Source organism: Nelumbo nucifera, chromosome 2 (genome assembly GCF_055504915.1).
Source record: "Nelumbo nucifera cultivar China Antique chromosome 2, China Antique-T2T, whole genome shotgun sequence".
Classification (NCBI taxonomy): domain Eukaryota; kingdom Viridiplantae; phylum Streptophyta; class Magnoliopsida; order Proteales; family Nelumbonaceae; genus Nelumbo; species Nelumbo nucifera.
This window is the reverse complement of record NC_142650.1, coordinates 44619119-44691207: the sequence shown is the minus strand read 5'-3', so window position 1 is coordinate 44691207 and position 72089 is coordinate 44619119. Positions and strand designations below refer to the sequence as shown.

Genomic DNA, 72089 nt, shown 5'->3' with positions numbered 1-72089 from the left:
TGGCCATGAGATGTTCCACTACCTGAAACATCATCGGAAAGGTACAAGCTATGTAGCTATTAAAATATACATGGCAAAAGCCTATGATCGTCTTGAGTGGTCTTTTCTCCTTGAAATCCTCAAAGCTTTAGGTTTTGCACCAGATTTCTACCAAATCATTCATAAATGTATTTATTCAGTCTCTTATTCAATTCTCATTACTAGTTCTGCAGAGAGTTGGACTTTACCCACTAGAGGTATCAGGCAAGGAGACCCTTTTATCTCCTTACCTTTTCATTATTGCCATGGAATACTTCAGTCGTATGATTTCTAAAGCTATAAACAACAATCAAATCCAAGGTTTAAAATTTTCACCTCGGGCCCCTACCATCTCTCACCTTTTATTTGCCGATGACATTCTTCTTTTCTTAAGAAGCCATAGAGATGAATTGGACTCTGTTAAAACTCTTCTCCACCAATTTCAAAATCTTTCAGGTTAGCTCATTAATTTGGACAAATTTGGTATTTATTTTAGCAAAAATACTCATTCAAAACATTAACATATGATTCAGAGACAACTCCAAATGAAAGCTCTTCTTGCAAACTCAAAATATTTGGGTCTCCCTCTAATTTGGGGATGTAATAAACATTCTCAATTCTCTTTCCTTTTGGATAATCTTAAGAATAAACTCAATAAATAGAAAGCTTCCACCATTAGTCAAGTAGGTAAACGAGTTCTAATACAACCAGTCCTTCAATCATTTCCAACTCATTCCATGTCTGTAGCTCAATTACCTAAGAAAACGGTCATTGAAATTGATCAAATCATTAAGAATTTTTGGTGGAATAAATCTGAAAAAAAATCCCCATCCTTACCATTGGGCTCTTTGGAATAAACTAATTGTTCCTAAATCAGTTGGTGGATTAGGTTTTTGACAAACAAAATTAATCAACTGTGTTCTTTTCAAGAAACTTGCTTGGAGATTTCTTAATAGTCAACAAAATTGGTAGGCCCAATTATGGAAATCCAAATATCTACCTCGTAATATAATTTTTCCTTACAAAATTCCTCAATGTAACTCTTATTTTTGGAAATCTTTAGCACCCAAATTGCAAAATCTTTTCTCAGAGATAGGATTTATAGTCTCCATCTCTTCCACATAAAATATCACCCAAGTTCCTTGGATTCAAGAGAATAATAACTTTTGATTAATTAATCAACCTATCCCTGATCATTTAACAAATACTAATTTCTCTGATCTCATAGTAAATGGTCATTGGAACACTTCTTTAATCCAAAATCAATTTGTTTCTCACTAGATGTCTCAAATTCTAAATACTCCCATTTTACCTGCATATACTCACATCCACTAGATTTGGACTAAACACTCCTCTGGGAAATTTAAAACTTCAACTGCTTACATTGCCTTAATTCAAGAATCCCTTCCTTTTTATTTCTAATCAAATTAAATTTTGTACCAAATGGATCTAGAAATTTTCTTGTCCCCCAATGTATCAACTTCTTTTCTAGAGAATTATCCATAACTACATCCCTATAAAGATGAAAATCCTTCTTAACTCTCAAGATTTATCATGCGTCTTTTGTCAACAGCAACCTGAAACTCTAAATCACCTCTTCATTGAGTGTCCTTTTACAAAATTTATGCTCTTTGCTTTTCCCTAGAATATGAATATTATGGAAATGACTCATTCATATTGGATTGACAACATCATTCACATTGATCACAAGAGTCCATATAAAGATACTTTTCGGTTAATGCTTTCTTGGTATGCTATTGCCTTATTTTACATTTGGTATGTTAGAAATGAGAAAGTTTTCAAAGATTCAAATATTTCTAATATTTGGGTTATTAGGAAAACTAATTCTATCTTTCAGGCAATTTCAGACTCTCAACCACAGTTAGACCCATATATAGACTTACCACCTCAACTTTGTTTAAAGCTTAAGCCTTATACTGATTGTCTCATTTTCACTGACACAGGGAAAGTTAACCAATCTTTATTCTCCTATGAGATTATTATACTAAATATTCAGTTACGCTATATTCAAATTTCAGGAGGAAGGAAGAAATTACAATTTGTAGATGAAGCTGAACTTTTGTGATCCATCAAGGAGGTATCTTGGCCCAGCAGCTTGGAAAATCTCATCCTATGTTTTGTTCAAACTCTCAAGTTGTGATTCAGGCTCTTCAAAATCAATCATCACTCCATTGGTCGTCTTTAGGACTGTTAATAGATACTCAGAATCTACTTTCTGGCTTTAGTTCTTTTCAACTATTATATATTAATATGAGGTATAATGTTCTTGCTCATCAAGTAGCAAAGTGGAGTAAACATATTATACATGAACATTTCTTGTTACCTACTTATCCTCCTTCTGTAAATAGTGTCCAAAACTTTGTAATTTGCTCTTTTTGTTAATATATATTTTGATTTACATGTAAAAAAAATGCAGAAAACATCTATTATCTATTATATATATTAAAGCGGAAAGGGTGGTGTTATGGGCGACGTGGTCCACTTTACGTGCAAGAAATAGTATCTACACGTGAATTTGATTGAAGTGTGCCAAATTTGCTCAAATGAGGGCTTGTACAGATAGTCCCTATGCTTTTTGTCCTTTCGTGAACACCCTTTGAGGCATGTGTGAAAAGATATTTCTTGAATCTTCTCTGTCTCATCTTTCACTTCTCCTTCAAACACTCTAACAATGTATTTGTTGCCTTTCATCTATCAAATAGAGTACATGTTGTGTTTCAAAGTTTCACCTCTTTATCAAATCGATGTTTAATTTTTAGGTTCAGGAGATTCTAGTCGTGAGGAGAAACACGTTCAGTTTCTGCCTTCCTGTTGATAATTCTCCCTATGATGTGTTTCCATCTCTAGCTAGTAATTTATATTATTAGTTTTCCTCTATGTACAATGGTGTAGTTGATCCTGTCGTTTGATTTTCCCATTTTAGGAGCGGGATTTGGGTTTTACTTTGTTGATAATTCTTCATCTATACTTCAGTATTTTATCTATAACATCGTGCATAAATTCTTCCTATCTATAATGTTTCCTGCTTCTATATACCTTTGCTTTTGCTGGGCAGGTGGATGAAGATGCTTAAATTATCTGCTATTTCTATATTTCCAAAGCACTTAACACCAATAAATTCAATCATGCTCATCTTGGAACTTATATTACTCCCATTCATGAAGCCATGCCAAAGTTTTGAAGTTATTCCTATTCAAGGTTCCACCGCTTTATCCAGTCTTAGGTTGGCCTTGCTGAGAGCATTAAAAGATTTAAAAGTGTATATGCCATTGCCTTGACTTATTTGTCGGTGGGATTTTCATTTTCGTTGGTGCTGATGTTGGGTTTTTAGTTTTGAGGTTGGTTCATAGATTTTGTTAGGTATTGTGTTAGAATAATTCTTTTGTTTTAATGGTCTTGCAAAGAAATGTTCAAAACATTTCTTCTTCTGTTATAATGGTCTTGCAACAGATCATTCAATACCAACACGTTCACAGGGCATTCAAAGCCATGAACGTGTTACCTTGATGGGAAGGTAACCATTCCTTGAGATGGCTATAAAAGGGAGGGTCCCCAACCCTGTGCTATCTATCCCAATCCGTAGAGAGGCTCTCCCATCGAGCAGATAGCAGATAGTTGAAATGGGGTTGAAGTGATCTCCCAGATATTTGGATCAGCCATGGCTTCTTCAAGATTGTCGATTTCAGGTAAGGATTATTTTCTATTTTCTCAAGAGCAAAGTTTGATATTATTTTAACATGGTATCAGAGCCAAGGTTGCTCAACCTATGCATGAGAAACTGAAAGATTACAAACTTACAAACAGAATTTTAGGTTCTCGTTTTCTAGCGATTTGGTCGTCGTCAATTCCCGACCAATTTCCGATCGAATGGTGGCCTGAAATGGCAAGTATATAGCAGCCCAAATGCTTCTGTTATTCGGGCTGTTTAGACCCAAAACGGGTGAAGAAGACGACGGGTTCAAGGGTCAACCCGAACCCAAAAAGCCTCGCCCATTTTGTGCTGCCATGTCCCGGCGAGTTCTCCGAGTAAACTTGCTATGTCAATTCGGCGAGTTCTTGTTAATTTTGACTATCCTGTTTGACCAAACCGGTTTACCTATAAAGACCAGCCGGTTCATGTCTTTATACATATTGGATTTTGCTGAAATTTGTTGCCCTCAAGTTTTTGATCTCCTAAATCCATAAACGAGGGTCCAACACTCTAATTATGTTTAAAACCCTATGGTTCACCCCCGGTTTGGTAAAATCTGAAACTTTGACTGGAAGGTTTAGGGGCTGTATTAAATCATTTTGATCAAAATTTTTTATCACAATCTTATATTGGTCTAAACTGCATTCTGGTAAAATTTTACGAATTTTGGAATTCATTTTGGCACTGGTTCAATGGTTTTAGTATGTATTGACCCTAATTTATCATTTAATTTGTCATTATTATCATTCTATTTTGATTAGTATTCATCCTTGCAAATCCAAATTCTGATTATTGCTGATATGTGATCTTTTGCTTCACTATACCTTTGAATTGTCATGTGCCAAATCAATTCGAAACCATTTAAATTGGATAAATCTTGTAACCACCAAAGTGGTCAGATTTTAAAAATTTGTATGGTGTTCAAGTGGTTGGTAATTACCCGTTGATAAGTTGCATTGTGTTGCATCAAAATGGTGATTGCACCCAAAGGTGGGTCATTATTTTGTGCAAACCAATGGGGCAAGATGTTTGATATGAATGACTGAAATATCAGTTGATCAGTCTTGTGGAGATTTTATGATGTTCATGATATGCAAACCAAAGGTATAAATTCTTGGAAATTTATGATGTTCATGTTGATCAGTCTTGTGGAGATTTTTGTCACCATAAAGGAGATAAAAAAATGGGGGAGGGGAGGGGGGGGGGGGAGAGAGAGAGAGAGAGAATTTTTATGTTCTATTTTTTTGCCCAAAGGTGAAAATACAATGAAACATCAACTCTTCTCATTGAACTAGACCCATTAAGCTTTCAGGGTCACTCTTGGCTATTTGTTTGGTATTGAAACTTTGAAGAGTTCAAACTTCTCTAACTGGAAAGAACAAATAGAGATAGTCATGGCCATTCTTATGATCGACTTTGTCCTATTAGAGGACGAACCTCCAAAGCCCACTAATCAGAGCACAAAATACGAAAAAGATAAACATGAAGATTTGGTGAGAGCAGGGGTGGATCAAGGAAATTTTCATGAGGGGGACCAAGGGAGGGGGGAACAAATATGGATGGTCATGGGGGGGCCAACCCATTGGAGTGGGAAATGGGAGAGGGGGAAACTTACATGAAATAGTGGGGATTTTTGGGCCATAGGGGGGGCCATGGCTCCCTTGGGTCCTCCTGGCTCTGCCCCTTAAGAGCCAATCATATTTGCTTGATGGTAATGAAATGGACAATTTCAAAGAATATTAGAGGTGGTATCACAGATGAGACAGTTGCTAAGAAATACATGACTAGGGTTCAAGAGTAGTTTGATGGCTCCACATACTAGGGTTCATGACTAGGGTTCAAGTGTAAGATAACACATACTTGACATGGTTGATCTTGCTACTCAAATGAAAAACATAGAGATGAATGTGGATGATGGATTTCTTGTCCAATTTATTCTGAATTCTCTCCCATATCAATTTGATCAATTGAAAGTTACATACAATGCTCAAAAGGACAAGTAGAGCCCTAGCGAGCTGATCTCCATGTGTGTACAATAAGAGGAGAGGCTGAAGAAAAGTAAAGTTGATAGTGTGGATCTTGCTGTATAGACACCCCAAGGGCCAAATAAGAAGAAATTTTTCAAAATCCAAATGAATGTTGGAAAGTTCAAAAAATTTAGGGCGAAGAAAGGTACCTTGCTAACTTACTGTAAGAAGATGGGGCACATAAAGAAAGATTGTTTAAAGTTCAAAAAGAACATGGAGAAGAAAGGTACCTTGCTAGTTTATGTAGTTTTTGAATTTAATCTTGCTGATGTATCTTCTAATACTTGGTGGTTTGATACTAGGGCAACCCAACATATTTCAAACACTATGCACGGCTTTCTCAACAGCAAGGGGTTAAGTGATGGAGAAAGAGATCTAGTGATGGGGAACGGTGTCAAAATACGAGATGAAGCAGTTGGAGTCTATAAATTGATTTTAGACACCGGTTTTGTTTTAGACTTAGAAGATTTTATTTATGTACCTAGTATGATGAGAAACCTTTTGTTAGTTACAAAATTGGATGTTCTTGGTTTTAAGTTTAATTTTGGAAATGGTGCTTTTATTTTAATTTCTCAATCTCGTGTTGTTGGTACTAGAACATTATGTGATAGATTATATAAATTATTAGGGAACAAGAGATTATTGTAGAGCATATTAGCAATACAACTATGATAGCTGATCTATTAACCAAGGCTCTTGATGTAAAATTGTTCATGGAACATGTAACCTGTATGGGTATTGTAGAATCATTTGATTCACATGATTAGTGGGAGTATCTTTTTCTAGCATAAAGACAATTGTTGTTCCCATATAATATAATTTTTGTTTCATTTGTTCTACATCAAATTATCTACTTTTCCACTATAAAGATTCCGATGGATTGTGAATAAAAGGAATCTAAGGGACCATACAGGTGGAAGAGATGTGATTGATCACCACATTATACAGATCATTCCACATTTAGGTCATGGACTATGGAGGATGTGGATGCCAATACAATGACCATGAAACAACATTACATTGTTAGTGAGATGTAATGATCTTTGAGATCTTGACAACCTTATTTGTCTCAGTTTGGTTTAATATTTTGAATGCCATAAGGAATGTGAATGGAGTGTGTTTAATTAAGTATGAAAAAGAATATAATAATAATAATAATGATGATGATGATGATGATGATGATGATAATATTAATAATAATAATAATAATAATATATCATGAAATAATACACTAACTCATAAATCTTTGCAAGACTAAGTGGGAGATTGTTAGAATAATTCTTTTGTTTTAATGGTCTTGCAAAGAAATGTTCAAAATGTTTCTTCTTTTGTTTTAGTGGTCTTGCAACGGACCATTCAATACTAATACGTTCACAGGGCATTCAAAGCCATGAACGCGTTACCTTGATGGGAAGGTAATTGTTCCTTGAGATAGCTATAAAAGGGAGGGTCCCCAACCTCGTGCTGTCTATCCCAATCCACAAAGAGGCTCTCCCATCGAGCAGATAGTTGAAATGGGGTTGAAGTGATCTCCTAGATAGTTGGATCAGACATGGCTTCTTCAAGATCACCGGTTTCAGGTAAGGATTATTTTCTGTTTTCTCAAGAGCAAAGGTTGATATTATTTTAACATATTGTTCTCCTTCCTTAGTTTTCTTAGATTTATTTTCTATCTTTGCGTATTTAGTTACAAGTTGATAGCTGTAATAAGGATGGCAATCTAATAGCTATAATAAACATGAGGGAAAGACATTTTTGTCTTTGATCTTCTCTGTTTTTCTTTTTAACTCAGGCTACACCAATTTATAACAAATTTTGTGTTTTTTGTATGTATGCACAATTCAACGAGTCAACAAGGGAGAAGAAAGCATTTGAAGTAGTGCAAGAGCAATTGTGTATTAACGAGGCTGAAGAATAAGAAGAGAAGCAGGTTTGATGGCATAGTATGAGCTTTTCAGAGGCTTTGTTGATATATTTATTTAATGAGTGCTCTACAGGTTAAGAACAAGGAAATTGTGACTCAAAGAAGCTTCTGAACCATCATAGAACAAATACCTCGAAGCTAGGACTCCTCCCTCATGATACACAATTTGGTTGTAATTTTGGAAGATGAATTGTTTTGTTTTACCAAAACCTAAATCTAAACTTGTATGCATTAAGAAATTGGTGCGGATATGTTTGTGAGCAAGCCTTGTCGGCCACATGTCAAAACAAAGTCCTCGTCTTTTTTTTTTTTTTTCCTTTTACATTTGCTTGGGTTGTCTATTATTCAAATATACAATTCTAAGTTATGAAATTGGTTAGTAATATGGGTGAAAAAAAAAGAAATTGGTTAGTAATAGGTAATTAACATGTAATAAACAATGAGCAAATTTGTTAAACTAGCCCTAAGGTTTAGAAAATTGATTAACTATACCTCTATTGTTTTAGTATTGTCTTAAAGTACTTCTATTGTTTTTAACAGTTGACTAAATCTTCATTACTATCATTATCCATTAACGAAAGGATTAAAAAGATTATCTTGCCCATCATTCTTCTTTAATTTTTCAAGAATAGGAAGCAGGTTACTACCTTGCCTCCGTCTCCACCTCTGCCTCTGTCTCCGTCTCCATCTCTGTCTTCCATTGGTCATGTTCACCTCTACCATCTCTTCAATCATACACTGTCCACCATTGATAAATCTGAGAGACCATCTCTTCAACTGTCCACTGCTCCATCTGGGTAATGGTGGGGTCCATTTCTGCAACATCCCTACAAGTCTTGAAGTCTTGAAGTCTTGAATTCACTCCCTTGCAAGTTGGTAGAGTAATTGGAAGTGCCAATGGTGGTGGGAGGTAGGGGTGATCATTTCAGCCTGGCCTGGCCCAGAAATTTCGGGCTTGGGCCTGGGTTTTGTGTTCAAGCCCAGGCCTGGGCCCGAGCCCACATTAGGCCCACAAATTTTAGGGTCGGGCTTGGGCTTAATACTTCAAGCTCGGGCCCGGCCCTCATATATTTAAATTTACACATTTTGTGTATAATGTATATATATGTATACATGTTATTTTACATTATATTATATATTTTATATATAAATATTATAACATGACATGTATAATTTATATATATAATATTTTATATTATATAATGTATAAAATAAGTTTATATGCATGTTATGACATTTAATATATAGATATGTAATATTTTATATATGAGTGACATTAGACCAGAATCAGGCTTGACCCGACCCGGGCACTATAGACTTAGGCTAGGGCTTATGTTTTAGGCTCGGAACCTCGGGCGAGACCGGGCCCGGGCTTAAGGTATAGTCCTTATCATGAGTGCAAAGCCCGGCCCATGATCACCCCTAATGGGAGGGTAATTTCATGTTATTTTCTGATGAGGGGGAGGTGGAGTTCGGAATTTGAAGAATAATAAAAGGAGAAAAGGTGTCGTGAACCGGAGAGAGAGAGAAAGAGAGGTGGGTACCGGAGAGAGAGAGGTGGGTGATTCAAAGGGTAAGATTCAAATGGTAAGAGGAGTGAAAGGGGGAGGATACAACCTTCTCCGTACGATCTCCTTCTTCTTCCTCTGCTCCCTTTCTCCTCTATTTTTGGATTGACTAAAATCACAGACGCCGCTGCAACTTGCAGCGTTGGCGATGATCTTCTCTCTCTCTCGTTCTTTCATGTGTTCTTGCTGCGGCAGTGGTAGAGGCAGGGGGAGCTGCAGTTCTGGATTAGGCCTAGTCTCCTATTTTCCAAACTCCAAATTTGGGTCTTAGGTAACACGCGCTTCCGTAATTGGAGCCATTGGAAGGCTCCTGTATTATTGAAATGGTTTCCCCTGTCTTACCAGAATGGTTTGCTGGAAACTCCATTTGGCTTCTCCGTGTTCATTAGCCGATTCGTGAGTCGATGATGTTACAGAGTTTCAAACCGGAGCTCAGGGCACCGGGACCAGGAGAGGGACCGTGAGTTGGTGATGAGCAGCACGCCAAGTGGCCACTTTAAGCTCAAACTCCCTCTTAGTCTTAGGATTTCGACTATTCGAGTACCAACAACAGGGTAAGCAACACCCTCTCAAATTTTGCGATTGAGTTTTTGATTCACCATCTTTCTAGAGGCAAACCTCCAACACAGTCTGCATTACAGAGGCCGCTACTGACATCCTGATTAGTGGTGATATCAGTGGCATCACCATGACCAACTCTCTCATTGCGTGCCGTCACTGATTGCATTACAGAGACTGGTCTGCCTTTTGGGTCTGACACTCTGACCAAGTACCTGATTCTTGGCAAACTGCGTCGTGAGGTGAGATGGGTTGGGCTGCAAGTTCCCTAGAAACTGAGAATACGTCTTCATACTTGACCCAATATCAAGTAGAAGCTACTCTTACAGGTGGTGGGGCAATTCAAACGTGACCCAATAACAATTGGGAAAGCACTCAAAGCAACAACGGTAACAGTGGGAGATATTCCGGTCGATAAGATCGATGCTGCTGCAATCCAAGCAGTAGAATTGAGAGCCACGGGGATAAAATATCATCGGGAGGTGTCGGCGCCGTTGCTGCTCAATGATCAGCAGCTACTGTCAATGTAAAGACTATGCGCCATGAGGAAAAGATTAAGTTGGGGGATGTTTCATCATTAAATAGGTGATAAATGTAAGAGATGTGAATATTTGTTTTTTTTACCATATAGGATGCAGCGATAAAGTCACCAGGAAACAAACTGCTTTTCCTTGAAAATGGTAGAGCAAAGCTTGTCGGATTGACAGAAGTGAAAAAGAAAGGAGAAGAGGAGAGAGAAAGAAAGGGAGAAGAGGGTGACTGCTAGAACGAGAGAGGAGGATTGCTCCGACCAGCGCCTCCACGCCTTCACCCTTGCTCCGACCTTTTCTCTCTGTAGGGGTTTACATACCCTTGCTCTGACCAACGACGGTGGATATCTGGGTTCCTTGGAATAGTAAGAGTATAGTTAGTCAATTTCTTAAACTTAGGGGTAGTTTAAAAAATTTGCCCATAAATAATCCTATTAAATTCAATCCCCCTACTGAATTTTTACTTGAAGTTTCATTTTATCTCTCATTCCTGTGCTAAGCATGGGTTACTTTGCTAGTAGGTTGGTTAATTTGCTTGTGCTAAGCGCAACACCTTTACATGATTATCTCTTGCACCACATTTATTCACAATCTGATTGTGAAGGATGCTTCTTGATTTGCTTTCAGATCTCTCAAAAAGAACATTCAAAACAAAAAGAAAAATCAATTGATCCACCTAAATAAAAGATGCAGAGAAATTTCAATCCACCCGTTTCGGCCATGAAAGAATGAATAGTCTATTCTCTCCGGTTAAGGATGTTAACACAAAGGGTGGGGTAGTTGTTTGTGTTCGTGAGTGGTTGAGTGAGGAAGCACTATCGAATGTTCATGATGATGGAGGGATAATAATTTGGCGCATGTGGCCATGAGATGACAAATTTAGCCCCATTTGCAATTCATGTGAATGTTGAGCTTGTCGTGCTAGGGTGCCAATTGGTACGTCGGCTAGTTAGTCTCAACAGATATGCGGATTGAAGTTTCTGGTTGGCAATTGTAATCACTTCTCCTGAAAGTAGATCCTATCTATTAGAATCCTCTAACGGGAGACATAAAAAATGCCAAAATACCTATATAGTTATTTTGACCAAAATGTTTATTTTACAAATGTTCTGTAAATTTCTAGCTAAAATCTTTTCAATCTTTTTTTTTTTAAAATTGACTTATTTTTCAAATTTGCCCTCCATATTAATCTTTTAAATGTAAATTTGCAACCTTAAGTTCTCTATTTTTCTGTTGTTTATAAAGTTTGTATTGTTTTTTTTTTCTTTTTATAGAAATCAAGCTCAATAGTAATTATATAGGTATTTTGGACATTTCCATATCTCTTTTAAGAGAATTCTACTAGGGGATCTATTTGCAACTGTCATAAAGTTTAGGGGAGGTAATTGCAAAATTGCAATCACCAAACTTGATGGGAGATTTCAGAAACCGCCAGAATTAGGAGAGGTTTCAACAATTTACCCTAGAAAAGGGTACCATTAGCAATTTGCTTTTAGCCACAAAGTAACATTTTTTATTTTGAAACCTGAACCCAAGCCACGTGGCTAGTGGGATGGCGATTGAGGAGTAATTAAAGTGATAGTAATTAATTATTGAATATTGGTCGTGTGAGTATTGAAACAAAATACATAGATGTGGCTATCATATGGTACCAAAAAGCCTTGATATTAGATATCATATGGTACTACTCCCATTCCAATGCTATTAGATAGAGCTCTAAATATGTTCACAGAAATTCTTGATGGGAATAAATTCATTACCTGTACCACATCTCACAAGTGGTATAAACAAATCAATTGGATAGTTCCAAAATATGGTTTTATCAAAATAAACTTTGATGCCTCTCACATTAGTGAAGGAAAATGTTCAGTGACTTGTATAGTCCGGTACCATCTTGGTAAGGTGCTAGCAGTCAAAGCATATAAATTTGGTATTTGTTCCATTAACCAGGTTGAAGTTTGGGTTGCATGGGAAGCCCATGTTCAAGCTACAAACTTTAGGGAATTTCCTATCATCATAGAAGGAGATTCGTTTCTTGTCATCTCTTGCTTCAAAGGAAAGGTAGATATTCCTTGGAATCGGGAAGGTACTATCTCAAGCTGCTTATGGAAGAGAGATTTGTTTAAATGAGATCTTCACGATCAACATGTCTACAGAAAAGCAAATCAGGTGGCTGATTGGCTAGCTTGGAAAGCTATTTCTTCTTCTTCTTCTTCTTCTCTAGATTTTAGCATCTTATTTCTTCCCCTTTCTTTTCTTCTTATTTGTTCTACTAACTTTTGGGGACATACTACCCCCCGTTGTGTGTAGTACATTTCAGTTTATTTTTTTAAAAAAAACCTTGATATGATATGTCATGCAACAGTGGTAACCATTAGGGTTGTCAATGGACCAGATATTGGTCCAAACTGACCTAATCCAATATGAGTCCATTAGAGGTAGATCAAGTCCAATCCAATCTGATGAAAACTTGGTCTATTTTGGACTGATCCAATTCAATGTTTAAACTAAGACTGCAATCAAATCAAACCCTAATTGAACAATTTATGTTTGAATTTGATTATGATTTTAATTGAGTTTGAATATTGAGGTAAACTTGATTAGTTATTCAAATATGAGCTTTACTAATAAAAATTTCAATTCAAAAGCTCGCGAACCTAGTTCAATTAATATATATTATGAAAACATATAAAAAATATATTTTATAATATATATTACTATAGAATATAAAAATATATTTTGTAATATATATTACGAAAATATATTTTTATGTAAAGTATATTGTATGTTCTATGTAATACAAGAATATACTATATATTATAACATATAAAATATAAAAATATATTCATTTTCAAGCCTTTGAACCAAACTCTAGTTCACTAAATATTTAATTGAATTGGACTTGGACTAGGAAATAGAGTTCTAATCGAATTTGAACTTGATAGTGTTTTAGTCGAACTGAGCCAAGACATATAGAAATTTGACTTGACTCAGCTTGATTGTACCCTTAGTCCGGACCATTCAATATGTTCATTAGTTTTTAATTTATATAGTGTTTGATTCCATTGTTGTTTATTAGAAAATTAAGGCTAATTCAATACCAAATAGGTGTTTCCCCCAATGGTCATATTCCCCAACACCTAACGCTTTTTTACTATTTAGTGTACGTGGCACCTTGTTCTGGTTTTCAAGAAAAAAATCCTTACAAAACATTTAACAAATAAACCCCATCGGTACAAAACATCTCATTGGATCAACCCAAATAAATTCATTGCAAATGGATTAGATCCAACCTAACCCGTAAATACTTTGAACCATTAAATCTGGATTGGTCCAATTCAATGTCTTATTGGTCCTTCCAACTAGGAGTGTCAATGGACAGTTTTGGATTGGACTTCGTTTAAATCAGAATCCATTTGGATGGATTGGACGGACCAATAAGACATATTGGATCAGACCTGGTCCATCCATAATGAATTTATATTGGATTGAGCCAATATCTCTGATACATTGATAAAAGATAAGAACATATATATCAATGGACCAAATTTGAATTAAAACCAATCTAAATTAATAGAAATTTGATCAGATTAGACAGTCTTTGGACCAATCCAAAATGATCCAAAATATTCATTGGACTGGACTTGATCAGGTCTATTTGTAATGGACTTACATTGGACAGAACTGGATTGGACCAAATCCAATCCAATTGACACCCCTACTTGCAACCAGGGGGCGGAGCCATGCCCCGCATACATGTTTAATAACTCTTGGCTCTCCCATCCCGTAATTCATGTTCATTAGTTTTTGGCCCCTCTAACATAAAATCCTGGCTCCGCCCTCCCTTCCAAATTGATTTTGATTCGGGTTATGCCGGGTCCTTCCAACCCGTTCACTAAGACGACTATAACCTTGTCAGGTTTCAACCACCTGTTCTTTTTGTGTGGTCGAATAAATGTCTTGTGTTGTGGTCGGCGGATCCGGATTCGTTGGGTTCGGGCTAACCTGGTCAGATTGGTTGAGTACATTTTTAATCCGGTACAAGTGCGAGGAATGAGTTGAGTGGTGTACAATTTCTTTTGCATGGATAGTTGAAGGGTGTACGATGCGCCTTTAACTTGTATCTCCAAGCATTTATCTCTCTTCTTTCCCCACACGTCTTCAGCTTTTCCAATACAAGCAAAGGTCAAAAGGGATTATGGTGGGCCTGGGGCTGGTGGGCTGACCTCCCAGTTCGACACGAAATTATGTCTACACGTTCTGCATGCAATGAATTCCCATGTGTCATACGTGCCCATTTTTGGCGGGTAGGAGGGGAAGAGCACCGAACAGGAACCGTAGGCCTCACGACTATTTTATTAATATTTTTGTTGTTATAAATATAATACAAGCACTGGGTTTGTTTCTCCGTTTATTTATCGGTTTTCTGGTACGGTGGCGGGCGTCAAACCAATCTCTCCTCTTCTTCGGCGATCAACACGCCCACCGCTCCAATCCGCTTGAATTTCATTATCTTTCGAGACAGGAAAAAGGGAAAGCAAAATCCTTCTAGCGATCGCTCTCTTGATCGTCTTCGGCCGTCCGATTGATCTACTAGCCGGCGTTAACCTGCAACTAACGTTCAAGGTATGCATTTCCGGCGAAACTTTTGTCCTGTTGATGTTCATCGGGCGATGACCAATTATCCTTGAGATGGTTTAATGCTTTAAATGCTTTACTTGTATTAGATCGTTGAAGTTTATGTTTATGCTCTTGTCAAATTACCTTTCTGCGATTTTTTTTTTGTTATTTTCTAAAGATTATGTTTTTTTTTTTACCAATTGGCGCCCTTTCTTATGTCCGGTCGGTTTTATAAAGCAAGTATCTTGTATAGCCATGTAATTTGATTCTGGAAGTTATTTTCTCCTTCCGGCTTGGAGGACTTGATCCTTTTGATAGTTTAATTTTTTTGATGGGCATATCTTTTTGATAGATTAGTAGAGTGATTTTTAAAGGATCGGATTATAAGTTCTCAATTTTGTTATCTGGTGGGGATTTACCCATTGGTGGAGCCTCAAAACACACAAAGAAAAAGAAATCGGACGCTTGGCTGGTATTAGACTCGTTAATTTTGAGTTCACAGTGATCGTGTATATAATGCTTTAAAGGTTTTTTTTTTTTTCCTTCTGCTTCATGGGGCTACACAACGGGGGTAGGCCATCCCCCAACCCTGGTGGCAGTGGGATTTGAGCCCAGGTCTCTGCTATAATGAGTCAGAGATCCTACCAACTGAGCCACCATCAGGGAAAAGTTACTTCTTTATTTACGTTTTTTATTTCCATAGATGTGAACATTTAGATGTTTGTTATGCCTTTGGCAATCTAGGACCCAATTTTCTGTTTTGTCATCAATCATTTCTCCAGTGTAAGAAATCAAACTGAAAGAGTGGCATTCGGAATGAAAACTGAAGTCCCTCCCTTAAAAAAAAAAAGAAAAAAAAACAAAAGATGGATTATAAACCAACATATAAAGAAGAAGGATCTGATCCATCTTCTAGAGCACGAGATGGATGACACTTACTGATATGAGCTTGCAATCAGTGTCGAAACTAAAACAACTTACTGTATTTCTGTTCCAAATCATACTCTTAGAGTGCAGGATCTTGTCCTTATTCTACTTTTAGGTCCTGATTCATTTCTGAAAATAACTTGTAAACAGGTACTGAACATCATGACAAATATAATTTAGTGTAAATTGCAAGTACCCTATCTGTGGTGTCTGAAAATAACAGATACTTTCAACTTTTTGATATTAGAATTACTCTTAGTAAACTCATAAAGAGACAGACGATGGCATAAACTCTAAGACAGAGGATTCCTCAATGGTATTAACTCTAAGAGTTGCAGAAAAACCAACTTCATTCAAAATGTTATTCTTCGCCAACTCCAAAATGAAAGAAATATAACTCTCTAAAGTGAAACGAGAAATCCTAACCCCACTTGATAGTTATCCAATCAAATAAAATATAAAGAAGAGCACAAAATATCTTATAGGCTTCATAGTATTTCTCGTCTAGGCCCTTATTTGTGGGTGTTGATACCGGGCCACAAGTAGTGAGCTACCGTTATGCAAGAAGAAAGAAAAGTTTCTAAATCCACTAGATTGTATTGATCCTTGGTGGGTGGCTCCAACAGATGTCAAAGAGTTGTTTAGTACAAATTGTATGAGATGCACCACAAGTCTATATGCATTCCATTGGTATCTTTTATGCAATATGATGGAAGGAGGGTATATATAAATGTCAGTTAACCTAAGTGTAGGATAATTTCAGAAACCTGCAGTGATTATTTGTTATTATTGGAGACCACAGGTAGAGTATCTGTACTGAGTAGATTTTAGGCTTCCTATAATTTAAGCGGGTTATATTTTTATATGCTCTCTTTTGCATTCTTTCATGTATTCTGTGTGTTTGTGGAATAAAGAATCTCACTATGAGTAGTTATCATTTTGTTAACTGGTATACGGGTTTGTGCTAGTGACGTGTTTTATGTCTACCAAGTTAATTTTGTTGCATTTTGTATCAAGGCTTCCTCAAAGGACATTCCAGGGTTATCAAAAATATTATTCTCATTGTTTTCCTTATGTGTTATTAGGAATAGTTGCTTTCAATGAATTTGCAGGTTCATGGGGAAAATGGTTATCCTGCTTAGTCATATGCAGCCTCCTTTTAGCTCCATTGTTCTGCAGATGTATACGAACAATGATGACTATGATGATTTGGAGATGTCTAGTTTTAGACTGGGATAATACCTTTTTTTTACCAGGTAAAAAAGGTTGGTACTCTATCTCGCCATCTTTGCTCCCTCCTCCACAAAGAAGGCATATTCCTCCCCATGGTTAGAATACACAATATTTTCATTATTTCAAATTATATTCTCATAGACTTTATTAGTAACATGATTGAAGATAGAGTTGTTTTATCAACTTGAGTTCTGTAGGCTGGTCTTTACTGTTTTTCCCATGCCTCAGATCCAATCTTTTCCAGTTACAATATAGCTTTACCTTCTGAAGCAATTTAAGGCGTGGTTCTACTACCATGCATTATTTTAAACTACAACAGGTTTTGCATCTTAAATAGGAGGTTCTTCACTTTAAGGCCTATCCATAGAACATTCTCATTTAAAGGATGGCTTGGTTGATGCCTTTCTTATTTGCAGTCTGCAGCTGAGTTTGTGGGTTTTATGCGCTGTGATGATGGTCTTCCCTGGGACAGTTAGAAAAGCATTTGGTTTTCTGAAATCCCTCTCACTATTTGAGAGAAGTCTCAAATCTCTATACACTTGGCTACACAAATATAATCAGTAGAGATAATTCAAGATTATCTTGACAGTTCATTGAATGATCTATTATTACCTTTCTCACATGGACTGTTGTTTCTGCTATGCAATACTGTTTGGTTGAGGTATTTTACTGAGTTGCAATCTTCTTATGACACTTGTAGGAACATCAATGTGAAGGGTATCATAGTAAGGAGCCTAGGCAACATTTTTAGGGATTTTTCACCTGACATCTAATGTGACAGTTGATTATGTTTCCTGCTTTGGTGCTTTTCTGTGGCCTTATCAAATTCCTCAAATGCTTGTTGTTTTATGTTCAAATCTAGGCATGAGAATTCTTCCTAGCTTTATCTAGTAAGTGGTATTTTGAGCTAGGATTAAGAGATACAGCATGAACAATCATCTGGTTTTCCTAAATTCATGTTATCGTAGAAGTGTCACAATAGCTGAAATGGTGTGGGATGATGAATTTGTGTTATTGAGCTCAGTTGCTTTATGCACTCTAAGCCTCTAACGATGCTAGAATTGCTAAGGATATGAATTTTATTTCCCCCAATAAAAAAAGAAAAGACAAAATAAGAAAAAAATCTTGAAACATCTTGTTGCCTTTCAGTTGGATTAAATGCTTGTGAATTGTCAGGTTCCAAAATAATCTTATCAAGGAAATGCATTGTAGAAAATTGTTCTGAGTTGGTACAGGTGGATACATAATCCGCTCCTTACATTGTGATTGTTCAACTCCACAGTGTGAACACATTGTAGCATTGTGGTGAGACCTTTGATGCATTAGTTAAAATGACCGTCACTGTGTGCATGGAATCACAATTACATTTTCTAAGCTCTATTATTTTTTCCTTGATTTTTAAGTTCTTATGGAAAATATTGGAAAAGTAGTATCTCCATTATGTGAATTTATCATCTGGAAGAAATGATAAGAATTGAATTAGTATGACCTTCTGGAAGTTTATCTTCTTGTAGCTAGGATTTCATATATGGTGCTGAAATATGATGATGCTGACAATCACAATAATTACTTTCATCCTGTATTGTTTACATGGGAAACAGGTTTTCCAGGAATCCACAAATAGAACTCATACCAAGGCAAGTAATTCTGTTAATGGTCAGAATATCCTTAGCAAAGTTATGTCAGCTTGCTGTTTAGTATTAGATCTTTGGAATAATTGATAAGATGTTAGTAATAAGTTTTGTTCATGTTATGACCTATGGTGTGTGTTTTTGCCTTAGTGAACTCATGCTGTGTAGTCTTCTTGAGTGCAAGGCTTTAAGGTTTTGGTTTAGATTTTACATTTCTATTGATGAAAAGGTGGTTGTCCTTCTAGAATCCTTCTTTTTTCCCTCAATATGTCAGAAATTTTTTAATGGCTTTTGAGTTTACAGTGATGAATGGTGGGAATCTGGATAAGAACTGATGGTTCCATTAGTAGTCTTTTATGGTTTCTAATCATTTATATAAGTAGACTGCAGGATTTGTTGATGTCTGACGTTGTCTGTGACAATAGAATACTTGTGGCTTCTTGCCTTGAGTATGAGGAGGAATTTTTGGTGAATAACTCTTGATTCCTTCGCTTGTAGCCATTACCTTGGTCTTTTGTAGGTTCTGATCTCAGTTGGCTTTTTGTCTTGATTGTCACTACTGATTTAAGGACTATCCCCTCTAGGATGCACAGGAAATCAAACTGAGATAACTAAAAATCCCAGTGCAACTGCACATGAGGTTGGAAGGAGATAAGTGAAGAGTCCAGTGCAGAGTAGAGCTTAATGATCGTCTCATGTTCAGGCTTGCTCATTCAATCTTGTTTTCCAAATACAAACATCATGTTGGGTATAATAGAAGTTGAAGAATTTGGACCCTTGGGAATGGGAGCATGTTTGATTGTTCCAGCATGATACCTTGGGTTCAAGTGAAGGTCATCTGCGGAGGGTCATGTTTTTCTGTGACCATTTATTAGTTTATAGGATTCTGTTGTTCTTTACCTACTTACCTTGAAATGCTAGCCGAGTTAGTGTATATAAATCTAAATATTTATTGGGGATTTCTTCCCTAATCATTTTGTACATTTTTATTTGTTAAGAACTTCTCATAATTTATTACAAAGATGAAAAAGAAAATAAGTATGCACATGCTTGCATATATTTTATTTACTTTCAGTAATATTTTTAATTGATGTTTGTTTTCTGTAACATTTACAACTTTTGCATGGAAACTTTACTATCAAAATCTTCTTTTTTTTTCCTCCTTTTTCTTAGAGAAACCTTTTGGCTCATTTCTCCCCCTGTTCCCCAATCATATCTGCAATCAGCAAACGATCTCAAAAGCAGCTGAAGAGAGACAAGGCTTTCAGACAGATATTTTCTTCAGTTATGCAAATATGAATAAATAACCAGTCAAGAATGCTAAGATAACATTAATTGGTATCTTCATTTTAAGCTGACCAATATCAATTCAAAGTTCATATATGCAGTACCATCTTGTTTTCTACATGAATAACACTATTTCTGTTGTCTTTGAAGTGATTGCTTATGTTATTCGACTTCAGGATTTATATATGAACATTGGGTTAGATAAATAAGGGATGGAAACAAATGACCATCTTTATTAGATGTAAGATTGCCAATTTGCCATGTTATACAAGAATGATCATCAGTGTAGGTATCATTTTTTTTTGAGCAGAAATAAAATATCTTCCCATGGAAGATTTCCTTTGTAATCTTTATTTCTTTTCTATGTCTAGAATCCCACTTCATCTTAATGGACTTATAGATAGTACTTAACCAAAATAACAGAGATGTAGAACTAAATGATAGAGTCCTGTAGAGCAAAATATAAAAAGCAAATGCTTGCTTTATGGCCATATATGATATACGTATACACAAATGATTATATGCCAAACTGGATTTATTAGGAAAAAACCAAGGGTACATTATCCAGAATGAAAGAAAAAGATCAAGTTACAAGCACATGATCTTACACTATGCAAAGCCATCCTATGAACCCTGTTGTTGCTATAGAGCCACCTTAACCTTTTATTTTGGCATGCAAGGAAAAATGATTTTGAAGAGGAAGCCAAGTATGGAATATGGATACCTTAAATGACATGGAAAACTGTGAAACGAATCCATTGCTATGTTGCCTTGAACTACAATGTTGAATAAATTCCAATTTCCGACTCTATTACGAAATTAAGCCCTGTGAAAGTGCTTATGCTTCAAGCCTTCAACCTATTGGAACCACAAATTCCAGTCGATGGATTCTATTTTCGCTTAAGAGGGTTGTATTCTACCTGGCAGTTATAGGAAAATAGGACTATACTGCCATTCTCTACTATATCAATATATTATCATTACCTGCATTTTTAATATCCTTTTGTCCCAAGTTTCTTGGAAGATTGTTGGTAAAGCAAGCCATAAAACTCAGTCATGTCCTCAAACCAATATCCTGTTAGAACATGAAGCCTAAAGTATTTGAAGAGAAAGCTAAAAAAAGTTGAGCAAGCTTGAAAAAGCTATTCTTATCACAGACCATGAGGATGTATTTTTGTAAGGGCTGCTGTCTATGTGAATATCTTATCTTAGGAGTAGTGCTCGATTCTATATTTTCTTTCATGGATTTAGGACTCATTGTATTTAAAAGAAGATTTAAAATAGGATATCATTAAGCTTTTCTCTACTCTAATCCTGCCATAGAGGATGTAGACATCTTTCAGTTTTCTCTGAGGGAGATATTATTTCAATTTCCATTCTCTACTTCATTCAAATCTTTTGGTTTCTTTCTTTCTTTTCCTTTAAGTGGGTAAACCTGGGTTTCTCCCAACTAAGTCATTTACTTTTTTTTTCTATTTTTCTCAATTCATATTCCACCCTTTTTTTGAATTTTCTGCAAATTGGTTTCCAAGTCAAGGTCTTCAGTCTTAAAATAATTTTATCACTTGTTCATTTTGAAATAAAAAAGATAGGGTTTTTCTTCGTAGAAAATGTACAAAAGAAAGGAGGGGTTTTTGCTTCAAAGACAAGAAGGAAGACAGAATCTTGAAGACATGCACGGATACATATAGTGCCAGGGTAATCTTCTCAATCACCTCGGCAGTTGAACTGAAAAACAAGGTATCTGTTCTGCTTAAATCATGCAGGCATGCTTCCTATCTCTTCATAGAGTGTTTAGTTGCCTACTAGACAACAGGCTTGATTGGTCTGGACACTTATTTTCCTATTCCTTATTGATTTCATATTTCTTCATTATAAGCTCAAAGGTGCTGACAGTCCCTGTCCCAGTGTACTTTACTGAAGAATCCAACTCTTATTAGCATTTTTGTAGAAGGCCCTTCAATTTCAACTTGCTGAAAGTCTCATGGGTTCTTAAACTTTCCATTGAAAGTATGACTCTGTTGGATGCAGGTGGTGACCTCTGCGTAGACTTGAGTAACTTGTTCCTTACCTCTGTCTCCTCCCCATCTAAGAAAGAGGTAAGATTCTTTGGAGATGTACGAAAGCTGCTGTTCTTTGGTGTGTGTGGGAGGTGAGAAATGTGAGATTGTTCATTGTTCAATGATAGGGAAAGGATGGTTGAGGCAACTATTGAAAATATATGAATCAAGGTAGCCCATTGTATGAAGACTATGGAGATTTTTTCACCTTACACTATGGATGACATCTTGAGAAATTGGAGACAGGTGGCCGGCTCTTCTTCTGGAGCTTTATTAGCATTACTCAATGGATTGCTCCCTCACCATGTCATAAAATTAAATTATGATGACTGCAGTTTGGGAACCCGGGTTTTGTGGATGTGGGGGAATATTCAGAAATGAAGGTCACAACATTGCAATCTTTTCTGGGCTGATAGGAATGGGTGATTCAACCAAAGCAGAATTTATGGGCAACCTTGCAAGGACTAAGCAGCCAGCCAAGATTGCTGAATCTGATAAATCATATTGCTGAATGTTCTAACCAGGAATTAAGAGGAAGCTGGGAACAATTATGAAGTGGATATTTTGGTCTGCAAAAGGTTTTAGCAGATGGCCTCGCAAAGGGGCCATGAGAGATCATATGTACAGGGGCATTACAGCATAATGGGATGATATAAATGTAATAATAGGGGTTAGTTGAGGCTAACCACCTTTGTAACTTTGTAATCTGCTCTTTTCTATAATAATAACATTTTTGAACAGTTATCCATAAAAAGAAGTATCACTGTTGGTTTTGCTTTTTGAGTGGAAGTTCCTCTCTAGTCACCTTTTATTGAATGGTGTGTCAATCCATCCACTACGATTCTTTCCTTCATGTATTGCAACAGTGCAGCATTCTGGCATCCTGACTATGCTAAAGGTTATCATTGGCTTGTCCAAGTCGAAGTCCATAATACCCAATTCTTGTACTGGTGTTTTTAGCATGGAGTGTCTGCTCTCTAACTTGGACCTGTATTTTCACTCTTTATCATCCCAAGATTTGACCATCAAACAATGACCTCAACCAAATTGAAACCTGTCTCCTGCATGAGAAACTCTTATACTTTAACAACTTATGGTATATAGCAAATGTTATTTCTTGGGGATGCTTTCCTATATTACTGAACGTCCAGAATCATGTGCACTTAACTGCTAATGAACCATCTATCTTGTGGAGATTCATCTCAATTAGCATTCAGATGGCTTTTAATACCATAGTCAACCCAAACACCTGGAACCTACTAGAGGCATCTAGGGATTTATGCCATAACATTTTAATGCAAAATTTTAGAGGGAATAAATTAATTGGATTACCAAACCAATTGCTAATTTAATATCTAATCCTGTAAGGGAAAACAGATGACTTCACTGGGAGTTCTTACCTGTCTGCACTAATCTTAATGTAGCTTTTTTGTAATCAGCCACTAATTTACTTCTTTATGAACCTATTGGAGTTTCAATTACTAACCATCTTTTAATCTATCCACAGATTTATTAGATACTCCCTTCGGGATGGATTAATGCCATTTCTGATTTAGCAACTTTAATCAGAGAAATATGCCAAAGTATTAGATGCATTTCTTGGATCTGTAAAATCAGATAGTATTTGAATAGTTGGTTGGGTAGATCTGTAGATGGTTTTTGCTTTTCTTATTGTGTGCACTCTGAAGGATGCTCTTGTGCATATCAGCTCACTAGAAGAGAGAATGGAACTTGAACATGCACAAATTTTCATCAGATGATATATTGTCTATTGGAATAGAAGTTGGAAACTGGAAGCTGATGTGGCACAAGAATTTCATTAGGTTAAGTAGTTTATCTCAATGAGCTATTTTCATTAGAAAACTATATAGTATTAGCAGTACAAATCATTCCCTTGATACAGGATGATATCAATCTACCCTTTTTTTGATGAATATCAATCTACTCTTTTTTGAGTATTAAAATGATAAGATTCATAGTTGTTAGCTCGAGGATACAACTTGTCATTTCCAAGACCAGCAGCTGGGCGAAGCATTCACAACCAGATCTATGGAGGTGACATATAAGGGGCATTTTCTTGGTGTAATTGATCATTGGATGATCTAATTATGAGATAAATACTGTGGTCCTCCTAGTTAGCTTTGGGAATCTTAATGCTGTAGTTACTTCAGGAAGATGGCTGATTTTTGTTGAAAAACATTGATCGGACTACTGTGGAATTCCATTATTGGCTTAGATAGATTTGAATCAGGCAAGAAAGTTCATCTTTATTTCCGTGAAATTGATTTATTTCTTGATGGAAGATTTGAAGAGTTTATCAGACTTAAGATGCCGGTTATATTAACATAACCAAGTCATATGGTAATGGTCATCTAAAAATGTACTTGCCACTTAAAAAATTGGATGTCCAATGGATCTTAGATGTTTGAATACAACAAAAAAACTTAAAGGGAAATGGCTCTGATTTGCCTACATGTGACGATAATGGGACATATTTGCTTAATTAAGAAATTTCACAATCTTTTGAACAGCGGGAAGGAAGAGTTAATAACTAAAGTAACTACAAATGGATATTCCAAGTCAAGGTTCAAAATATCGATCGGGTCATATCGGCACTTCTTTTTTTTTTTACTTTTTTTAATTATTTTAAAACCGGTTCAGGGGGCCAGTTTAAGGCTCCACCCCCTGAACCAGTCAGAACCTATCAGGGAGCTCCCGAAATGATACGTATCAGCCGATACAGGCCGATGCGTGTCGATACTTTGAACCTTGGCCCAAGTGGCATTGCTATTAGACATGGAGAAGTTTATTTGGCATGGAACACCAGATGGTACGTAATTAGCTATGTAATGCATGACCATTTATCAGGTTTTGAAAGATTTAAAGGTGGATTATATGGTATTAAGTAATGAAGAGCTTTTGTCAGAGGTCTTGGAGAGCTTTAGAGGAATCTTGGTTTACAAGTGGCCAGTCAAATATTTAGTGCAGAGTTGGGAATTTATAATCTATTGCTCTTTTGGTTCTGATTATGGAAAAATATGAAGAGAGATTCCATCAATGTTACTAATGCAACAAGTTGATGACTAGTTGATACTTTGCTAACCCTGCTTGCCACATGAATGAGAGGAATAACACTATGAAAGAAGATTACACCAGTTGAGGTCACTCTAAATTCCAATTGATTATTCACTTTCCACTTTGTGGTTAAGATTAGAATTGCATCTAACTTCTACAAAACTTTCTTTTGTGAGGAGGCGGTGAAAGAAGAGCCCGTCAATTGGGTAGTTATGTACAAACTAAAGAAAGAGGTTTGTTTAAGCGTGGGCATTAGTCATTTGCTCTGAAATGGGATGAACAACAAAGGGGTTATCAATCTCATTTTGCACTAATTATGCTTTCTAGATATGGCCATTGGTCATTTGCTCTAGTATGGAATCAGCCCCAAAAGGAGCTAGCAATTTCAACTTCCATTAGTTATCTCTGAGTTGCTCCTAGAATGGTGTTATCAAAATCTACTCCATATCCTTTCATTATATACTATTTTGGGTAATAATCATCATATCGAAATTGACATTTTCTGGTGGGTTGATAATCCCTCATCAACTTCCATTGACTTTTTAGCTATTCCAATTTCAATCCAAATAGGTAAGTGGTGTTCGGCCATTCTATTTGCTAAGTTCTCTCTGGGAATATAAAATTTGAAGATCACTAGGAAAAGTAGAGATTGAGGGAGTTGCCTCCTTTTGCCATTTTAAAGATATTCATGTGTCCCCCCTCCTGAAAACCACATTTGGATTTTGTAGCCTTATCTTTTGGTTCCCTCGCTATTGAATCTTTGACTCCCTTAGCAAATAACTTTACTTCTTTTAAACTCCTAAAAAGGGCTATGGTACACCTTGGTCATGTTTCTTCTTCTCATGGGGCTACACAATGGAGGTAGCTCGGTCCTGAGAACAAAACCAATACTTACCCATCACCATGGTAGAAAGGTTAAATCAGAACTAAAGCATTTTAAGTGTTACAATGACATGATTTCTTGCTTGATTCATTCTTTCAACAAGCTTTATGAAGATTTATAGAAGCTAAGTTGTTTTGTCATGGGTTTCAACCTCCTGGGTTTAGGTGGTTTCAATTCAAATATGCAGGTTCAGGGATGATGATGGTAATATATTTATTTCTTCGTCTGTTTCCTCTGAGATTTATCACATCAATTCTTATGGGAGATTTTGATCAGGAATCTTTCCTTCTAAGGTAAGTAGGTTTTCTTTTGATTTTAGTTCTGGTCCTTTATTCCTCCAGAAGTTTTTCTTGAAAATTTGTGCATTGATATCGTCAGGTCTTTTGAGGGATTGTGTGATTCACTGAACTACCTATGCCACTTCCCACTAAGTTTTTATTTATACCTTTTGTAAGTCTTAGCTTAGCTGTTCAAATAGTCCAAATGTTTGGTTCATGGTATTCATTAATTTTAACTTCTAACAGGCACTTTCATTTTGTCTTCAAGTAGTTGCTTCCTGGCCATCTACAGAACAGTCAAATTTGGGTTGGTTGGTTAGTCTTTCTCATTTACAGCCTTCAACTAAGTTATGAATGGTGTTCCAGAAAGCTTGTCCTCAGTTTGGCAACAAAATAAAAGATCTCCATTCCTGAAAATCTTGTTTTCCCATCAAGATCAATTATTTATTACCAGCTGGAATTTAAGGCTCTTGTATTGGAGCACGGACTGTAGAGATTAAGTAGTACAGTTCTTGGTTTCCAGAATCATCTTTACCTCCTTGTTCTATGGAATGTATTATCACAAATTACAACACAGCCATGCTATTCCAACAAATGGAGGCTGTTATTTCATTTGTACCTCCATGGTACTTTCTGAGGATGGTAGGATCCTTAGGACTAGTTTTTTTATGGTAGAAACTCAGGATGTTTGGTATAGCTAAAGAGAATTGATGATATGAAAGATCCAGATATAATCCACAGTTTCTTGCTATTGGGGCTATGCTGACTTTGACATGATGGATCACCTTATTTGCCACAATTTTTCATTTGAAGGCCCTGATTTCAATGTAAGTGGGATGGGTTAACTATTACTTTGGATGAAAGTATTTATGCACTTCAGACGTTTGTGCCAATGCTTTTTTAATTGGCATTGGGAGTTACCTCAACTTTATCTGCAGTAAGTGGTAATTATGGAGGGCAGGATGGTAAATAAGTTCACTGTATGTATCCTCTTTGTCATGAGACTTGTGCAGACTATCTCCTGCTCCTTATTTCACATTGCATTTCAGGAAGCCCCTTCCTACTGAAAAATGAAATGGTGCTGTTTGGGGTTTACGGTTATGCATGATGCCTGTAGTTTATATTGCATTTTGGACAGAATGATGCTTGAAGGCATATTAAATTCTGCACTTTCATGTAGAGGTCATGGATTGCAAAAAACAGTTATTAGTTGGACTGTGCATCGAGGAACTAGCTACTAACGAGAGAAAAGAGTGATCATAACTGGCAAGATGGAGGAAACTTTTTTGTATGAGAAGGCTATTGGACACAATAGTATTTCATCAAGTGGAGAGAGGGGGGAAGATGGATATCATGCAGATGTTGTAACTAATTATCCACTTCATTTCTAGAATGACTGTTAATAATAAGATGGATGAGAGTTGTCTCTTTGGATAAAGATCCTGATCACTAATTGATATTAGAGTGGTTGATCATAATTTTGCTGAAATGGCTGCTTTAGGGCTAGCTTAAGTGCCCTAGTTTGGGATTTTGGATCAAAGTCCTTATTGCTGATTGATATTTCAATATAGATGATCCTAAACTTGTCTGCTGAAATGCATGCTTCACAAACTAGCGTAGCCTTAATTTGGGACTTGGATGTAGAAAAAATTTCCAGGAAGATGTGAATATATTCCTTATCTCTATTGGATACTTCCATGAATGCTCTTTTCCTTTGAAGCTTCAGTATGCTGCTCGGGGTTTTCATTATCTGCTCTTCTCTATGGTTTCAAGAATGTCCCTGGACATTTTTTTGCCATACTGTCAATATTGAACAAGTCAACAAAGCTTCTTTTGACGAGGAGGGAATCATCTTTTGATTGTTGGCCAAGAACACCCTCTTTTATTTACAAGAAAGAACTCAAATTGTAAGCATCTCTGTAATTATTGAAGGCAGCAACTCCAAGCATTGTATATGGTTCAGAGCTGTACAAATTTGGGCTCTGATTTTGACAGAGCTGTCAGAAAGTTTATCTTCTTAAGGAAACAAACCTGTCTCTAGATCTACATGTTTACCTATCAATGACACTCATAATTTGATCTTTTCATGGTACACGTGTACTTTGTGCATCCATAAATAAATATCATTCTGATTTTTTTCCTAAATGTAAAGTATAATTTCATTCATCCGAGAGAAAGCTGAAACATCATATAAACATCCATCTCCTCGTGTACCTGTCTTCTTTTTAATATAATCACTTAACTTTTTCTCAAAAAAAAAAAGTCTATCAATACTCCCTATATGGTGAGTGACTGTACAAAATACAATCCCCTTCCCTCCAAGCAAAAATTGGGTTAATTAAAAAGTGTCTTCCAAGAAAAATAATTCATATACTGCACATTTCACAATTCCTTCCCCACAGTTATCCAAGAATGAATCATTGCAGTTGTTCTAGTGATCTCATCAATTTGTCTTCAAATATTCCTCTGGCGTGCTCCTTCCACAGTCCAACATATGGCTGAAGTACAATCCTTCAAATTAATCTGCCCTTTCTGTTTAAGCTTTGAATGAATGTTTCACCCCTCGATGACCTCTTCTAGTGTTTTAAGAAAGCACCACTTTGCATTGAGTTTTTGCAGAAAAACTCTCCCATACCTTTACTCTGAAAGAGCAGTGGACTAGTAGGTGGTTCACTCTCCAGATCAGTTTGGAATTACACACAGTTGTATCATAGAAGGTCCATACTTTTCTTGACAGTTGGTTTCTTATTGGACATTTTCCTAAACACTGCAGACTACATCATAATGCAACCTTTGATGGACTTCATTTTTCTCGTAAGCTCTAGTTTCCCTGTGAGGGTCCTTATTGTAAAGGCTTTTGACTGGTCCTACCTCTACTCCCTAATGTGTTCATCCCAGAAACTGGCTGATGATCTTGTAGCTTCTGCAACAAGGCTGTAACCTCTTCTAGTTCCTCATCCCAAAAATTTCTTCTAAACCTTGGTTCTAGACCACTTTCCCTCCTACTATTTTGTATGGTTGTGCAACTGTAGCTTCCTTATCTTCAACAATCGAATATAGATCTGAATATAATTATTTTAGGAGCCTGTTATCACACCTGGTCTATTACCAGTCGCTTATTCTTGTTCCTTCCCCCATTCTGAGAGTAATCCTTTGATGAGGCAATTGTAGCTCCTCTCTATGCCCTTAAAAGGAGCATCCATTGGAGGTGGTTCCTCTCCCCCCAACCCAGGATCCTAGCCATGATTGCAACCCATACTGCAATGATCTGCTTCCATTAATGTCCTTGTCTGTTTGTTAAATCTCTAATAACACTTCCCAAGCATGACCATATTTGTGACTGCAATGATCTACCTCCCCATAGTTCCTTTTGCCTTTGGGTGTTATATATTATAAGTTATGGTTGCACTAAGTTGCCTAGTTTCCATTACAGTTGTGCCTTGTTGGGCCATATATCAGGTGTTAACAATGTGGTTTTCTTATCATTTTTGTGTTGTCCTAAATTGCTGCACAGCCTTGCAGAAATGTCAGAAAGCCACGGTGGATATTAGCTTTCCCTTTGGAGTACTTGAGCTTAATAACACATCCTTGCCTAAAGCCGCCAAGTTAGTCTGTTTATTTTTAATTGATGGCAACTACTGGGTTTAATTTTTAGCCCATGGATGATACTCTCCCTAGGGTTCGAATTTTCAGGCAAGAAATATTCAGGTATTTTTTTTATTAATGGTGTATCTTTAGCTGACGGGGCATGTCCTTCACAGCTGATGGCCCAGATTTTGTGAGATTTTATGTTCTCTTATTAGAGTTTGTTGGAAATCCAATATAAAATTGAAGTATCTCAACAAGACCTGTTATTAAGCTTGTTGGAATTAAGAATATAAATGGTCTGATTTTTTTATGAATGAAAAGGATGTTTTAGAATATATTCATATGGCTATTTCTATGGTACCAAAAAAGGTACAGTCCTAAATAATTTTAACCAATCAGAATCCCATTTGAATGGGAGTTAATACCAGTTGATTGACTGCAATTTGTTATGTACCATATCTCTTTTGGTACCATAGCAGGACTCATCTTGAAAAAAGAAATGATTGATGCAGATTTGCTAACCTCATTGTTATCTTCTCCAATTCACATTTTCAAGCTCACATAGCTTCTTGGAAGGAAAATTTTTAATTTATAGAAAGTTTTTTCATAATTATTGGGTTCGATATTCTTTTCAAAATTAGTTATAATTTTGATGGAAGATTTTTGGAAACTGCAAGTTAACATGTTCATTTTAGTTGTCCAATGTTGGAAATGCCAAATTAACATACTCTCTTATTTATTTTTTCTGCCACGAGGTTAAAAATGCATATAATTTTCCAAGTACGATATTATGCATCTACAACAGGGCTATAAGATGCAATGAAATAACCTAATGTACTAAAAAAGTTGGCATACAATTACTATTTACTTTACTGTTTTGGATGGGTATGCTAGTTTAAGAATGGCCTTCAATGAACCTAAGCTGAATTTCTAACCAACTTCATCATTCTTTCAAAAATTATTTTGTTCCTATAAGGAGGGCATGACCCAGATAACCCTAGTTCATAGGCCAAGATAGCTAGCCCTGCTTAAACCCTGCCTAAGCTTAGACCTGGATAGGCTCTGGTGAGGTTGGTTCGGCCCTGGTTTGCTGGTCAGGTTTGATTTTGTTCCTTTCGTATGAGCTTTTATATATAGTCCATTTTAGAAATAGAACAAAAGGAAAAAAAACATAAGTTTCAGACTTTTAGATGTCAATATATGAAACTTTACAAAAAAAAAAGGCATTCATATGCACAGCATAATGTATGTGTTGGGACTATGTAGTGTCAGTATGCTGGGCCCTACAACTTTTACAAATGTAAATGGGGTTCATATATCATAGAAGGTAAGCAGGCTTGAGCTACATGATGTCTCAGTCCAAGTCAAACCTGAGTTAGGGTCAAGTCTGTCTTTCCAGTCCCAGTCCAAGGTGCAGCCCTGTAGGGCCCACTGCTAAAACTAATGCTATCTAAGGTCCACTTCCATGACACAGAAAACAGGTATTCCGCTCCCCCCTAATAACATGTAAACCAGGAAGCTTCTTTTGGATATTTTCTCCTGATGTTAAATCATATTTTAGCAATGCTCCAGTTGGAATTTTTTAACATCTGGTGTCAAACTTTTTTCTCCAAGTCTCTTGTCTTTAGGCTGTTCAAATTTTTAACTGTTCATTTATTTATTTATTTTTCTGACTGACTGGCACACCTCTTTTAGAGAAACCAGGCAAATCCCAGGTGAAGACAAAGTATTTACTGGGATGCTATTGTCTTTCAATGCATGTACTTTTTGACTAATAATTAGAGGTGTGCCCCCTTTACAAAATGGGATGTGCCCAAATTGGTCTCCCTTTATTTGTTCTGAGTCTTTCTCAGTTTGGTGGTTCATTTTTTGTCTGTAGGCCATATTTGTGATTTTGATGTTTCATAGAACTCTGGGTCAGATTTCAATGACTAAAATTTTGTGGTTAGAAGTTCAATTTTATTTGGTGGTCATCCTTATCATGTTGGTAGAAGTGCAAATTTGCAAATCTATTTTCAGATTTGATTATGGGATTTTCTTTTGAATTTCATTGAAGTTTGAATTAGCGCTCATGTGCTTTTGAAACTCCAGTCTGCAAAAGGAATCGATATATCCTTTTAATTTGCCTGGTCAAAATAATTATTTGGATAGAATTTTACTTTACCAAATGACTATAATTGAACTATTCTCATTTTTTTTCTGCCTGTAAAAGGAGAAAAGGCCTTATTTTCGACAAAGCCAAATGCAGCCTTAGTCTACTTTTTTTTTGATAAGTAAAGAAGAAATTTTATTGAAGTATATCAAAAACAAGTGATACAATAAACTTCCCACATAGAGGCGTGAAGTGAAGCCTCAAAATCTCAAATTAAAGTTTAGCCCACGAAAGGTTATCCCTATGCATCCCTTGGCCCTTGCTTATCTAGACAGTCAGCTAGCCCATTTGCAGATCTCCTTTCCCATTGAATCCTCACTGTCCTGTTAGAAGTCAGCCATTTAAATCACTTCACCTCTTCCCTGTAAGTCTAAACAACAAATTCTGGAGACTTTAGCCAACTAATAACCAACTTGGAATCCCCCTCCATGAGTAATCTGTCAACGCTCATCTCCTTAGCCAATTATACCTTCTTCAAGACAGATTGACTCTCAACCTTGGTCTACTTTATCTACCTCTAACTAAAGCTTTTTTTTTGGAAATTTAGATAGCATTGCATATGTTTTTAAAAGGAGTTCAATTGTCAATTATAAATCCATTGTATACCTATCTTAATATTGCCTTATGTATTTATAATTCTTAAGAATTATATGATAATTTTAGAAAATATTCTTTTTTTTGTAAGTATCATCATGGGTCTACAATGTGGACCATGATTATAATTTTTATTAGTCAGTAAGTTCTATTCCTTGTGGATCCAGAGTATTGAGCTGTCTTGAAGTGTTTAATAGGGCTTTCATAATCCCTCTGAATCCCAAATATTTTGAGAGAAGGTAAAAGTATAATTTCATTTAAATAAACAATAAGCATGGACAACAAGCTGCAGTACACAGGGATTTTACAATAATTGCCCATACAATCCTATACCCCCACACCCTGCTTTACAAAAAGATTTTCATATGCAAAAGAGGAACTATAATCCTTAAATAACTTGTTCATAGCAAATCAATATTTTGTCAAGATTTTCTGAAACACTGTATCTACTGGGCTGCTTTTGTTTTTGAATATCCTTGCATTTCTCTCCTTCCATACACACCAGATAACTGTTGCAGGAGCAGTATTCCATGCCAACTTCTCCCTCTTGGTTAGGCCTTCCACTCTCCAACTTTATATAAATTAATTCTGAATTGCAGGTTTTCACCTCAAACAACTTCAATATCTTTGGCCATATTTAATAGGAGAATCTACAATGTAACATCAGATGGTTAACTGTTTTGATCTGCTCCTTACATAAAACACGGTGGACTCCAGATGAATTGCCCCTACTTAAAATTCTGTTCATGTAGGTAGTCCAAACAAAAAAAGGCTACCTTTAAAGGTCATCCCTAATATTACCTGTTACTTTCTACTTTCTGGAGCAAAAATCAATGCCTATCAGTTCATACCAATTGATACTTTTATTCCTTGATAGATATAGATCTCTCTTGTGGGGGAGAAAGGATCTTATTTTTATCAGTCAGCATTATGAACCTTCTTGTTGGGATCAAGCAATAATTCTTTTGATGGCTAAGATTAGTTGTCCAATTAATGAATGAATAATTACTCCTTGCTTTTCTCATTGTGCCATATAACTTTCAACAGAGCTAATAATATTTATGTCGTTAATGCAATGAGATGTTTGGTATCATTGGTGAATGCTTCTTGTATATGCAATCTAGCATGTTCTGTATGATTTCACTTTAAATTTCTTTGAATTATTTTCTCTTCTGTGCAGGTTGTGTTTTCTTTAGCTTCTTTCACTTCAGGACCTAGCCATCTTGAACTTTGAGGTGACGTTGCTATGGGGCATAGACACATCTTTGGCACATCACAAACTTTTGAGATGAACCATGATAATCAGAGTCACATACACGTTGAGCAGCCTTATATCCACCTTGGTATCACAGCCTTAGATCCCTTTTTTATGTGCATTCCTTCAATTATCTAATGCTGATCTAGGAAGGTTAGATCCATGGAAACCATATTAAGATAGTAATTACATTTGTGATAGGAATTTTCAGGATTATATGGTAACCATGTCTAATGCTTAGAACCTACCTTTGATGGGTTCACCTAGGAGGTTTAAACCTACATATGCATTGGATCTGGTTGCCATCTATTAAAATAGGCCTGTGGGTGAGCACTGTCATAATTATAATAACTTATTTTCAAGTCTGTATTGCAGGCAGGGTCAGTGCTTCAGAAAACAGTTCTTACGCTTTTCCCGTGGGGAACATGTCAATGGGTGGAGTAAATGTTGCATCTCATTGGAATTCAGCACTGAGGTCAAATGAGTATTCTCCCTTGAGTCTGAGCATGGAGCCACTTCACCGGCAAGCTGCTTCAGGCTCCTCTTATGATCCCTTCATGAATCCATCAGCTTCTGGAAGCATCTGCCCAATCCCGCAGGGTTATGTTAACCATGCGTCTTCTTCTAGCTATTACAGAAATGCAACTCTTGGAATTGAGGCCAATATTCTTGGTCCTAATATGGGCAATGGAAGGGGGCCATGCAAAAGAAAAAGTCCAGCAATTTCTGTCACCTGTGAGAGGGGTAGTAGCAGCAGACAGTGTAGTTCTGTAAATTCATCTGATCACTCTACTTCGTCTGGCCAACAGCAGGAGAAACCACATTTACTTTCAGAACATTTACCTTGGGATTCTATTGGCATAACCCCTACCTATAGAAGCAGCAGTCTTTCGATTGCAAGTGAAGGTTCTCAAAGGAATGTGAGAAGTCGATCTACACTTGACTTGGAAGCCAACCTAGCCAGGACTCATTTATCAAGTAACCCTTCTCACTATCCTCATTCCACAGCTCATCTACTAGATCATTCTGGGACAGTGGACCTCACTGGTTTGAGTGCTAGTGCTGGTTCAACCAGTCGAGAATGGAACCACATTCCTGTCTCTCCTGCTTCTCGTGGAAGGATAGTGCCTTCAGGTTAGTTAGAGATATATTTCCTTGTTGTATCCGTTTTGGATTTTTTTTTCTGAGATTTTCCTAATGAAAATTTGCAGATACGACTGGTTTGGGGTATGATGTAAACCAATTTCTTGGTGGTCGTACTACTAATGGTTCTGTAGAGGCTGGCAGGTATAGCCAAGATTTGTTTTCCATCCGAACTCCTGTTGTTCCTCAAGGTCTTCATGGTTTCCCAACTCAAGCTGTGAGAGGAGGTCGCAGTGGCTTATCTCAAGGGACCATGCCTGCTTACAGGGCTGCGTCAAGCTACCCACGCATGGGATATGGCACCACTACTTCAGATGATAGTCCACTGCTGTCTTCAGAAACATACAGTGCTAGACATTCAAGGCCACTGTCTAATATAGGTCGCCGTAATGGTGATAGGAATGGACGGTCAAGGATATCTTCTGAGAGGTTACGGCTGCTTTCCAATGATGGTGATGCCCATGATAGAGTGGTGTCTGAGGTGTGAGAAATTTCTTTTTGAAACCTAGCATAGACGTTGTACTCTCTAGTATAGTCCCACTGAAGAATTCTGAGCCCTAAGGTGGATTTTGGTAGGAAGAGCTATCAACTAATTATCTTGATGCTTCCACTGTTACAAACACCTATTGAATTCCTTTTTCCTTGTATTTTCTCCATGACAAAATGTGACTTGTATGTGCCAAAATACCCATCTATCTCATTAGTCCAGAACTTAGTTGTTAGATGAATATGGCTAATGACCAAAGCTCTGCTGCTTCAACTTGTTGCATGATTTCTATCCACCATGGCTGAGGCAGCAAATTGTAGTCTTTGGTGCCAATCAGGAAATTATGAATTTTTATTCCTTTCAATTAACCAATTGATCGCAAGTATTTGTTATTTCATGGTAGGGTCTTATGATGGTGGATCGGTCAGCCTTATATGGTTCCAGAAATTTGTTTGATCAGCATAGGGAGATGAGGCTAGATATAGACAATATGAGTTATGAGGTGATAATATTTTTCTCCATCTCAATTATCAAATTTTTTTTCTCCATTTCATGTTCCTTTTTATATTCATAATTGCTATTTTTTTAGTCAGTTCTAAAATTTTGGCATGGAACAGGAACTACTTGCTTTAGGGGAAAGGATTGGGATGGTGAGCACAGGTTTATCTGAAGACATGATTTCAAAGTGTTTGACAGAGATGATTTATTGTTCTGCAGCAGATGAGATGCAGGATGAAGGAACTTGTGTAATATGCCTGGTAAGCAAGATTTACATTCCAATCAGAATCTTTCATCCAATTCCAAGCAGAAATCAATTTGAGTTGTTGATGAGATTTTAAACTGTGTTATTATTTGCGGATCCCGCATTTGGCAGGAAGAGTATAAGAACGAGGATGAGATTGGGACACTGAAGAACTGCAACCATGATTACCATGTGGAGTGCATCAAGAAATGGTTGTCGATGAAGAATGTCTGCCCCATCTGCAAGGCAGCTGCCCTACCAGATAACTTGAGGGAGAAATAACTCATCTACATGCATATGTTTTTTTTTTTTTTTGTTCATTTGTAAATATCTTTTAGGCAGGAAACAGTTCTCAAGGCAAAACGATTTTTATTCTCTCTTTCTTTTGGGCAAAATTTGTATAGGGAGACGAGATGTTAAAAGTCTCAATCTCAATTATTTAGTGCTAAATCACGCTAGCCATTTAAATAGTCGTTGTGTCGTGTTATCTCAGGTTAGGAGCTAAATCTTAGATATTGTCTTTATAATATCACCGCCTGGCGCGTAAGAACAGGCCCGTTTTCATATCCAACGAATGTACAATTCTTTGGCGCGTGATCTAGTTTTAGTTATATATTATATAGCTCAAAACACACAACACAGTGTAGCAAGTGATTGTATCAACTTTACCTTCCAAAATTCAAGATTCTTTTGCTCTCATATGACTATGTTGTTATACATCTACTGGACTGGACATGGATTTTAATGTTTCTTCTCTATGTTTTGATCTAGTCTAGACCCTACTTTTCAGGTTCAGGTTCTGCGCATAGATCTTCCGGTCAGTTGGTTTGGTGGCCCATTGATACCCTTAGCCGTAACCAGTCTGCTCCCACTTCCCAATGCACAGCTTTTAAGTGTTGCAACTTGCAAGATTATCCCGACTTGGTTTTGGAAAGATGTTTCGTTCTCAATGCACTTGAGATATATGTGAGGTGTTTTTGGGGCACATTTAAGATCTCAAATTGAGTTCAAATCAGCCCCCTACGTGATTGCCCCCCACGAATTTCATCATCGGGAAATGTTAATTCAGCTGCGATAGGGTTTTGGTCGCCAACATGAACAAATTTGATGCATAGCCAAACGAAGAGTTAGGTCAGCAGAATTCATCCTCACACCGTCCTCACAAGCACAACCTAATATCTCCCCATTCTGAATTCCATTGTCAGATGGGAGCCATTTAACGATAACGACCATATTAATCCATATATACTAACATTTTATATTTTTACTTTTAAGCCTCCATCAGGAGGTTGAGTATTGTCATTGAAGGCAACAACCCCAATCATGACCCATCATCTTTAGAATTCAAATCATGCAAAAATGAAAAAAAAAAAGTTGATTGTGTAGGCTTTCTTTAATTATATATACAGGTTGAATATTGCCATGTTCAAAAGAAAAAAAAAAAAAAAAACCCTTTTACTGGGTCACCCAAATTACTAGACATCAAATGATCCAAAGATAAAAATTTCAACTTGCAGAAAAGAAAAGAAAAATACATATATCTTGACATCTTCAAAATACTCTTTCTCAAGAATGTTGTAGAGAAGATGCAGTCTCCGAGGGAGTTAAAATAAAGATAATCACCACCAGCAAGCGATGAAAACCTTGCTAATTAGCTTTCAAATGCCTCCCCATCTGTATACAGTTTGTGGATCATTTTCTTGTAAGCTGCAAAGATAAAGGAACAAATGTTGAATGATCAGATATATCAACAAGTGCAACGCTGTATAATATTTTTAGATGACATGGGAAAAAGGTTGTAGTTTTTGTATACTCGCCCATTGCATAATCATGATTTCATATAATAAATTTGTAGATATACTATCCTGCACTTATAGGTCCGGATCCAGAGGCCTAGAAAAAAGCCATTTGAATATTCATCTGGGTTTCTAACATCACAAGTCTTGGCTATTAATGAAAATTTAACCGTGTGACTTATGGCTAAGGAATCAAACACCATTAACTGAGAGATGCATAGCGTCGAAAGACCCTAGAACATTCAATAAAGTAGCCTGTGAGCTGCTAGGTGTTTCCCTTGAAAAGAAGCAAGATATACTTGCAACATGATAAAAAGGTGAGGCAAGAATCCTTTTTGCCTTGCTATCCTGGAAAAAAAACCGGGGAGACTGCAATCCACGATTAGTTGGGACAATCTTGGACGGATTCAATAACCCAATCAGCTCATGCTTTGACCTAGAAAAGCTCTTTGCTTCCACCAATAGGACTATTGTTGCTTCTGTGCACGTTGTCCATGTGCATACCACATACGGGATGGCTAGATCAGGCCAACAACTTAGGTAATAAGTAAGCCATAAATTGTTCACAGTTCAATAATTCTCCCAGATATCATGTTTTCAATGTTCCCAATTCACCTTTAGTTCTACCATCCAAATAGGAGAAGAGAAATGAGAACAGAAATATAGCATGGCTGAATATGTAAGATGATTCCCACCTTCCTGGTTATTCCAGAGTGCTGCAGCATAGTTATTAAGAGGACTATCAATGTTGGGTTCTGTACATGAGAACAAACAAGTAAGATGAAGGCATGCATACAAGAGGGGAAAGCCCAAAAACAGAAGAAACACAAACCTCCCAACAGGCTCTGGATGGACAATAGAATGGTTCTGCAGTCATAAGCTGATGACCATTTGTCCTATGGAGAAACAAAAGAGAGATTGCATCAGCTGTAGGAGAAAAACAATAGACACAAGCAATATTAATCTGGATGAGGTGAATGCCTTCTCCTTGCCATTACTACACCAGTGTTAGTGGTAAGTGGAATGAAGCAATTCTCCCTAACCCTTCTACAAGCACTGAGTGGAGGGTATATACATAATAGCAAGTCTTTTTCCAAATTTCCCCATCCACATAGGGCATTCTTCTTAGTGTTTCCTTGACACGTTTTGATTAGAATGATCATTACCTGAAGGATATCTAGACAAATGTTACCATACTGGTCAACATTTGGATGGAAGCACGGTGTCTCAAACTTAACCTGGGGAGGCTTAAATGGGTAATCCAGGGGAAAGCGCAGAGACAGTTTGTAAGATAAACCTTCGTATATAGTGTCCTTTGCACCCTCAATAGTGCCAATCCAGGAGAAGATGTTCTCACCCTCAGGAAAGGCTGATACCCCGATATCTCCGCTCATCTATAAAAGAAAAGTTATAACATTATAAAAACACTGTGAATAGTGATAACTAATAAACCAAGCAAGAGTTTGGGCTGGTATAATAATCAGAAACAAAAGTCTTATACTCTTTTAAGGACTTCTGATGGAAGTAAGTCCTTCACAGAATCATTATCTACATTTTGTATTTTCAGGGCAATAGTGCAATTCCAATCTTTCTAAATGCAGTGAGCTGGAGCATATAACAATTATACAAATTAAGAACGTGTACCATATGCCCGATAAGCAGCTGTAGACATATATTCAAATAATGCATACATGTTAAACAAAGTATATTTTTCCCAAATAAATCATGAGACATACATAGAGAAAAAGATTTTTTTTTTACAATAAAATCAGGGAAAGGAAAAAGAAATTCTGATGCAGGCATGCAGAAAAAAAAGCTTATTTACTACTTTTAGAACATTGTTAAAATAATGCCCTATCTGCTCAGTTTTGGTACAAATAGAAATAATAATCAGTTGTCTAATCTAAACATATGCTTTTTACAGAGATTTGGGAACTATGTTCCTTTTTTATTCCATTTAGAGGACTTCTTACCTTCTAGTAAGAGATTTAGTTATGTAGTTTGAGAAAAGTTTTACTTCAGTAAGGGGAAAGAAGTTATTTTGATATGAAAAGCATTAATAGAATTCAATGTCGTTTCACACAATTAGGAGAGTAGCCATCTTAGCCAGTTTGATCCGTAAGAGATATAAAAGAAAACCAAACCCCTATTTCCATATGTACTACCTCATCTCCTTGTTTCAAGCATACATCATTGATGTTGTGAGAGGCTTCTTCTTAATTAATTTACTAGTAAATGTCTTGACTGCTCCACTTTGCTATCTTGGGATACATTCTATTCCCTCTTCCAGTCTATTAAACCTAACTTTCACTATATAAATTTGATAACCTGAACCCTGGTTTCACTGAAATTGATTAATTACATAGATCATACAACACGAATTCTTTATATCCTTTTTTTTTTGTTTTATCTTCACAGCCTCAAAACCAAGGTAGTTTTCTGAACTATAATCTTTTTTAGCACTATTAGTTTTCCGACAAAGAAAATAACCCCTAGTGATTCCACTACAAGACTTCAGACTGAGGATAGAAAAAAAGAACTTTCTCTTCCCTTTTTTTTTTTTTCTTTTTTTTATTTGCTACCCCAGTAGCACTGACCGGAATAACTTCAAATTATGATCTGGCAGAGAAAAGAACAAGATTAGGTCATGGCCCTCCTGTACTGCCGAGATAAGTTTTGCAGAGAGGGAAAATTCAGTTATTCAGGGAATGATTTCCTGAACATGCTAACTCATTTTAAGAATGAAATTCGAATTCATTGTGGACCAATAATTTAGAATCTTGCATCCAGAGAAGAAAGCAAAAATTTTGCCTAAAATGGGACGCAAAAAAGACTATAGTTTTTTTCGCTTTTAACATATCACCAACAAGATGATCATAACAAGAGATAAAGGTAGCTCATCACCATGATGACTTGGAATTGTGACATGGGGAAGTTGGATACACCGATACACTAATAGTTTGAGAGTTAAGATTAAAAATATAAAAAAAAAAGGTAAAAAAGAACGATAGAAGGTTTGAAGATAATTTCCAGATTGCAAGAAAAAAAATTAAAGAAGAAAAAAGAAAAAAAACAATATCTTTTAACCATCTAAGCAGATTATTCAACAGTAGTTTCCAGATATCATTAACCAATAAGAAGTTCAAGATAATGAAAACCCAAATTGATGTAGAGAGAGTCGAACTAGGACTTTCGATTACTTACCCAAAACAAAGAATTTAAAGATAGAAAACTCAGATTCGGCAAAAGCCAAAACTACTGAATATCAAGTAAAACGATTATTGAAGTAGCAGTAACTGAACTTTACCAAGAAGAAGGGAATAACTAATAAGAGAAATCACATACCATGAGAGACATCAGCTCCTTCTGAAGCCTGAAAAGAGAAGCGGGAAAGGGGGAATAAGATGGGGATTAGATGGCGTCCATGGTGGTGCCAAAACGACAAAAAGCACATAATCTAGGAATAAGAATAACAGTTGAACAAGGAAACAGAAAGAAGAAATCTTGAAAGAGGAACCGACCTCTGGGAGACGGAACTAGTGTCAACTGAATTTGGGGATGGCTTGTTCTGCTTCGAGGGCGGTGAGGGCTGTTGAGGTGCTGCCATTGACGAGTTGTCCATCGCAACGCTGTTTCTGACCTCCATCTCTCTCTATCTCTCTCTCTTTCACAATGGAATCAATCCGATAGAGCGATCAAATCAGTTGGCCTATTTATCTTTTTCTTTCGATATATAACTTTCTATGTGTCACTTTTGGTTTTCTGAACCGGAAAAGAGAATTTAGTAGCGGAGACAAAATTGAAGGATGAAATGAAACCAACCAACAAATAAGAAATAACCAACCCTTGGTTATCTCTCTTTAGTCTGTCTATGTCTCAGTAATTTAGTTTTCATGTATATAATAATATAATAAGAGAAAAACCGAAAATCTATTGATTTGTCCGGGCTTTTAGTCGTCTTGAAATTGAATTTCTGCTCTCTATCCGCAGATGTTATTGCTCTGCTTTCTTCCTCTTCTTCTTGTTGTTTCTCAGAGTTTCTTAGTTCTTCCTTTTATTCACAACGACGTGTCCCTCACATTCAAGGAAAATAAATAAATAAATAAACAAAAATAAAGCATATATATGAATAAACAGCCAAAAAATAGCTATTTTTTTTTTTGTATCAAACAAAAAAAAAGCATAAAGTTCGCCAGTTGAGACTGCTTTGCCACGTGTTTGTCAACCAGATAACATCATCCTCCACGTGTGGGATTGGTCAATCACTAATTGTCGCCAATCAAAATCAAAAGGGAATAGTTACGGGTATGGATGGAATGATTGACCACGTCATCCTCCACGTGGACAAAAAATTAAGTTAATTGAATGATGTGTCCGAAATGTACATTCTAGGGGTAGGGATCTATTACACCAAGACTCTCCCAACACTGTCGCGCAACAAGCTATTTGCAGCCGTATCCCTTGTCATTTATGAGAGATGTTTTCAACGTACAGATAATATAGTGGCTGGTTGGGACAAGGTGGGTCTCAATTGCATGAGAAGATTTAGATGGTGTTGGAATGTATTGAAAAAGCGTATTTTGTTGCTGCTCGTCCACACACCTTTTTTCTAGTTTAAATAAATTAATTAATAAATGAGTAATGTGATAATATGATGATGATGATGATTGATGATGAAGCGTCAAGTATACATGTTTTGTTTCTTTTCAGGGTTAACAATATTAAATTTTTCTTCAACAAAATAGTTTGCGTGCAAACCCATTTGCGCAAGCTTGCTGTAGGTTTTCATTTTTCTGTTTTTCTCTCTCTACCATGTTTCTTCTTCTTATATAATTATTATATCTTCTTTTAATAATAATAATAATAATAATAAAGAATAATGAAAAAGAAGTAATTAAGAAATACCATTAAAAATAAATTTAGGATAAGGCAATTATATTAGTGGGAGAGGAATCCCATTATTTAATATTTGATTGGAGGAGGGCATAGAGGACAGCAGTAGGTGGCAACAACAGAAACTCTTCATTCTTACCTCTTTTTCTGTTTGATGGATCCTCACTTGTTATTTTAAGGGCGCATGAAGGTCGAAGGAGATTTCCCAGGCCCCCAGGCATTTTGCAATATGCAGAAAAAGAAAAGAAAAGAAAAAGTGAAGGAGAGTCTCATTTCTAATGGTCCAATTGGATTTTTTTTTTTCTTTTTTCTCACATCATCCTCATACCCCTTGCAACAATGTATTAAGTAACAACTCTTTATCTGTATGTTTCTATTCATGAGAGATATTTCTAATAAACAGTTGTTAGGGCTGCTATATATGAAAATGGGTTTTGTGAAGATAAAATCTGAATTCTTAATGGTCATGGTGATGATGATGGTGGTTGTATATTGGACTTTGGAATTTAGAGGTGGGGGCTTTATTGAATAAGGAATCTACCTAACATCATCCAACTCATACATACTCAACCATGCATATTTCTAACTTTCTCTATTGTTGTGGCATTTCTCATACAACTATACCCATTTTCAATTCTCTCGTACCGTATATAAGGCATAGGTGATAGGCCTTTTGACATTTAAAATAATTAGGACTGTTTGCTGGGAGATAACACCATACTCCACCTTAGTTGCTTGTTCAATCCATCTCTTTAATATTAGTTATAAATGCTCTTTTACTCAACACCCATGATAGTTTAGTGTCATGCAAATAAGCCTCTCAACAAAACAGCTAGCCAAACTTTTTCCCCTAATAATAACAATTCAATATATATAATTTACTTCATCTGATCTGATGAACTAAAATTATTCTACTCCGTGTATTAAGTCAGAAAGAATCACACAAAAGCTCATTCCTTAGTCATTACTATTACTAACTAGTACAACCACATCTTTCGTACCCTCCAACCCCAAGCTATCTTGTTGGGTCGCAAGGCAACACTCATAATTCTTTAAAAGGAAAATTTCCCATTTGACTCGACTGATAATTTGGTCCTCAAACTTTAAAGTGCAAAAATCATGCATCGAAACTTTCAATTTGTGATAATTCAATACTTGACTTTAATTCATCGTCAATCAGCGTGTAAATACCTAAAATGCATTTTGTTGGATTTTAATCTCATTAGAGATTAAATCCAATGGGGTTTGATTGATCAATTACATAAAAAATACACTTGCACACATGTATTGGAAAATAGTTTTTTCTCTTACTAAAACCAGTTTTCAACTTATCCCACATTGGAAAATTTTAAAACTTGTTTTGAGTTTTTAAATAGGAGCTTATTTACATTTCTTAGAAATAAAGAGGAGAGAATGAAAGCTTGCTATTGTGCAACACGTGCGCGCGTGTATGAAGTGCAATGGGGTGCATTTTGTTCACACCTGCATGGCTCATGAAGGCCGGTTTTGACTTTTGGTGCGAGACTGACCATTGATGTTTCAACGGTTACGATTTGATCAGGTGTGATCAAGAGAAACTATTCAAAATTAACAGTCATCAACTATTAACTACCTTTTTAACAATCAGAATGTCTGAAATTGTGACTGTTCAATGAGTCTTTTCTAAATCAACACATTCCTTTGTTCCATGACTCTTCAGAAATTATTTGAGGAGTGTAAATCAAGCAAATGCAAACACAAACTTTTTGGAAATCACTTATGTCTCTCTCAGTTTGATTTACTACTGTCTCATAGAAAGTTTCTTCGTAGACTCTTCAACTTTACTAGTTGCATATTCTTGCCCATGACTCTATTATATCTTAAGAATAAATTTGCCTGTAAAACTGTAATCCAACACCAAATTCAGTAAAACTAAATAGGAACAAATAATGTACCAAAGTCAACATCTTTATACATGCCCCAATATCTGTAAGTACACCTTAAAGTTTCTCGTCCAAATTTCTATGACCCCATATTTTTCAAAACACTTTACACTAGTGTAGTCTTCTCAATATCATGGGAGGATTTGCAAATGGATTGCGAAAAGAAGCGTTAATTAATTACTGAAATGAAGCCTTCGTCAACAGATGGGAAAAGAAATTAAAAAATGGACACATACATAGGTGTATCAACTCTCGTGGTATCCACTAAAAATCAATTAAATTAACACGCCAGGCCCATGCATTGGTGTATTTGATAGGGGGCTAGCTAGGCTACCATGTTGTCAAGGGTCTATAAGTAGACTCAACACATGTATCATGACGTGGCACACAAGACTCCACATATCCATTATTATCATCGTATGTGTCAACCGTCAATCACCTTCTCCCGCCTAATTTGTGCTGTCCCAAATGCCAATCCATCCAACCATCATTAATTCTCATTCCAGAAACACAACAATTAATCAAATCTTTTTAATAAAAATTATACTGCACTCCACCTCAGAATTCTAAATGCAACTGAAGACCTACAACCATTCAAAATTTTAAATACCCCACTTATTATTAAGGTGGACTGAATAATAAAAACCCCATCTTTTCAATATGCTTTGAAAATTATTATTAACATAAAAAAGAAAATAATTAAATCAGCAACAAGCAATAACAAACTAGGAATGTTTTCTCCTCACCCAATTTTCAGCCCCGTACCATCCCATCCTGTTATCACCCTCTTGTTAACTTAAGCCTTTACACTTCACACAGTTCCTAAATCACTCTCTACCTCGAAGATTCCTTGTTGTCATGGGGCTAGTCATTGGGGCCCTGTGCGGCATTCGAATGCAACGAGTAAGTCTAAGCAATAACACAAGAAAATGCAATAGAGATGGCACACGAATTAGACAAAAGACAAATTGTATTGCATTAATAGATGGCAAGCATAAGCACATAGTTCAGTGTCGAGGGGATCTCATGCTTAACCTTTACATGCTCTTGATTCACTCGACTACTTACCTCCCCTAAAAGAGTACGTTAAGCTTTTGGGGGAGTGACATAAAGATACATCAAAATGATGAAAAAATATACTAGGTAATTACAAGAATGCCATTGACAATCCCCCATAGAAAAATACATGCATAGCCCACCCATGAAACACACTTGGACACTAAAGTGGTGGTTGTAGGCACAATGGATGGTGCAGCGAAGAGAACACTTGTGACACTGCGACAAGTTTGTACCTCCACTCTTTTTCTCTTCTAACCACTTATTCCTTCACCTAGGCCCCTGCAAAAAATATCTGTTTTTTTTCTATTGCGTACGAGCTCACCAGATGGCACTGAAGGAAAACAAGGGTAAAGAGATCATCGTAGCAGATAACAGTGACATCGCACAACTTTTTGCACATGCAGTCATTGTAATAGCAAACCAAGAATATCCCTCCTTTGACCCAGTAGAAGATGTAGTAAATATCACGAATATTACACTAAAGGAATGCATCTTCCCCAGACAAAAGGTAAGTGCAGAGAACCTAGTCACCCATGTGAAAAACCTATGGGGAATTACCCATTCATTAACAACAAACTTTATTGAGGGAGGCAACATTGAATTTATTTTTGAATAGGAAAATGACAAGAACACTGTTTTAAATGGAGGTTTATGGTTTTATAGACAAAGTTGGATTCTACTCGAAGACTAGAAAGACTCTGTTACAAGTGTGGTTGAATAGATATGGACTCAACAAATCAAGAGAAAACACGCACATGCCAGCTCATCCAAGGTCTTTAGGTTTGGAAAAAAATATAAATAGACCTTCGTAAGACATTGTACCTGGGTCATTTCATCTTCTACCAAGGTAAGCCAATATGGATTCCCTATTGCTACGAACAATTGTCTAGAACTTGTGCAAATTGCGGATTAATAGGTCATGCTTGGACCACCAACAAGAGGCTGGACCAATAGATCACAGACTACAAAAGCTTTCTGGAAGATAGATCTATTGATAATCCAGGTGCATGGCTTCGAGCGGAGTACCGACTAGAAAAGCCACTGATAATCCCGATTTTCTCTAAGTCTACAAAGAAGCAAGAACCTTGCCACATTAGACATGGTGACCATGGCTCAGACGAGGACTCAGAAGATGGAGTTGGAGGACACAAATGGAGATGCATTGATCAGTCCGACAATGGCTACAGGTTTCAGTCCAGCAGGTCAATGAATGAGTCAGCTCCTGTCAACAACGAGTTAACTCACCAAGAAAGCGACGCCCCGATGCAGATGACATGCGAAATTCATGCAAAAGCACCATTAAATGCACCCTGCAATAATAACACAAAACCCACAAATGAAGAACATGCATCAAAGCAAAAAGCAAAGCAAGTCATCCACATAACTAACATGCACACCATGCATGATAATTATGTGGAACCCACACAACCCATGAAATCTTTCCCACCACCCCACTCAAGTTTTTGGCCACAGGAAGAGAGGACAAAACCTAAGAAGGCATCAAACTTGATAGCTGGACATTGCCTCGAACCAAATGGCTGTGAGCTCACTGCACCAATGGATCGGCTTAGAGTCTTCGACAATGGAAGCAAACTATGGGCATTGTACATCACAAAAAAGGAGGGATCGGTGCTATTGATCTTCACACAGGCAAGAAGAAGAGAGGATGTCCATTTTCAACACTGCCCGATGCCACTGCAAATAACTTCCTAATGGTTGAGAACAGTGCACTAGTAAACTTCTTCACAGGCCCAGGACCCTGTCAAGAATTGCCACCCCAACCACAACCATTTACAATTCATGACAATCTCCCTTACTGGCAACCAGATTGGATGCAAACCGAAATGCCAAAGGTGGTAAAAAAAGTGGAATGAAGCTTGTTCGTAGGGAATTTGGAAGGTGGAGGGCTCAACCAACTTGCTCAATACCTTACATCGGAACCATTCCCCCTCCCCATATCTATAGGCCAGGTAAACTCTCCCTTCGTGTATCATTTTTATTTCTCCATGTTATTATTTTCTCGCCCATATTATTCACAGCAACACTGCACTCACCCCACTACTACAATGAAACTCTATTCATGGAATATCAGAGGTGCTAATAAACCCTCCAAGCTCTGGGACCTATACAAAACAATAAGAAAAGAAAAATCGGATATATGTTTTCTGAGCGAAACCAAGATGGACATGAACAACGCTAGGAACCTGGTGCAAAAATTACAATATTCGGGTTACTCAATTCAACCATCAAGAGGCCAATTAGAGGGTTTATTATGTTGTTGGTCAGGAAACATCATAGCAAAACCTCTTCACATACAACCAAATTTTATCATCCTTGAAATGGAAAACCTTCCCCCAAACAAACCTTGGATCCTCATTTGTACATATGGACACCCTAAAAAAACCAAAGAAAATTCATCTGGACCCAATTAACAAACATCTTACAACAAACCAGCCTCCCTTGGCTTTTAATTGGAGATATCAATGATCTCCTCACAACTCAAGACCAAAAAAATTACATAAACCAAATTCCCAAGACATCAAAACATCTCCAAAATTTTGTACAACTTTTTAACCTAATCGGTATAGATTATATAGGTTTACCTTACACATGGACACACGGACAGCATGGAAGAGACAAAATCCTAGAAAGGCTAGACAGAGCTTTCACCACATACTCCTGGATAGATCTATACCCCGACTCCATAGTTCATCATCTGCCAATTACCTCATCAGACCATGCACCCACATGCTAACCATAGAACAAATCACAATTAACAGAACATCCCATTTTCATTTCTTGCCTTTTTGGATAGACCACAAAGAATGTAGAGACATTATCACTTTAGCATGGCAAACATATATACCCGGATCTCTACATTTCCAAATAGCCACAAAACTCAAAGAGTTCAAAAAAAAAAAAAAACTCAAAGTTTGCAATCATCAAACTTTTGGAAAGATACAAGACCATCTCAATAAATTGCAGAAGTAAATCTCTTATTCTCATCTGCAAAATGAAAGTTGCCAAAAACTTAGAGATCTCCAAGCCCAATACTCATATTGGAAAAAAAAAAAGAAGAAGAGGAAATATGGAGGCTAAAATCCAGGGAGCTATGGCTTACAACAGGAGATAAGAACACAATTTTTTTTTTCACAAAACAACAAAACAGAGAGCCATCCAAAACCATTTTCAATGGTTGAGGAAATCATCGGGAGAATGGACATGCAATAAAGAGCAAGTTGTTCAACTCTTTATCAATTTCATGCAAGAGGTGGGGACACTCAATGAAAGTTTGAACACCAATCTCTTTTCTTTGATCACTACCCCAACCCTCACAGAGCAACATAAAGAGAATCTTTTACAACCCCCAACCTTTGAAGAAGTAACATGGGTAGTGAAACAGATGCACCCCCACAAAGCACCAGGACCAGATGGCTACACAGCTTTTTTTTATCAACACTTCTAGGATGTCATAGGAAATGACATACATCAAATGGCGCTCCAATTTTTTCACTCCAAACATCTCCCCAAAGAAATAAACAATACAAATTTGATGTTCATACCAAAAGTCCATGACCCCACAGCTACCACACATTTCAGACCCATCAGCCTCTGCAATGTCCTCTATAAGATTATCTCTAAGTGGTTAGTGCTCAAACTACAGCCAGTGCTAGAAGAGGTGATCTCCCCTTATCAATTTGGCTTCCTAAAACATAGACAAATAACAGACAACATCATACTAACCAAGGAGATATTGCATTAAATGAGAAAGCAGAAAAAAGGAAAGGGTCTCATCACCCTAAAATTAGACATGTCCAAAGCCTTTGATAGAATGGGTTGGCTTTTTCTCAAAGAGACACTCAACAAAATGGGTTTTCCACCAAAATGGATTCAAATGATTTATCAATGTATCTCTACCCCAACATTCTCAATGAAACTAAATGGCAGATGTTATGGCCATTTCAAACTAAGATGGGGCCTTAGACAGGGAGATCCTCTCTCCCCATATCTATTTATCATGGTATGGAAATACTAACACAATTGCTAACATGTGCTGAAAGAGAAGGTCTCATTGAAGGAGCCAAGATTTGTAGGAATGACATGTCTATTACTCATTTGCTATTTGCAGATGATTGCATCATTTTCTGCAAAGCGAATGTGTCACAGGTTAAAGTTCTATGCCAAATCTTATCCATTTTTTAGTAGCTTTCGGGACAAAAAGTAAACTATGAGAAATCCTCCATCATGTTTAGCAGCAATGTCCCAAGACACCACAGAAAATTCATCTCTCATATTCTCAAGGTCAGAAAGCCTCTGCAAGGCACAAAGTACCTAGGTACCAGACTAGGAGTTTAAGATAATAGGATATCAACATATCAACCACTAGTGGATTGGATGCTATCAAAAATCACATCTTGGAACTCCAGATTCCTATCCCAAGCAGAGCACTACTTTGGTCCAATCAGTTCTACAAGCCATGCTAGTTTACTCCATGCAGACAACAATTCTCCCTAAAGGAACACTCTCCAAATTGAACAAATTGATGAGGGATTTCTAGTGGCACGTGGGTGACAGCAAGTTCAAACACACAATACAATGGAGAATAACAAATCAACCAAAACAAAATGGTGGTTTGGGCTTCAGAAAAAGCCAAGACATGAATAAGGCAGTTTTTGGGAAACAAGTTTGGAGAATGATATCTTCTCCAAACACTCTATGGAGTCGAATCATCAAACAAAGGTACTTTCCAACTTAAATCCCATTTCAGGACAAAACCACCCGCACTTCATCTTTATGGTGGCGTTTCGCACAAAAACTACTCAAAGAACTAAAGTCAAACATAATATGGAAAGTCAGTTCGGGCAGGAACATTGCAGCTTTTACGGATCCATGGGTTCCAACAATCACGGGGGTATCCTGCATCCCAGAGATACAACCATTGCGCCTCACGGAAACCATCATTTTTCATCTTTTTTGAACCCAGATCGAAGCTGGAATCACCAAATGCTGGCCCAAATTTTTGATGAACAAACATGCTCTCATATCCTCCAAATCACACAAGACCCAGAGTCTAGCCAATATAATATTTTGTGGAAACGCAACACCTCTGAAATATACACAGTGAAATCGGCATACAAGATTTTTGAAAACCAAAAACCATCATCCTCCAAAACACATTTCTCATGGAAGGACCTATGGAAACTGAATATTCCCTATAGGTGTTCAGTTTTCATCTGGAAAGTGGTGTGGAATGGTCTAACCCGGAATAAATGTACAAAATGGCTTCACCCCTCTGAAACAGACTGCCCTTTCTATAAAAGTCAAAAGGAAACAACCTCACCTCTCCTCTTTACATGCCCTTTTACAAGTGCAGTTTGGTGTGAAGCACAGGTAGGGTTGAACCCGAATGACATCAAAGAGGAAGAGGAAGTTTATATCTCCATCACAAGGTGGTGGGAAAAACTGAAAAAGAACTCACCATCGCAGGAAGGGTTGTATCTTATTATATCTCATATGGAGAGCCAGAAATGATCTCATTTACGATCACAAGAACACAAATCCAAGGAATATCATATCTCGAGCGTGGAAGTATCAATGCTTTCAAGACAAATGTTTTGAAAATATTAGCACCACCTTTCCCACAAATGTGAGAAGAAACACCCTCATCACACTCTACACTGATGGATCATATGACTCAGTCTCAGGTCTTGCAGGACGAGCTTTCATCATTCAATGCACAGATAGAGGTACAGTCTTTGCTGAAGGAGAACCATGCTGGGCCATCGACAACTATGATGCGAAAATCTGGGCTCTAATCCAAGGGCTCAAAACAGTCAACCAACTTCAGATATCCAGGATCATGATATCAAGGAGATGGATAGATCGGTTACATGGGGCACAACTATCAAGACTTTTATCTACTTTTGATCAACTACAGTTTGTACATATAAACAGAAACTATAACAAGGCCGCTCATACACTAGCCTACCTAGCATGTAAAGGCCAGATGAAAATATCTTATAACCCATGCTTATACTCATCCGTACAGTTCGGTTTACCTTAACGAAAAGGCTGACTCTTTTTCTTTTCAAAAAACAAAAAAAAGTAACAATTAATTAAACATTTAAACCCCATGTCATGAAGTATCTTGCATTCAAATTTAAAATCCTATCAATATCCATTGATAAAGATACGACGACCATTCTTCGCTTGCTCTTTGAAGCACTTTCTCATCACAGGGATTAGTAGCTAATCATTCAAGCTCTGTTTTGCCTTCATTCTGTTGGCGATCGATTAGAGCCTTGTGAAGAGTTCAAGACTTGTTAGTCCGTTTAATCCAATAAATTGGTCAAATTCAATATGTCTTGTTAATCCGTCTAATTCATTCAAATTGATTTTAAACAGAACGGGTCCAATCTAAAATTGGTTCACTGACACCCTTAGATTTAAACATACTTTCCCCTATGTAAGGAGACTAGAAACTACAAGTTGAGACTTGATATTCAAAACCTCTAACCATTTAACGTGCCATGATTTTGTAATACATCCAAATGATCATCAAACATACACTTGATACATATATGGCAGACAGAATACGAATGCTTGCTAGCTAGCCCATTAAAAAAATTGAAAAGCGACAATGGGATCCAGATACAAACTTATATTTGACAAATAACCATATGATTCTCGTCAGAGCAGAACAGCCAGAGCTGCTGTTGTGCTGTTGTGGTGGGGGCAGATACTCCTTGCATGGCGATTGAGGCACAAGAGATGGAAGTGATGATCCTTTGGCATTAGTGCTGCTTTGTGGGAAGCTAGGTCGCTGGATGTTGGTGTAAACAACTCAGCTGGTAGGGAATGGAGTTAGTTGCACTGAGCTTTATGGGAGGTCTGCACTACTTGAGTTGACTTTACGAGCTTTTATTGTAAATCACATGGTTTTTGAACCGCCGTTCATTCGAACAGTCGGACCGTTTGGCCCGGGAATCGTTTAGGCAATCGATTTCATTTTACTTTAAATTCGGTCTTTGGTTAAAAACCGTTGAAAAAGTCAACAATCTATTGATTTGAGTGGTCAAATCATTGATCTATCAACCTGTTCAACAGTTTTTGACTATTCTTTATTTTTAATTTTTTAATTTGTTTGTCAGAACGGGCCATCCGTTCAGACTGGATGGTCGGACCATCGACACGGAAACCAGTGGCCGGAACGGTTCCATTTCCGGGTCGTTTTTTAAAACCATGGTAAATCCATACTACCCTTACTAGATGCTTATTCGTGGACCTTTTGGTTGACAGTCTGAATCGGAGTCGTAATAGTCTACTCCACCTGTTTGGTTCAGATACAGATGGAAATAGAAATTAAAATAAGCTGGAATGGAATTTTATTTCTAAAGGAGGGGTAGAAAATAGCCATTCCCTCAAATGGTGAAATTCCATTTCAACAGAAATGGAATAGAATTCAGATTCCGATTCTTTAAACCAAATAGTTGGTATTGAAATAGCCCATTCTAATTCCGATTCCAGGCCCTTGTTCCCATGAACCAAACGGAGCCTTGATGAATCTTCAACCAACCAACAGAAATGGAATAGTTGGCAGTCACAAAGTTCTTTTCTACCAACCACCAGAAAAAAAAAGACCCCTTGGCATTTATTAATGAATCTTCAACCATCTATTCATGGTAGCCCCCATGAATTCTATTCAACCTTCCACCTCAACTGATATCTTCTTTGGCCCATTCCTTGCCCTTCTGAAAGCACTCAACTTGCATAAATGCAGCAAATTGTTCATTGTTCTTGTGCTTGAATTTGGCCTTTTTTTTTTGTGAATTTCCAGCTCACTGAAGTTGGCTTACAGGCTTAGAATCAAGAACCTATTGAGTTGTCCATAAGTTCTTTCAAATGCACTAGTTTCCGATAAGCCCCTTCTCAGGATATTCAAATTTTTGGACAGGCCCACCCCATCCAAATTGATAAAATCCCAATCAGACACGCTGGCGAGTTCGTTAATTTGGGTCAAAATACTAGTATAATCCTTGGATTAGGTGCAAGTGCAACATTCCCCTTAAAAGGGCCATTGGATATTTACATCTCAGCAGAAACGACAAGGATTGTTGACAATGCAGCAATGTTTTTAAAATCGAATTGGGCTGGAAGGTCGGACCGAAAACACCAGAAACTGGTTACCTGACTGGTTCCATTTCACCCCAGAACCATCTTTTGGGTTTTTAACCGTCTTTTATATTTTAAAATTTTTACTTTTTTTTGTCAGAATAGGCCATCCATTCAGTTCAAACGGTCAGACTGTTCGACCCAGAAACCAGACCCTGAACGGTTCATTGTCTGGTTCAATTTTAAAAACCTTGTAATGCAGTAAATATAATCACAAAGAACTAGCCAACAAATCATCCATCAACTCTAACTCTGAATGTGATTAACTGATAAGCCTATCCAACTTGGGAGGTTGAGGTATTAAAATGAAGAAAAGTAAAAAAAAAAAAAAAGATATTTTGGAGGATGAAGGGAGATTGAAACCAGCGTGGTGGGAAACTATGGAAATAAGATACTTAGAGATACAACAGTGGAGAAGGAAAACTGGAAGAAAATATGCTTTCAGCTCCCAAATCCAAACTCCAAAGACATCAACAGAAAACATGGCTCACCAAGTAGTACTTTTCCAAACAAGGTATAGTCATTTATCTCCCAATAATTCAAAGATGACTCAGTGTAGGAACAAACTACATGCTATATTTGATTAACGAAAAAAAAAAACATGCTATATAATATCCTGATGTAGAAATCTAAAAGCAAGGCCCCTAAAGCCAAAATATTACATTTTGCTTCATCATCAAGTATAGACAATTCATATTCTCCATTGGCTTGGTGCATATCAGAATTATATTTTCTCATAAAAATATTAGAATTATATTTTCTCATAAAAATATTAGAATTATATTTTCTCATAAAAAATATTATAACTATATTCTCTCTGTAACTTCCCAGTGTACCTTGGTGTGCATGGGTGCCACTGTAGCTATTTTCTGGCTATTTACACATCAACAAATACTCTTAGCTATTCAAAAATAAAATAAAGGGAAAGTTCCTGATTAGTATCCTGTACTTTCGGCCTAATGCCACTTTGGTCCCCGAACTTTAACATGCAACAATTCAGTACCCAAACTTTCAAAATGTATCAATCCAGTACCTACCGTTAACCAGCTGTTAAATGGCATTTGAAAAAGACACAAATGCCCTTCGAGTGTCACCTAACTTTTTATCAACCATCCAAACATTGACAAAAAATTAACAGTCCTAAAATCCTTGCCTCTTTTATTCAAGAAAGTTGGGGTCCAAAATGTCCATTGAGACGTGACCCCAACTTGAATAGAAGAAGCAGGGATTTGGGATTGTTAAATTTTTGTCAATGTTTGAATGGTTAATAAAGAAAATTAGATGACACTTGAAGGGCATTTGTGTCTTTTTCAAATGCCACTTAACGGCTGATTAACAGTTGGTTAACGGTAGGTACTGGATTGACACATTTTGAAAGTTCGGATACTGAACCAAAAGTGGCATTAGGCCCAAAGTACAGGGTACTAATCAGGAATATTCTCTTAAACAAAGTTTAAGAGACTCCCCCTTTGGATGTGCAAAGCTTATTTACTTCCATGCCTAACGGGTTAACCAAAAGGGCCAAGATCATGTGGAGATGTGGTAGGGCTGCAGTGTGTTGGACTGTTTGGGAGGAGAGAAATTTAAGGGTATTTTCTGATGAGGAGAGAAGCCTGGAAGTTATTCTGGAAAGTATCCACATTAGGGTGATTCACTGGTTAAAAACTTTGGAGCTGTTTGTAGTGTTCAGTTGATGACATGGCCAGAAAGTGGAAGGAGATTGCGGAGTTAGGCTCAATCAGGAAGACCTCAAATTCCTGCTGGACACCTCCACCTCAGGGATTTACCAAACTGAATTTTGACAGCAGCAGCATGGGTAATCCAGGGCCCTCCGGAGCTGGGGGAGTAATAAGGGATGAAAATGGGAACCTGCTAGCTATGTATTCTGGTCCAATTGGGGTGGGTGATTCTCTGAGGGCTGAGATCCTAGGAGCTCTTGAAGGGATTCAAAAGGCTAAGGAAACGAACTGTAAAAAACTGATCATAGAAGGTGATTCTGAAATTGTAGTAAATTGGCTAAAAGAGGACAGTTCTACACTCTGGAAATATAGCAACGAAAAGAGGAAATTCAAGTGGCTCACCAAGGATATTGAAATCCATTGTACATGGATAGTGAGAAGTGCTAATGCACTGGCAGATGGTCTAGCTAGGCAAGGGGTGAACAGAAACTCAATGTTTTGGGCTGTTTTGTAATTGTTTCATGAATTCGGGTTTATAGGGTATCTAGGGGTTAAGATTTTTTAGCTCCTTACCTTGTAATTTAGCTTTTCCTTCTTATTAATAAAATTCACTGTTACTGATAAAAAAAAAAAAAAAAAAAAAACTATCAACTCTTAGCCCATCATTTCCACCATCTCTTGGCCATCTTATGATAAACATCCAGGAGCAGACCGTCGGCATTTGCTTTGTTACTAGACTCTATCAGTCTTCTTTGATCCACTTAGAAGTCATCTCAGCTTGCAATGGTAAATTCTTGCTATTACAACATCAAATGTCATTGCAAACCAAGAATAGGTCCAACATCCAATTCCTCTCTGCAAATTCATTTCATTCATGCATCCCCCTAAAAATACTATCCTTGTTTCAGATTCTTGAATTGATAGACCCTTTACAAAATCCCTTCCAAAGCTTTTATTTAGTTTTACCTATGTTGCATATGTACTGATCATATTCCCCTGACACAAACTTAATTGATATAGGTTCCATGTCTATTCAGTTAAATGTCTATGATTTCATTTATGTAGAATCTTATTTACAGTATCTCTACCCTATGTTTCCTATTACCCTTTCCTCTGTACAAAGCTCAGTACTCTTTGCTATTAGTCTATAACATTTTCAATGATGCAAGAAACTAGATTCACAATCAACTCTAAAAAAGATGTAGCAAGGTGATGCTTATAGCCATCAAGAATTATGACTAATTTGTCAAACAAAATCACACAGAACTTTTCAGCAATGTTAAAACAGTAGAGGCCTGCTCACTGTGCTGGTAATTACTAGTTGTAAATTATGCAGGCTACTTGTAATTATCAATCAATAGAAGATTTACTTGTACAGCATTTGATTTATCCCTTCATCTCTGTCCTTTCCCTGTTAGTACTTCTTATCCCTAAATAACATAAAGTACTTGGAGAAAAGCATGTGACCATTACAATAACTATGTATTTCTCCAAGTAACAGTAAATGTATATGGACAAGAAAGGAATTGCAACCACTAAATATATAACAAAGTTCATTTCTAAGCAGGAAGAAATTTGAACAGCCCCTATACGGTGTATAAGGGAAGCCTTTGAGTAAAGAAACAGAAGCACTTGGTCATGGTGACAGGACAATAACTCAGCCATGAAGCACACCCAGAGATGTGTGAGAATTACACCAGCAAAAAGTGCCTGAAAATATCATTAGTACTAGCTAACTTAACTGCAGATATGTAAATGAGAGTTTCCACTTGATCGGAGAGAATCCCTACTACATGGATTGAGCAAATAAGCTATGTTGGTTGTACCATTCGCGTAAAAAATCCATCATCCGGCATTACTTCCTCTTCCTATGCATCATTATTAGAGTTCCATTTGTTTGCACTGGAAGTTCATTTGCACTAGTAGAAATGGATGGGAATGCAAATGAGAAGAGTGCAAGTTCTGGTTATTTTTAGCTCCAGGTTTCACTTTGCTTTGCTTCAGGCTCTAGTGCTCTACTTCATTTGCAATGCAAACAAATAACACAATGTACAAACCTGAAACAAAAGTACATCATAATTTTCTCTCAACTCATTTGCACTATCAAACTTTTGCATCAGTGCAAATGAAAGTGCACTGCAAATAAACCAAGTACTACAGAAACCTTCTCAGGCAAGAACAGGTCACAAAAGAAAAACGGCGATAACCTACTAAAGAGGTTAATTACGACTAAGTTTTCCGATCTCAAGAGGTCATTAGCTCAGGGGAAATACAACAAATAAAACCAAATCGATCGACAGACGCGATTGAAAGGGTTCAGCCATATGTGCCTCCATCATTCAATCAACGATTGCCAAATCAGCAAAGCAGAACTCTCCGTCTCGTTTAGAAGAACATCAAGGGCAAACAAAAGCACTATATAGAAGAGACCTATAAACTAAAGACCAGACTAAGGAAATAAGTTTGAAACATGGAGGAAATTTACAGTGCAAAATACGTGCGATCCGATGACCAATTGAGACCTAATTGCATCTGTTTAAGATGGATAAGATCAGAGAGTCGACTCTTGAATCAAGCTCCGCCACCAGATCTGTAGCGGTAGAGCTTACCGAAGACGTGGAGAGCAGTAACGAAGCCGATGAAGCAGAGGCTCATAACGAGGACGACAGTAGGAGTGATCTTCAAGCCAGGGGCATCGTCGGTGTAGAACCTCAACATGTTGCTTCCGCTCCCGCCACCGCCAAACCCGCCGGATCCGCCTCCACCGCTGGCTCCAACTCTCCGGCGCCGCATCCCTGCTGCCGCTGCGGCAGATCCGCGCGGCGCTATGCCGACGACACCCGGCCGACCAGACGTTGAAGACGAAGCCTGAGACTGTGATGCACCTCTGGCCATTACTGTTTGTTCCTGTTGCGGCTGTTGTTGTCGCCGAAGAAGATCCGACAACTCAAACACCCGAGAGAGAGAGAGAGAGAGATGGTACTGTGTAACGCGAGACAAGGATCTCTTTCTTGGGTAGTTCGTAGTGTGTAATAAATGTTTAATCCGCTTCTTCGTACATATCGCTCTACCGGAAAGTCTGTAGATACTATTCAAATTACCCTTAGATTTGAATCTAGGGACGCCATTAGTTATGGCCCATAATTTAAATTGATCTGTTTTGTTTTTCACATCTACCATACCCAAAACCTTGCTAGTGCCTACACATAATAATTTGGGATCAAGTCAACTCTGTGATCATACTCATCTAATCTTTTCTTAATTCTTATTGTATTGATAATAATGTTAATGCACATGTGGATGTGGGTGTGGGCCTTACCGCCTTAGCACATGCATAACATCTACAGTGGCCATCCTTGGGTTATTTCTATCAATGAGTTGGGCCTGGTCCTGGTATTGATATAATATTCAGTCAAATGTATGCAGCTGTATTAAAGTAGAATGCCAAGGCCAATGTTTTCCGTTTAGAGCCTTCAAATTAATTTGCGCCAATGAAAATAAAATTGCACTACAAACAAACTAAGGAGGCGTAACTCGTAAGTGGAATTTGTATTCAATATTGTGGAGATTCCCAGAGATCGGTGTATACAAAATAAGCATTAGTAAGTGAAGTACAAACGAAAATAATCATCGTTGATACATGGTAAAAAGAAATTAAGATTTGTGTGTCCATTTTGTGGCAAAATTCCTGAAAGAATAAAGATGCACACCATTCATCCGAAAGGCGTTGGTTTGAATTTCCGAATAGTCTCCTCCAAAGTGCTCACCTCCCACCGTTGTATGCACATCATCAACTCTTGACGAAAGAGAAGTCGGCAGAGCTCATTTCAATTACATGTTGAGTATGTACAGGAGGAGCCGTAGGTGGAGTGGTGGCCTCAGCCTCATGGGCTTCCCTGTCCTGTCCTCCCAACCAACGTTCATGGTGGTGGTGGTGATACGACGAGGGGGAGGGCGTCCCTTCACCCTCCCGTTGCTCATTGTCCAAGTTTGAGAATCTAGGAGACGTATGAATGCTGTCGGCATGATCACTGCGATGGGTGTTAAGCAACAGATGAACCGGGGAAAAGCCATGCCTAGGGGTTGTTGGCCTACTGGAAATGGGTGTCACCGATCCTGACCGCCCGTGGCCGTTCTGTTTTAGGTGCTTCCTCGCTCTGTGGTGCCAATTTCGTAGTGCTGTGGCCACTCTTTCGTTGAATATGGTAGGCCTCATACTCGAACCCATCTGTTCCCAATATTTATTCATATATATTGCGGTAGAGGATTTAGAATTCTAAACTGATCAGGAAATCAAATTAACAACTGACCTGTGTTACCAAGGCGTAGAGAGGGAGAGTGACATAGCTACAGAGGATCTGTACCAGTACCCTGTCCATTCATCATCACCAGTTTCATACTATTAGATTTTCTTTCTTTCTTTCTTTCTTTGTTTTTTTTTTTTTTGTTGTAAATAAATTCATTAACAAAACAATACCTAAGGGATATGGTTATGGTTGAGAACGGATCTTTTCCTCACACCACGGGATATGCCTGGCTGACTGGCTCCCTTTCGAGAGATTCTTGGCCAGATAGGCATGGTCTTGGTCCGCTACAGTATGGGCAGCCCGAAAAAGTGGGCCATACCGGCCCACATTACACCACTAAGTTGCCCAATTGCACGACACGAATACTCAAATAGGGGTTAGCATCGGGCCAGGCCTAGGCAGACCTGGACCTAGCCTGAGAAAAAAAGTTTGGGGATTGGGCCAGGTTGAAGCCCGAATTGAATTTGTACAAGATTGTGGTCAGTCCGACTTATCACGCACTGGACCTAGGTCTGGATCTGTGCTCGGGTGAACCCAAACTTAAATGGGGCTGGCCAATGCTTGGGCTGTAAAAGGCTCAGTTTAATATTTGAGGAGGTTCCAAGCCGCTTAAGGAAAAAAATGCAATGATGTATAAAATGAGAGAAGGTGAAGCATCCCCATCTTAATTAAGTCTTATTAAAAGCTTACCCCATTGAGATTCTGATAACCAGGTCTTCTGTGTGCTCATGAAAGCAAGACTTGCGCCCAAATTCATACTGAAACAGAAAGCAAATAGAGGGTTAATAAGATTTAAGATGGTGTGTTGAAGGAGTAAAACAAGTGAATTGGATCAAGTCAGATGGCTTACCCAAGTCCATACGAGGAAAGCCAGCTGGAAGGCATTCTGCAAAGGCGTACGTAACCAGAAAACAATTAAAAGTCAGCAAAGAAAACAATAAGCACATGGAATGGAAGAACATGCCTGGAGGAGAGAGAGAAGAGAGCACCTGAAAAAGAACGAAGTGGATGAGATAGAGAATGAGGCGGGGGCGATTGAACCAGAAGAGGTCATCGCCCGGTTCAACCACTGGGACACCTTTGACCACCTCTCCTCTCTCCTGAATTCTGAGCCCCATCTTTGTTATGACCACCTGTAGCTTTGTTCCCAGCAGCAGAATGATCTGCAAATTAAAGGCCCAGTCAACGATCAATATGCATCATCTATCACCTACAACCTACTGATCACGACGGATTTGGGGAGTCGATGCGCAGAAAATGAGACTTACAATCAAAGGAAGGAAGGGTAGCCATAGATAAGAATGCCAGTCTGCACACAACATTCATTAATAGTCTTTGGGCAAATTCATATGAATTGGAACCAGCAATCTACAACTTAATAATGGTCTAATTTCCTTACCATGTGTGTTTAATAATAAGAACAGCACCGCGAAGAACCAAACTGTCGGGCTATACACATTCAGACACAAAATGTCAAAAAAGTTAGTTTCCATGTCAGATAGATAGAGAGAGAGAGAGATGTGATGACAGCTTAAGATTTAGGTTGAAGGATTCTTTGAGATAGTATCAAAAGGTGTTTAACCAAATGGTTTAGTGTTAAATTCTTGTTCTCCCATTATAATTAATTAAATTTCAGGACAAACTATGCTTGCTCTCACTTCAAGCCCGATGGACTTTTGCGTGAGGAGATGAAGTAGAATAAAAGCATATCGAGGAACCACCTCATATAACAGCTTAAGCTTTAGGTTGAGTGATTCTTTACCTTATACCGACTACAACCTTGAAATCTTCTTCAAGAGATCTGTTAATGTACTTCTGAAAGTCAAATTGGGTGTGACTTTGAGGGGCCAAATGTGCCTGAAATACCCACGGAACAACAAAGGAGCTGGTTTAATGAATGGATGTATAACAAAATTTCTATTAATTCATATATGGATTGCATTTTGTTATGTATAGTTATATGATAAAAATCCAGCTTAATTACCGTAATGAAGCCATGTCTCAGGGTCAAGTAGTCAACCTTTGGAACTGATCTGACAAATTGCCTGAAGAAACAAACCTGCAAATAACAAAGTTGATTTATTAACCACATAACCCAATAATATATAATAATCTTGAGAATTGGGGAGCTGAATTAAAGAATGATTTGGGCGGATCCCATCTTTTGAAAAAGGGGTGCATATTTTATATATGCCCAAATCAGTCCTGAAAAATTGATGTTTTCTTTGTTGGGCGTTATATTAATGTTAACTTTGAGGGGTTGGTTTTACATTACAAACAATAGCCAATTTTGTTTTCAAAATCCATTTGATTTCTACTTGCGTCATCCCTCATCCCTCCTGTTAATTAAATTGACCGTTACTCATTTAAAAGGCAAAACAGACCGTTACCTCCGTTTTCGACTTGTCAGCCTACCTACCTACTTGCGTCATCCTTCCTGTCTCAAGACTTATGACCCTAAATAACCAATAGATGGGGAGTGGCGAGTTTATTTTATAATTATTATTAATGTGCTACCACGTCAATAATATCTACTTGAAAAGGTCTTGGTTCTTTTATTTGTCCCGTCACACTGACTAAGCTTGTTAATGTCAAGGCCTGAAGAGACTGACTGGAAGCCCAGTCGGGGACCCTGTAAAAGCCGGGCTGGATTAACATTTTAGGTCCAATTCATGTGAGATTGGGTTGGGTAAAGGCTTTTATACAAAGTTCTTGGGTTGGCCTGATCCATAATCATCTTGGGTCATTAGTCGAATTCTTAGCCCATAATCACCCTGGTTAATTCAATTGATGATGGATCCTCCCTTCACTAGATACTTCTCCCCCACTCTACTAGCTAGCTAGACTACTACCCTTAAAAAAAAAAATAATTAAAGAGAGATCAATTCCGTTTCTATTTTAATCTGGTAAAGAAATTAAAAACCTGTTCAGACTTCAGGGATGTTCGTTTCCAATTTACATGAAGGAGCATAATAGAAACTCCTAATAGTGTGGATGCCAAATATTAATTATTAATACAAAAAAGAATTTTCTGAAATTTAAGATGAAAATTAATTAAATCAGGGATTTGTTGTTTTTTTACGATCCAGAGGAGAGCCGGGGTCTTGCTCCAGAAACTCAGATGCCTTCGCCCGAAGGATGTTTCCCGTGCGAATCTGAACCTCTCCGGGTCTGCCACAGTGCCACACCAACAAACAACATAGGAAAAAACCCAGCTTTATCACACGATGATTATAGAGCATTAATTAATTAGGACAAACAGGATTAAATTAAGGATCAGATCATCTACTTAATTACCATGAGAGAACTGATATTCAATCGTCTTGGTTTCCCTTTCCCACGCTTTCCATCTTCTCATCTGCCCATCCAAACAACACTTTGGTCAATGTTTCCTTTTCTATTTTTTTGATTTTTGGTCCCTCAACCATGAATGTGATTGAATAGGGCTGACCTTGAGTCTACCCAAAGCCATGGTGATGATGCAATAGAGCACATGAAAAACAGCCAGAACGAAGATGAAAATGTGAAGTTGGTGGATACCCTCTGACGACACAAATGGTACTTTTCCCTGCAAAAAACCAAAAGCCGTGCATGCATGCATATGAGCTCAAAACATACCAGAGTTTTGGACACAACTCCAATTTAACTTTTCATTACTACATGATCAATTAAATTATATATATATATATATATATATTACGAATTTTATATGATTGTTTTGTTGAATGTTGACGAAGCACCAAATATATGGAAATTAAAGATGAAAGGAGTGAGTCACACCTTGGCTGCACATTTGTCAGTTCCTCCTGCGGCTAAGACACGGCGGAAGCTCCCACCGGAGTCTGCAATCATGAGAAGTCTCCGGTGGTGCTCCTCCGGGTCATCGCTTTCTTTCTCCGCATCTAATTTTGCCTCTTCTTTCTTATTACATGGGTGCCAGCTATTTCCTACCGACTTTGGTATGCAAATCTCCGAGATGAGTCCTTGTCCTACCGTGAGGAGCAAGGATATGAATCCCAGTAACATAAGCTCTTCAGAAGCAAAACAATCATTGTCAGATTAAGTTCAATTTAAACAAGAATTACGTGTTCATGAAGCATATATAAGAAGATGCCCTACCGGATTTAATCTTTTCGAGTGATTCATATAGAGCTCGCTTGTGTCTTTTTGTTAACCACTGCAAAGAAGAGGAAGAGTTAATAATATTATTCTACCGATCGATTCTCGTTTGGTTTTGTTTTGGAGAATTCCAGCTGTAAGTCCTTCGACTTTTTATTTTACCTTTCCAATGAGGTGAATGATGTGTTCAATTATAATCGAAATGGCAACCAGCACGAAACAGACAGTGGCAACTGCCCATGTCGGCGTCTCCTCCAAAGAACGACCACCTCCGTCTCCGGCCATCCTTTACAAACCTATCTATTTGTCTGCCTCTCCTTGCCACTACCGTACGTCCTGGGATAGCTCAAGTCAAGTCGCCGGGAAGGAAACAGTAGGGCAGTGGTGCGACGTTAAAATCGAAAGACCCAGAGAATTGATTCCGGAAAGACCGACTCTGGTCGACTGCACTTGCTGCCTGTTTTACATTACACCCACAGAGAGAGAGAGAGAGAGAGAGAGGTGATTGTTGTGTATTAAGGAGAGCGCGGAAAACTGCGTCTATATAAAAGTCTGAAAATGATGCCGAAAACTAAAGGAAATCAATATGATTCGTGGAGCAAGACGAGGGGAGAAGGAAGGGCTGAGTGGAGGACTTTGACTTTGAGCCGCGTCTGAGAACCAGAAATTGTAAGTGGACCGGACTGAGCATGTGGGCCGGGTCGGGTAGGAGATGCCTTGGATCACCGCCCCCAAGTCTCCACTCCTGTATTACCAAAAAAAAGAAAGTCTCCACTCTTGAATAAAGAGCAAAAATGAGAAAGACCCATTGGGATTGGGTGGACTTGGTGCATACTCTCTAGCTTTGACCGTAGATTTTCGAGCGCACCAATGGCGATTGTGGGGTGCATGGTGATCGGGTAATAAATTGTTACCCGTCTGATCGGGGTTAGGAATTGTATCGGTGGGTCCTCTTGTCTTGGCTGACTGAACGCTGGCTTCGGTCAGTGCAAGCCCATGCTCACACCTTTCGAATAGTAAGTTTTTTTGTTGGTTTCATGGGGCTACATAACAGGGGTAGCCCATATTACCCCCCCAACCCTTGGTGGCAGCGGGATTTAATCCCAAGTCTCTACTCTGACAAGTCAAGAACCTACCAACTGAGACATCATCAGTTGGCAAATAGTTTATGTTCCTATGAAATAAAACACATAAATATGGAAATGTTCCCAATCTAAGACTCTAAACGCTGTATAAATGAGCTTTGCACTGACTGAAGCCCAATTCAATTCTCATTGGGGTTAGACTTGGTCTTTGCCGAATTTCTCTTTCATCCAGAACTGGGGCTAATCTCATATCGAATTCCGATCTTATGGATCATATTAAATTTATAAGTTAAAAGTTTTTAATTAAAAGTACAGATGAGTTCGTGGGGTTTTCTAATACAAATATTATTATTTTTTAGTTCATTTAATTTTCTCATTAAGTTTTATATATAAGTTATAAATACCTATTTTTTTCTCATTAAATATTATGCTAAAAGTATTTTTTTTCATCAATAAATACTACCAATTATATCTATTTCTAATACATTTAACAATATATAAGAACATATCATATGTGCTTGGGCTGTGGGTAGGGGGAGCCAAGTATATTGGTGGGGGATCCTTGCCCCCCTAGGGGTGTCAATTGTATTCGAAAATCCGATTTTGAATTCGAGATTCGAAACAATCGAATCAAATTCAGATAATTTGAATATCTAATCGGTCGAATTCGGATATGACCTGATTTAATTCAATAAATATCCGAATTCAATCGATTATTTAATTCTTATATATAATATATAAAATATTTAAATGTTTTGTAAATTTATATATAAAATAATTTATATACTTTATATAAATAAAATATTTATTTTATATATTTATTAATTACCTAAAATAATTAATTGGTCGAATTCGAATCAAATCGAATTGAATATTCAAATATTAATTTTCTATATCTATTGGATATTGAATCGAATTCGGGTATCAGATTTTCTAATCGGATTCGAATTCGGATATTGCCTAATTCGATTCAAATTTGATTCGTTTACACCCCCCGCCCACCTCCACCACCAAAAAAAAAGAATTTTTTTTGTTAAAACCATTCTTTACATGGTTACTTAGTGAAGGTAGGGTCAAAAACGTAATTTGGATCCTTGGCCCCCGTAAAACTTGAACTAAAATGTAAAGTATCACTTGGAGTGCACTTTCTAAGACTCCTCTAACTCCCAAAATTATATACGTATATGATCCACATCAGCCATAAGGTGCATATGACCCACAACTTATGGTTGGTTTGGGGTGTAATGATTAGGTCCCACAACCTAAAATACAAATACTAGAGTTTAGGCTGTCTGCTAATTCGCTCTCTTTTTTTTAACCAACCCAAAAAGAAACCATTCTTCCACTAGGTGTTGGACAAATAATTCAAGCAGTTAAATTAAAATGGATCAAATCATGACATCATAGTTAAATAATTATGAAAATACATGTCAAAGAATATATATATATATATATATATATATATATATATATATATATATATATATATATATCAGCCAGTTCCTATCATGCATGACTAAACTTTGAATTTTGTTTTTTTATTGTGATACTAAATCTTTTCTTGATCCCATTTCCGTATGAGTTAAAGAAAATTGAATCAGATAACAATGTCATCAAAAGAAAGAAAAGAATAAAACAGTCAAACAAAGGTGAAAGTTATAACAACAAAGAAAGGAATATATATTAAGTGTTAAACGATTGAATCAAATTACATACAAATAAAAGATTGAGAGTATGCCCATTCAATTCGATGTGAAATCGATTCAGCAAAATAATTCCATATAATCTCCATTGCCGGTATATATGGAATTCAAAACAATATTTAGTTGTTGCCAGATATAGAAAGTTAATTATAGAAGGGATATCATTTTCTAAGAAATCATTTGTTTTCTAATGTTTAGCTTGTAGCCAAATGAAGTCAAAATTATATTTGAAAACCAGGTCTAAATAGGATCATATGAAGCTAAGCATGTTTCATAAAGGCATCAACTTGATTTAACCTTAATTTACATTCAATATAGCATTCCAATTGGTTACCACTTTTATGATTATTGATTGGTTATCAGTTATAACTTCTTTTATGATTTCAGTTTATTTTAGTTTTTTAGGTTTCGGCCTTTTTACTATTGTATTCTATTATGATGTCGGATCAACATAATATTAGGAAAAAAAACTTATAACCAATCAATTGACATCATAAAAGGGATAACCAATCAGGTGGGTTTCATTAAAATTGATCAGGGGGCATGGGTGGGTTGATTGGTTAAAACCTTTCTAGTATCATGCCTTTTTGGCATCATAGATTTTTCCTTTTCTATTCTAGTTGAACTCTTTATGATAAAGTGTATCCACAAAAAAAAAAAAAACAAAAATCACAATCTCCAATTATCTAATTAAGCTGTTCCAATATAGTTTCCCACAGTGTTTTAGTGGAATCAAATAGATCAATCCATGATATCATAAATCAAATAATTAAAATATGATAAATAGATAAAAATGTAAAGAAATAAAAAAATATAGATTTTTTTTCAAGAAATATATTTAGCATATCTCTAATACTATGTATGTGTTTGGAACTGTGGGCATTTATTTATTAAATGTTTGTATTTGATTTGTTTGCAAAATTGAGAAAAACAATAATGAATCCGTTTATTGCCACTTAGGCACCATTAGGCACCACAACAGCAAAACAATGAATAAATGTTTATCTAAAAAAATACTGTTTCAAATATTTTTTGTTTTTTTTATTTAGTTGGGCATTTTATGGGTGTTTTAAGTAACACCTCATAAAGTTGTTTTTCACCTCAGCTTAATGCGCACCACATCAGTATTTTATTTCATGAAATGCCCAAATGTTAAAGAAAATGAAAATTTGACATTTTCCCAAATATCGTATTGCACATAAATCAAAGCATTTCAATTTTTTAAAGATTATTTGATATACAACCAAACCAAACAATAATTTCATATGCCATAAATGCCAACACCTATGTGACACTGATGTCATGGTGTTTTTTCAATAAACGTCTATGAACCAGACATAGTCTTAATCACCTTAATTTATTAGTCTACTAAACTGGGTCCGACTGGTTGGTCCGGGTTGGTTAATTTGAGTTGGTATCTTTTTTGTTTTCTGATAACAATTCGGCTTCTAGTTGGTTATTTTAATCCAGGCCCACCCATTAAGCAGCAGCGTCAAGCCGCTTCCTTTCTACTTCTTCTTTAGGCGTGGGGATTGGACGCATTTTAAAGTTGAAAGGGCGTGAGTGGGCTTAAACTCAACTCAATGGTTCCGACTTCCGGCTGGACTCACGGTCTCGCACTTTTTGTTAAACTTCCAAGAAGTGAAGGTGTGAGCTGCCGTGCCGAAGGAAGTGGTAAACCTTGACTTTGACCCAAGAAAGTTGTCTTTGGCATCATCCTCAACTAGCATCTTCAGGATCAGTTGATATTTGTCCATGATGGCCGGTGGTCTGTTTGGGAGGGTTCTGCATTGATTGAGCTGCTTCAAAGAAATTACCTAAAATAACTTTATCAGAAAGTTAATTTTTTGGATTCAGATGAGTTCATTTCTGTCTTCCTGCGTTTCTCAGCCGTTGTCTGAAAAGTGAAAACCCTCACAAGCTGCGTTGCAGATTCACTCATAAATGGGCCTCTTGCCAATTGGTCTTGGGCTCTCAAAAGTGAGAACCACCTGCTGCAGCGAGCCCAGGTGAATATTTCAGTAAAACCCTAAAACAAAGGGCTCATTTGTTGAGGCCCCGAGCCTCTCCTCTTGCCTTCGGGAGTGCTGGTTCTGTGAATGAGGAAAAGGGATTTCAGTACTACAGATTTGAAGAATAGAAGAGATGGCCCACCATGGGCCCGCAACCACAGCCAATGTTATGACTTCTGAGATGACCTTTGCCCATGTGTCTTCTGAGTTCTGCCATTTAAACAATTTTGTTCAACTTTAATTATAGTATGGTTCTAAGCTTTGATCGAATTTTACCAAACCATTTCAGTTATGGCAACCAAATGAAAATTTTTGAACTTATTTATTCTGGCAACCTGCCAGGTTAGGACAGAGACATAAAATAAAAATGGTAGAAGCTTAATCCATTGACAGAGATCCTAAAAACAATGAATGATTAAATACTAGTAAGATAGAGGATGCCCTACGAGATCAAGGCTTTATAAGGAAAAAAGGTTGTAAGCCTAACAAAAAATAAGAATCACTATGGCACTAATGTATAAATCCTTGAGGTCGAATAAAGATTATCACTCGTTATATTCCATTTGAAATTGTTGGATTTTAATTTTATTAGAGATTAAATTTAATGGAGTTTAATTTGAAAAAATACATTTGTATACATGTCTTGAAAAATAGTTTTTTTTTTTATTAAAATTGATTTTTTTAATTCGTCCCACATTGAAAAATTACAAGACTTGTATTTAGTTTTTAAATAGTAGTTTATTTACACTCTTTGAGAATAAAGAAGAGAGTATGAAAGCTTGTTACCATGCAATGTGCGCATGCATGTGTAGCGCAATGAGGTGCACTTTGCTTGCACCCATGTGGCTTGTGAAAGGTAACTTTTACCCCAATTCCTAACAGAAATTATAATTAGTTTTTCGAGTTTTTTGGGAGTATTGCTCTCTTGTATTGTTTCATGGAGATTAGCTTTCGCCATTACATCACCATGATCTTGATGTAATGACCTAGCCCCCCCTACAAATTTTATTAATAAATTTGTCCTTAAGAAAAGCATTTATTTTACATAAAATTTGGAAACCTTTACAGAAACTGTGATTTCATCATATATTTCACCAGAAATTCTGCTTTTTTTTTTAAAGAATCTATAACATAAATAATGTGAATACAAAAAATATTGTAAAATTTAAAAAAAAAAAGTTACTTTAACAAACTGAGTACTCATTTGGTCAGTTGAATGTGGCATTGGAACTCGACGTGCAAAATTGTCCAAGAAATTTATTTACGTGTTAATTATCTCAATGAAGTGGTAATTAATCAGTTACTGTAGGTAATTATGTAATGTGTTGATACAGAAATCCCTATTTAGTATTGACATTAATGCTTAATTAATGCTAGCCTACATCATATGCCATGAATTTTGGCTGCACTAAGGGGAGTGTTCAATTTATTGAGAGGTGGTTGGGGGGAGCAGGTCAAGCTGGGTGGGCTAAGAAATGCTCATCTGGATAACAACCATTTAATTATTAATTGATTGATGGGTGAGTTTTTGTTGCCATTATGGCATGCTAATGCCAGTGCGTCCATGAATGAATGGAGCTCAGAATCTTATAATTAGTTGATGACCTCCTTCTTTTCTCTCTCAAACTTTTTTTTTCTATGTACAGAGATGTAATGCCCAGGAAGTCAGTCAGTCAGTCACCCACCAATGCTTGCTCTAATAGAACAAACTTATTAATGTCGATCACTGCCTCATTGAGATATATAATATAGGATAGGAAAACAAATTTAGAAGAATATGTAGGAGAGAGGAGAGGGACGTGGGTGTCTAAAATTTCAGAAATTAAAGCATTTTCCCGCCGGAGCATCCAAGACCTCACTAGCAATAGGCAGTAGATTGCAGAGACATGATTTTGTATTTGGTGTGTGGTTTGATATGGTGTCATCTGGCATACTCCAAAAAGGATTAGAAGGAGTAAGGAATTAAGGGGTGGTTTAGTGGATGATATGAATCCAAATCTGACTATAAATTAAGGCTCTGCTTGATTCGCAAAAATAGGCAATTTCAACTGTTTGATTAGATACAATCAGAATCTTATTCTTATTTTTGGTGGAATGGCATTTTTTCATTTGAGAGAATTGTCATTTTCTCCCTTTCTTTTGAGAATGAAATCACATTCTAATTCTTATCTGAACCAAACAAATTATACAAATAGATTATTCCAATTTTGATTTCAACTGCAAACCAAACAGGCTTTAAACATATAACCGATGATACTTAGGATGGCGTTGCGATTTCCTGATTTCCTCCACTACTGACTTTTGGAGGTGAGTGGTGGATCCCCACATTTTCATTTCTTTCACCTTTATATGCAAAACAATCGATAATGGCTCGCTGTCAGGATGCACCAACTATGTCAAAGGACAGGGATCACACTCTCTCTCTGTCTCTGAAATTGACGAGAGACGGAATTGCTGAACCGAAGAAGTCAAATAAAATAAAAGAACAGGGGGTTTTCGTAGTTGTTTGTGTTGACTGTGAATCTAGTATCATTTTTTTTTGTGTCCCTTGTTTGATTTACTATGGATGGAATATTGCAATTGGTTGAATGATACTTAGAGGTGTAAAATGGGCCATGTCGGGCTGGCACAACACGGCCCGCCTATGGCCTGTGCAAAGTGTGAGTCATCTTGGCCTGTGCCGCCCTCCCCAGGGATAATTTGGGGGGTCGGCTTGGCACGGCCCATGGACTAAGCCTATGCGGGCCTAAACCGTGTCAGGCTGGGTCATAGGTCAGGCCTTGGGCATGGGCCGTAAAACTAAAATATTTAACTTTCCTTTGGAAACTATTTGAAAAAATAAGAAATCTAACAAAGAAATGAAAAAAAAAAAACTTAACCAAATAAGAAGTCAAAGAGGCAAAGACTCAAAGTGAATAACAAATTGGAAGAAAAATAGGAATTTTAATTCATTTCTATTTGAATGACACAAAGCATACAATGGTTGGACGAATGAAATATGAAAAATGGAAAATGAAATAAATTAATAAAATATAAAAATACAATATAAT

General features: G+C 37.1%; 4 protein-coding genes across 23 annotated transcripts; 1 reads left to right on the top strand and 3 right to left on the bottom strand.

Moving 5' to 3' along the window:
• The first annotated feature begins 14505 nt into the window (after nt 1–14505).
• Nucleotides 14506–36762, top strand: LOC104602652 (uncharacterized). 18 transcript variants are annotated; one of them, XM_088899367.1, is made up of 11 exons: nt 14709–14963; nt 16997–18754; nt 26241–26346; nt 26578–28238; nt 29846–30039; nt 33846–34008; nt 34284–35054; nt 35132–35544; nt 35954–36052; nt 36168–36308; nt 36425–36762. In XM_088899367.1, the coding sequence occupies exons 6-11, from the start codon at nt 33912–33914 to the stop codon at nt 36572–36574; spliced, it is 1671 nt and encodes a 556-aa protein (XP_088755493.1). In that variant the 5' UTR covers nt 14709–14963; nt 16997–18754; nt 26241–26346; nt 26578–28238; nt 29846–30039; nt 33846–33911; the 3' UTR covers nt 36575–36762. The 18 variants fall into 18 exon arrangements, with proteins under 18 accessions (XP_010264728.1, XP_088755493.1, XP_088755494.1 ...); XM_088899368.1 differs by having other exon boundaries at nt 16970–18754; XM_088899361.1 differs by having other exon boundaries at nt 14709–18754.
• Nucleotides 36763–37530: 768 nt separating this feature from the next.
• Nucleotides 37531–42153, bottom strand: LOC104602654 (uncharacterized). 3 transcript variants are annotated; one of them, XM_088899377.1, is made up of 6 exons: nt 41610–42153; nt 41434–41461; nt 39255–39482; nt 38921–38984; nt 38784–38827; nt 37531–37999 (listed from the first exon to the last, which is right to left on the bottom strand). In XM_088899377.1, exons 1-6 carry the CDS (start codon nt 41732–41734, stop codon nt 37985–37987), a joined length of 504 nt encoding a protein of 167 aa, XP_088755503.1. In that variant the 5' UTR covers nt 41735–42153; the 3' UTR covers nt 37531–37984. The 3 variants fall into 3 exon arrangements, with proteins under 3 accessions (XP_088755503.1, XP_010264733.1, XP_010264731.1); XM_010266431.3 differs by having other exon boundaries at nt 38784–38804; XM_010266429.3 differs by having other exon boundaries at nt 38784–38843; nt 41610–42149.
• Nucleotides 42154–57998: 15845 nt separating this feature from the next.
• LOC104602655 (uncharacterized) lies at nt 57999–58881 on the bottom strand. The gene has a single exon (XM_010266432.3). The coding sequence runs from the start codon at nt 58706–58708 to the stop codon at nt 58385–58387; it is 324 nt and encodes a 107-aa protein (XP_010264734.1). The 5' UTR covers nt 58709–58881; the 3' UTR covers nt 57999–58384.
• A 460-nt stretch (nt 58882–59341) lies between these two features.
• LOC104602656 (MLO-like protein 6) lies at nt 59342–64779 on the bottom strand. The gene is made up of 15 exons (XM_010266433.2): nt 64402–64779; nt 64240–64297; nt 63901–64151; nt 63572–63688; nt 63418–63478; nt 63203–63291; nt 62105–62179; nt 61883–61977; nt 61520–61569; nt 61389–61429; nt 61110–61283; nt 60971–61006; nt 60811–60878; nt 60124–60184; nt 59342–60041 (listed from the first exon to the last, which is right to left on the bottom strand). Exons 1-15 carry the CDS (start codon nt 64522–64524, stop codon nt 59604–59606), a joined length of 1737 nt encoding a protein of 578 aa, XP_010264735.1. The 5' UTR covers nt 64525–64779; the 3' UTR covers nt 59342–59603.
• Nucleotides 64780–72089: the final 7310 nt, after the last annotated feature.

What these genes read in the sequence shown, in the direction of transcription:
- LOC104602652 (XM_088899370.1), top strand. Translation starts at nt 33,912, where the DNA reads ATGGGGCATAGACACATCTTTGGCACATCACAAACTTTTGAGATGAAC. An exon ending in TAGACAATATGAGTTATGAG is followed by an intron (nt 36,053 to 36,167) that starts GTGATAATATTT and finishes GGCATGGAACAG; the next exon opens with GAACTACTTGCTTTAGGGGA. An exon ending in GAACTTGTGTAATATGCCTG is followed by an intron (nt 36,309 to 36,424) that starts GTAAGCAAGATT and finishes CGCATTTGGCAG; the next exon opens with GAAGAGTATAAGAACGAGGA.
- LOC104602655 (XM_010266432.3), bottom strand. Translation starts at nt 58,708, where the DNA reads ATGGCCAGAGGTGCATCACAGTCTCAGGCTTCGTCTTCAACGTCTGGT.
- LOC104602656 (XM_010266433.2), bottom strand. Translation starts at nt 64,524, where the DNA reads ATGGCCGGAGACGGAGGTGGTCGTTCTTTGGAGGAGACGCCGACATGG. An exon ending in TCATTCACCTCATTGGAAAG is followed by an intron (nt 64,298 to 64,401) that starts GTAAAATAAAAA and finishes TCTTCTTTGCAG; the next exon opens with TGGTTAACAAAAAGACACAA. An exon ending in TCCACTTCGTTCTTTTTCAG is followed by an intron (nt 61,007 to 61,109) that starts GTGCTCTCTTCT and finishes ACGCCTTTGCAG; the next exon opens with AATGCCTTCCAGCTGGCTTT.
- LOC104602654 (XM_010266429.3), bottom strand. Translation starts at nt 41,734, where the DNA reads ATGGAGGTCAGAAACAGCGTTGCGATGGACAACTCGTCAATGGCAGCA. An exon ending in AGGAGCTGATGTCTCTCATG is followed by an intron (nt 39,483 to 41,433) that starts GTATGTGATTTC and finishes TTTCTTTTATAG; the next exon opens with ATGAGCGGAGATATCGGGGT. An exon ending in ACTCTGGAATAACCAGGAAG is followed by an intron (nt 38,000 to 38,783) that starts GTGGGAATCATC and finishes TTATCTTTGCAG; the next exon opens with CTTACAAGAAAATGATCCAC.